This window comes from Acartia tonsa, chromosome 9 (genome assembly GCF_053477335.1).
Source record: "Acartia tonsa isolate MP-2025a chromosome 9, ASM5347733v1, whole genome shotgun sequence".
Taxonomy (NCBI): domain Eukaryota; kingdom Metazoa; phylum Arthropoda; class Copepoda; order Calanoida; family Acartiidae; genus Acartia; species Acartia tonsa.
In genome coordinates, this window is record NC_137268.1 from 47,499,003 (window position 1) to 47,571,091 (window position 72,089).

Sequence of the window (72,089 nt, forward strand, 5' to 3'; positions counted from 1 at the left end):
GCTGTATTAGATTAGCTGTTTATTGGGTTATCCTGAATCAAGCAGTTTTTCAACAAATTTACTTACAATTTTGCTTTGACTCTTATACATTTATATTATGATTATTCAGTTCTGACACTATACAAGTGTTAATGTCCGTTTGTCATACCGTTTGAGTGCTTCGCTTTTATGGATGTTGTCATCCTTATTCTGTGAATATTAGGTAAGCTATGGCCACTTTTGATAAAAGCCTTATATGAACAATGGAGAAATTGTCAAAAATTACATATAAGAATTAAAATGTCGGTATAATGTCAGACATGGCTAATTCTTATAAAGTCAACATAATACCTTTAAATTGCAACAGAGTTGACAGGATCATTAGATACTAAATTATGAATATGATTTCAGTTAGGCAATGGAGTTATTTGCAAATTATCTAGTTTTCAATGCAAAAATATACATATCTAGATTTTTTTTTCATATTGTTATTGGCTTATTTTGCGGCACTTCTATTGTCTTTTACCTCAGCAAAACTACTCTACAGATTATGTTTGTACACCTCTTCATTATAATGCAACATCCTTATAATAAATACCACCACCCTTCCCAGAGAATTCGCCCCTAGAAAAATTAACTCCCCCCCTAAAATTTTTTTCTTCTTTTTTTCAATATAAAATAAAAATTGGGTTATTTAATTCAACTCCCCCCTCTCCTCAAGTGTTCATAGATGCCTCTAGGGGCGTAACCGCTAATAAATAATTAATAAGACAAAATTAATTAAAATTTTATTCAATGGTTATATAAAGGCATCAGTCATACTAAATAGTAATTATAAAGATATTAATTTAGCGATTCTAATTAACTTTAATATGTTTGTGTATTTCTTTTATTTTTATAATAATGAATTCTTTCTACTTATATTCCCAACAGACATTGCATGGCTAAAATCAATTCAAATCGCTAAATTCAATATAATAATAAAATCCATAAATCTATTTTAGTAAATTCAGAATAGAAGGAGAAATATTTGAAAAATTAAAAAATGAGGTTTCGTGATTTATTTAACACATTTTAAAAAAGTATTTCATTACTATATTGTTAACCTTTTATTCTATGTTTATTTCATTGTTTTTCAAATATTTCTCCTAGCATCCACCAACTTAGGCAACTTCTATTAAAGCACTTTATTATGTTACTGTTAGGCAGATAAGGGTATTATCTTATCAGAAGAAAACCTATTTTGCCTTAAAGATTTAATTGAATGTTTTGTAACTAGCAATACATTTTGAGGCACAATAGTTTTTCTTCAGATAAACTATTGGTCATGAATTATAAACAATAATAGTATATTAGATTTATCAAGAAAAAAAATTATAAAAAAAAGTTAGTAAATATGAAAGCTAGGTAATTTTATCAAATAAAAAAGTTGAACAAATTTTCTCGTTTTTGCTTAGAATTTGTATTGATTTTTAATGAATATCAAAATCTTTGTTAAAGTCAACTATTGCATAATAACATGATATTTAAATGTGGCATGTAAATTACGTAATAATATAAGTATATTAAATGTATAGTTTCACTTTATAAATATCAACAGGTATTTGTTAACGATTATTAAAGATTGTTAACTTCTTTCTCAATTAAAGCAATTAAATTGTCAAAATATTCTGAATAGCTGTTTTTCCCGCCCTTTCTTGGACAATCACCGTTAATTTCAGAGTTATTATGCACTGTATCAAGTCTAATCTCACTGCGCATCAGTTCATTATTGCCTTCTTCCCCACCACCTAAATAGCCGCCATTTTGTTCTGAAGAATTGTGGCGGGAAATTGCAATGTCACGTGATTCTGAAGAGTTTTGGCGCGAAATTGCAATGTCACGTGAGTGGGTGCCACTGGGTTGACTTGTGGACGTTGTCGTTGTCATGCCTGAAGGCGAGGCTGTGGAAAAGGTTATGATTTGGGGCTTGTAAATTTGAATTGGTTGGTTAATGACGGCTGATTGAACTGTTACTTTGACTGGTGTCTTGCCTGCAGCTGCTGATGAAACGACTTTACCACCATTGGTAACATGTCTGACTTCTGGGCTTTTTGACTTGACAATTATGTGCTTGGATGATCTTTCATTGGCTTTGCATGACTCAATAATTTCATCCAGCTCTGTAAACAATGGATCATCTTTTGACAGCGTGGTCTTTAGACAACTGTTCAATTTTTGTGGACTGCCATACTTTCCATTCTGTATTGTTTGTTGTCCACCATTTTGAAAGCTAACATGGCCGTGTCCATTGAAATGTCCATCATTTTGTTGTCTGCTATTGCCAGAATGATTCATGTAACCATTGGGTACAATTTCTTCGTAATCCTCTCCGCCATTATGACGGCTGTTAGTGTTGGCGCCATTTTGTCCGCCATTTTGAATAGAAGAATAATGGTTTGGAGAAGTTTTCTTTCTTGGAGATGAATTTTGTGAGGATATCTGAAAAAACATAAAAGAGATATATTTTAATGTTGGAGAAATTTAAAGAAAACAAAGATGTAAAAAATTAGTGAAGCAACAATGATTTTCAAATTAGCTTTTTGAATTCAAGTTACCTGTTTTTCCTCTACAGATTCAACAATGACCAGTTTCTTGCTGACAAACACCTGTACACAAAATTCATACATGTTTTATAAGATACAATTATTAGGATCATGGAAAGAAAACGAAATAGCAGGTTTTTTCGTATTTTCACAGCATTTTTTGATAGATTATTTTAGGTTAGATTCGGTAAATGTTTATAATTACCCTGCAGAGTTAAAGCCCCCTGCAGCGGTTTGAAATAGGAGAAAATCTACTGTGAAAATATCACAAAACCTGCTACTTCGTTTTCTTTCCATGATCCAATACTTAAAGTATATCTGCTGTCTATCTTTAATTCATCTGCCTGTTTATCAAATCTATAAGTTTGTGATTGTCCATCTATACTTTTGACTTTGAAATCCCATCTATTAATTAATTACAGCAGTCGTCGGTCTATCTGTCCATATTTTTATATCTATTTATATGAGATTCCTTCTTTCTGTATTTCCATCTATCTTCCTGCATATATATCCAACCAACTACATCTATATTCTAGGAATCTAGATGATTAGAGAGTAGGGCATGTCCACAACATAGGTCAATCGTCTATAACCCTGTTGGCATGTGTTTACAGCCCCCTAAAACTGTCAAGGTGAAAAGCTACACCCCACCTTAAAATTAAAACAAAAACCCTGTACACGACACTAGTTTCTATCTATGTCCATCAAACCATCACTATGAATCTCTAACTATTTATCTGTACGAGCATGCCTTGGAGCTAGTAGTATCTGCGTCAGTATCGTCTTCAGTTTCTATCTATCTACGATCTATCTATCACTAGTTTCTATCTATCTATCTATCACTCGTTTCTATCTAACTATCTAGCATGCCTTGGAGCTAGTAGTATCTGCGTCAGTATCGTCTTCTGTTTCTGCATACGAGGTGCGAGACTCGGGCCGGGAGCAGCGTAGCTCTTCACTGAAAATATACAAAGATTTATAACACTTCATGGAAAACAAATGTTTCTTAGGTTGATAGTATGTGCTTCAATTATTGTTCATTTTGTTTATCCAGTAGGAGGGTAGGGAATGGGGTAAAGGGAGTAGATGGGGTTTATCGTTATTTTAGCCAGCTGTGAGTATCACTTATTTAGAGTACATGAAAATATAGGGCACCATCCAATTCAAGTAATAGTATATTGATAAATTCAACCCACTTTCCCCGACAGAAATTAACCACGAAAACCTTATTTTCTTCCTGCTTGATATCAAAAACACAAAATTATTTTTTCAAACACCCTTTAGATTATTTAGTTGTGAAAAAACAAGCTTTTTTTATTGCAGATGAAAAGGTTGGTGCATTAGAGAGAAAAAAATTATTCAATATAAATATTTAAAATGAAATAATTAGTACAATGTTTTACTTCAAATTACCTCCTGTATTTACTGATTGGAGAGCTCATTTTAATTAAATCAGGCCTAAAACAAAATACATTTTTTATAAGTATGGTTTTTTCAAAGCCTGCGATAGTTTGAATAATCTATTTTTGTACATTTGATTTTTAAAAGTATATATTTACTTACATTGATAATGAAGCAGTTAATAGTGCCTATAAAAAATGAGGTCATACAATACAAATGACAACTGATATGCCAGTATACATTGTAATTGTCCAATGGTTAAATGTATACTGGCCTATCATTAGTCATGTAATTGTATGACGTCATTGATACTGAATAAGTGTTAACATAATTTAATACCTGTATAATATGTTGAAAACATTTCTATCTCTTGGTTTCATTGATCTAAAATACAAAGTGATTTTTAAAAAAAATTAAGGCAAAATTCGTAAAAGGACAAAGGAAATGTTCAGCAAATTCTTAAAAAAAAAAAGAATGAGGGGGGGATTTTTGGTTTTTGGGGGGGTTTGGGGGTGTCCCACCCCCCAAGAAAATAGCTTAAAACCACCACAGGACCAATAGGTATATACCCTGAAGAGTAGAATCCGATCGGTTCAGTGGTTACCGAGATCTTAAGGGACAGACGGACAGACAGACAGGCGGACAGACATCAAGCTACTTTGTATTATAGATATATTAATAAATGTATTTAGTGATGTGCATAGAGATTCACTCACCAGGAGGTAAGGTTCAAGCATTGAGGGGGTGAAAAGTGGAAAGGCTTTATTTTATTACATATTTTAGGGAGTGTAGACACTAACCTACAACCCAACTTCCGAAAGCTTATGAATAGTCATAACTCAAAAAAAAATTCTTTCCCTTAATTCTAATTTTTAAAAGTTCTATAAGTGATAGATTATTTGGATATTAATTAATTTATCTGCCATTTTTTAAGTTTTGGTTCAAATTCTTCCTATTCTAGTGTTTTTTAATCTACTAGCGGCTACGCCCCTAGAGGCCTCTAGTGGCACTTTGAATGTTTTTTTTTTATTTAAAATATCTAATTACAGAAATAATTGGTTTATGTTTCGTTGGAGTCTCTTTTTCGGGAGGGGTAATTTTTTTTCCAGGGGCGATTTCTCCTGATAGGGTGGTGGTACCCTCCCCCAAAATAGTTATAAACCTTCCCTGGACTTATGAGAAGCTACCCTGTTAAGGAGAACCCGATCGGTTCAGCGGTAAGCGAGATCCTTCGCTACAAACAAACAGACAGACAAACAGACAGACAGACAGACAGACATCGTTCTACTTTGTATTATAGATTAAATAACAATCTGTATAACTGCACTACATCTAATTACCCAACAAGTGCGTTGCAAGTACTATTTAGAATTTTAGGGTAGAAAAAACATCATTAAGTAAATTATTTCTAGTACCTGACTGAACCTCCAATGGAATTATTTCTTGTTGGTGGTCCTCTGAAGTCAGTTGACCTCACCCAACCCCGAGAGTCTGGGGTTCGAACCCAGGTCTGGGATAGGCCGGAGGGAGAACTAGACCGTCTAGATAATTTAATCATAATTAAGTGATCTTATTATAACATTAGATTATTAAATTAGATGCATTTCTTCAATTAAAGTAGTTTGTTTTAAAACAAGGATGACAACATCCATAAAAGCGAAGCACTTAAACGGTAAGACAAACGGACATTAACACTTGTATAGTGTCTGAACTGAATAATCAGAATTTAAAAGTATAAGAGTCGAAGCAAAATTGTAAGTAAATTTGTTGAAAAACTGCTTGAAACAGGATAATGTTTATGGACATACTTACATTTTTGGGAATTGATTATAGAAATGCTTCGTTTATAATATTTTTCTTTGTTGTCCCAGGAATCAATATATCAAAAATCAGATCAAACGGATAATTAGATCACATAAAAATTTATTGTTAAAAAAGTAGAAAAATTAACATGTTTAAAATGGACGTACGGACATTCAGTTAATGATTATAGAGTTGCTACGCTTTCTTAATCGTACCTAACTACTACAGGAATCATCATGCAAAGTTTAAAATCGATAGGATAATTTTAACATGCCTAAATTAACGAATAAAAGCTACCTATCTCGGACGGACGGACGGACCTACCGTAATTATAGAAAAGCTTCGCTTTTAAAAATCTACGAAAATTTATGAAACCTGGTTCTATGTTGAATGGGAGTATTTGGACAGGACATGCCTCGCTTGTACACTCCGCCATTTGACAAATAATCACCTGAAATAATTTGTGTAAACAATTAATTCTTCAGCTTGTATTGAATAATCTAATTTTTAAAAGCGAAGCTTTTCTATAATTAGGGTCGGTCCGTCCGTCAGTACGTCTGAGATGGATAGCTTATTTCGTTAATTTAGGCATGTTAGAATTGTCTTATCGATTTCAAACTTTGCATGATGATTCCTGTAGTAGTTGGGTACGATTTAGAAAGCGTAGCAACTCTATAATCATTTCCAGAATGTCCGTACGTCCATTTTAAACATGTTGATTTTTCTACTTTTTTAACAACAAATTTTCAAGTGTTCTAATTATCCGTTTGATCTGATTTTTGGTATATTGATTCCTGGGACAACAAAAACAATATTATAAGCGAAGCAACTCTATAATCAAGTCCAAAAATATAAGTATGTCCATAAACATTATCCTGCTTCAAGCAGTTTTTCAACAAATTTACTTACAATTTTGCTTCGGCTCTTATACTTTTAAAATCTGATTATTCAGTTTAGATACTATACAAGTGTTAATGTCCGTTTGTCCTAACGTTTCAGTGCTTCGCTTTTATGGATGTTGTCATCCTTGTTATTAAATAAATTGGTTTTGTAATTTTATGACCAAAGGAAGGTTTAGTGATTTTTTAACCATTTAGGATGTAACCTTGTAGCTTGACTATCTAGGTAATAATAATAATATCAAAATAAGGGTTTTTAAATAGAAAATTAAAATGAGATTTGGTGTACATATAATTGACCTACCGAGATAATAATCACTCATTTGAGAATTTGGTCTGGAGGAATCTCTGTTCAAATAATTAATAGTTAGCTACAGAATTCTAAGATGTTTTTACAAATTAAATTATATCAACAAATATGCAAGTATCTGTAAGTTTGGGAAAATGTTTTTAATTTTTTAAAAAGAAATGTAGATTTTGACTTTCAATTGTTTATGTTGATTTTTTAGATGGGAGGTTGGTCCGCTTCCCAAAAATAGTTACTATCCTTCATCTGGGCTATAAGAGGCTTAACTACGGTTCGCGAGATCCTAAGTCACAAAAAAACGTACAGACACACATACTATTACTTTTATAATAACTAGCGGCTACGCCCCTAGAGGCCTCTAGTGGCACTTTAAATGTTTTTGTTTGTTAAAGTTAATTTTTTATGTACGATACCACCTTATTTGACGTTGAAGTCTCCCCTAAATTTTTAAAAATTTCGATTTTTTTGTCATTTCTCTTGGGAGGGTGGTGGTACCCTCCCCCAAAATAGTTATAAACCTTCCCGGGACTTATGAGAAGCTACCCTGTTAAGGAGAACCCGATCGGTTCAGCGGTTAGCGAGATCCTTCGGTACACACATACAGACACACAGACAGACAGACAAACATCCTGTTACTTTAGTATAAGGATGATGAAATCTACAAAAATCTGTATGGATTTTTAAAATTAAGTGTTTGCTAACTATTCCTGCTGCTTGAGATGTACATGCTTGAGTTGGAAAATGTTGGAGAGTCGCGCGATGGATGCGAGTTGTCCTTGTGTTGGTTAGGGGTTTCTAATCTCTGAAATATAAAAGTAATATTTAGAATAATTGATTTTCATGAAAGTCAATCTTAGACAAACTTTTGGAGACCTTTTTTCAGAGAGGTACAAAGGGACGTGAAAGCATTTGAAAAATTAAAGTATAGGATTTAGTAAAAACTTTATGCATTTTTAGAGAAAGTCATAGAATTATAAAAGGCTTTGTAATAGATTGCAAACTTTTAAAATAAACTAGTTGTGTCATCAAACATGAAAAAAAGTTAGGGAGATAAGAAAACCAATTTACCTTTAAATTGCAAATAATATACATATAGTAACATGCTTTATTTGAATGAGAAAGAACCGATTGTTGATATAAATTTTTAAGTAATAAAAAAACAAACAATTTTATTTGTAAACCTTTTGGAAAGATAAAGCCTTCATATTTGAACTTTTGAGTTTGATAATTGTCATTAAAATTATTTTGTTTAGTGAAAAAGAAAGATATAAACTTTACCTGAAAAAAGGCCGAGTATGGTGAGTTAGGTTGGGGACCAAGTGGACTCCTGGAGTTTGAGTACCCATTGCTGCTGCCTGTCTTTCCAGAATTCAGATACACTGCTCTCCGCTCTGGGGTCGTGTAAGCTGAATCTGGGGTGCTTCCTGAGATGATTAAAAATAGTTATTTAATGCATCGTTTTATAGACATCTTTCCGCGGATAGTAAATTAAATTTTTAAGATTAAGTCCAGTTTTCTTTTCTCCAAAGGGTCGAAGGCTATTTAGTAATATGAATATATGATTTTTAATTCATTATTTGTGGAAAAATAACTCTAATACGTTGTGAGTTATGTTTTTTCAGTATGACTCAGAACCTGTTCTAATCCAGTAGATTTTAAACGGTTTGGAATCCATACTGGAAAACAAAATTATTAGATTGATGATATTTACAAAGAAAAATAAATTGTAAGAATTTCTAAATAGAAAGAAAAATGGCGAATTACCTCAAAGTGCCATATTGAGCACAGAATCCCTGACCCTTTATATTTTAAAAATATTGGAAAATAACGTGGAGGGAGGTAGTTTCTTCTTTGTTTGTTTCTTTATTACTTCAGGTGAGGTGAGGTTAGGTTAGGTTATAATTGGGTATTGTGGATACCTTAAAGTAGGGCACTGCAAAGATTCAGGTTAGGATAAGTGGAGCTCTGTATTATTTAGACCCCTCTGGGTTATAATACCCAAACTAATTTTTGAACATTAACATGAAATAAGGAAAGTTTTGCGATCAATTTAAAGATTCCCCACCTGATGAATGAACTTCATAATGCTGTGGAGTCCTCTTCACATATCCGTGTTTGCTTCCATTAACTCCAGGTGTGTACCTTCCAGAATTATCTGGCATCCATTTGCCAGGCACAGGCGAGTACAGGTAACCACTGAACGAAGAAATATTCTAGAATTTATGCTTTGTCTATAATTATAACATCAAAAAAATGATTCAAAACTATTTTTTATCAAAAACGGCTTAATTACATTTATATATATGTTTAAGCAACTGGAATAACATATGAAGCAAAGTCCATAAACATATATAAAAAAAAACATTTAACTATAGTAAAACATGTATATGAATATAATGAGATGTTATAGATGCTTTTTTGAATTTGGCCTAAGGATAATTTACAAAAAAAAACACATTCATAATTTCATATTTGGTAGAGTAAAACTTTTTTTTATTAGCATTTTAAACACCAAACAAAAAGTTTTGTATAAAAGATTAGCTAATATAGTTTTTTTTATACATATAAAAACAAAATAATAAACTTTAGTATACTTTTGAAAAACTAGCAATAATATTAAAACCGTTAAATCAAACGTTTTACTGAAGTCAAATATACACAAACTTATCAAAATTATCATTTCTAACCTAGCAAGTTGGGCTATATTTGACATTTTGGACGAGGCAGATTCTTAGATTTCAGACAGACAATAGACAGACAGATGGACTAACATACATCTTTCTACATTTAACTATAGATTATTTATGACTTGGTTGGGGTGTGTGTTGACATTTTTGATGAGGTAGGAGGATCTAAGCTTCAGATAGGCAGACAGACAGACGGACAAAGGGACAGACATACATCGTTCTACTTTAAAGTATATATGATTTCTGACCTGGTTGGGTTATTTGTCGACATTTTGACGAGACAGGAGGATCTTAAGCTTCAGACAGATAGACAGACGAACGGATGGACAGAAGGACAGACAGACGAACTAACATCGTTATACTTAAGAATATTTCTGACCTGGTTGGGCTATGTGTTGACATTTTAGAAAAGGCAGGAGATGGAGGGATATTTCTGTAGATCATATCTGATACCTATACACAAAAATTTATTAATGTAACTTTAATTTTTTTAAATCAAATTATTTAAAGTATTTAAAAGCCATTCTTGTGAAGCTTACAGAGTTTAACCTACTATTAAGGGGGGGGGGGGATTTTATCTTTACATATATACATTATGAATATAGAACTACCATCGTAAATAGGACCCTAATATAAAAGTCCTTGAGCATGGTTGCACCTGATTATGGGCAAAGGCATTACAATTACCTATACTTTTAATGTCACGCTCTGTAGTAGCAGAATTGGGAACAACTTTTAACATATCTAATAGGCAGTGGTGCCTGTGACAATTTACTGTATTAATATTATTACTTTACCTGTTGTACAACTGGAGAACTTTGTGTCATCATGTTAACCCACATCCACATATCCTAAATATTGAAATATACTTAATACGTTTTAAGTTTTTACATAGCTATTAATTATATGAATAATCCAAATGTATTGTAAATCTTCCTGCAATCAGGCTGCATGCGATGTGTAGAAGTACGTGTCTTTTAAGATTAATTGCCCTGAAATCTTCCCTTCCCCTAAAAATTCTATATAGGCCTATGAAATTAGTTGTATTTAAGTAATTATGTGCTTTAACAAGATTCTGTAAACGAGTATTAAGTACATCATAAATAATTTTTTATGTTTGTCTATTTAGAGCAGTTTTTGTTATCCTAGTTTAAACTTTTTATATTTTATGTTTCAGACAGAAGTTATTAGGATAGTAACAAATGTTTCTTTTATAGGATGTGGAAAGCTTTTTTTAGAAATTGGATTATGAATTATTTTTAAATTCATTATAAAAACATTTTGAACCAAAGCTAATGAAAGTATAACAGGTGTCCTACATTAATACATCATAATAAGTTGAACCAATTTGTAAGGGCAAGGCATTTTGTGAAATTTTAATTTTTAAGGCACTTCCACAAAAAGCAACCTTTTTATTAACCCATCTTACCTAATTTTATTTTCTAAATAAATTGAAAATATGGGGGAAGGTTTTTCGTTTTTTCCAAGCAAAACAAAGGTATAATTAGTGAAAAAAATATTCCTCGATTTTTGTTTTTTTTTAGAACATTTATTTCTTTTCCCTGTTATTACTTTGTAGAGAGTTAATGTAGCATTTAATATATCAAGGTAACATTAACACAACATTAACTTTTGCCAGAGTTGAAATTTATTTTTATGATATTTTGATTCTGTCTATCCGTCTGTAGCTAAGCAAAGTTTTAGGCAGACTTGCCAAAAATGTTTTAAACTTAATGTCTGATATTCTAGAATTTAAATTATTCTAAATATATTTAGTAAAGTAATCATAGACGTCCAAGCTTTTTTTTGAGGGGGGAGGTAAAATTTTTTTAAGGGTGGGGTAATTACCCCCTATGAAATCTGTTGGCAGGGGTAAATTTTGTTTACCCCCCCAAAATTTATCCCCGGGGGGGTAATCGCCACTTTACCCCCCCCCCTTGGACGTCTATGAAAGTAATGGTTGTTTATTTAAAAGTTGACCAAAAAAGAACATTTATGCCAACAAGTAACTGGAATAACAATATTTGTAAAAGAAATAGAATAAGATAGGAGGAGAAAAGGGGAAAAGCGTATGGAAAAGTGGAAAATACAATAGAATGTATGAACATACATCTATAATACAAAGTAGAACGATGTCTGTCTGTCCGTCTGTCCGTCTGTCTGTCTGTCTGTCTGTCCCTTAAGATCTCGGTAACCACTGAACCGATCGGATTCTACTCTTCAGGGTATCTACCTATTGGTCCTGTGGTGGTTTTAAGCTATTTTCTTGGGGGGTGGGACACCCCCAACCCCCCAAAAAACCAAAATTCCCCCCCCATTTTTTTTTTTTTTTTTTTGAAGGAGATTTCCATGGTCCTTTACGATTTTCGCCATAATTTTTTTTATCACCTCTTGGGGCAAAGCCCCTAGAGGCTAGGGGCGAAGCCGCTAGTTTAGTATAAAGTAGCTGCGCTAATAAGAAGTCGTGGATCGGTAGCCGCAAATTGTCTTGGCTCAATATAAGAAATGGCAGCTGCAATTTTTGTTATTCAATTTTTGCGGCTAAGACTGCATTAGATTGATAAAAATTGCAGAACTGTTAACTAAATGACAGAAATGAGCGGCAGCTTATTGCTTTAACAATTAATTGAAACTTTTAGTCTTTTACATAACAAAAGACTCTCAGACATAAATTCTATTTGAAATAGAACTTAATATTAAACCAAAAGGATTAAATTCAAACTTACTTAACAAAAATATTTTTATTTACAAAATTTCAATGTAAGCAAAGTTTCACTAATGAATGCTAAAACCTGGAACAGAAATAAATATTCTAAAAATAATAGGGCTAATTTTTTATCATTATAAAATAACTTTCCTCTCGGTTAACCTGCGATGTTATTTTAATTTTTAAGCTAATTTGTTTAAATTTTATAATTTCTTCAGAACTATAGACTTAGACATTCTTCTTAACAGTAATAGTATACTTAGGGGAATTCCTATTACCATACATTGTGTAGATTTATAAAACAAAATTAAGTTAAGTAACACCAATATATTTTACAAGACAATTTTAATACATTTTTTAGAACATTTATCCTTTATTTGAAATTTTAACTTTTTGTCTGGAAAATTTCTGACTTTCAGGCCTTAACTGTAATTATGCTTAAATTTACTTTTAGCATTAGAATTTCAGTAAAGTTAACTTTTATTTAGATAATTTATAAAGGTTTTAATTAATTTATCTAAGTTTTTAAAATACTAAATTTACCGGAGTAGCATTGATTAAAGAGTTTGTTAAATTAGCATAGCACCTAACAATATACCAATTATGAGGTTTCATAAGAGATCTTAAGGATAAGACAATGCAATAACTGAAAACTGATATACATCCCTAGTGTAGATAAAAACATTACTCTTTTTGTAGACTAAAATTATTTTATCTAAAACTGCTTATTTTATTTACACTGCCAGTTTGAAACCAACAAATCCCCATGTTTTTAACCAACAAATAACTATGAAACTTTGTTTAACAAGTTTAATAAACAGTCCAATGTCTCTATCCTTTCTGGGTTAAATGTTTAGTTTTGGTCATGATTAAATCACAAGAATAACTCTCAAAATTAGAACTATAATCTTGAAAATATTAATATTAATTTTAATCACGCAACCTCGTTTTATTATGTACTAGTTATATTTTGCATTGTATGATGGTCTTTCCGCGGAAAGTAAAATGGAAAATCATTAGATTAATTTCAGTATTGTTGGCCAACAAATCTGGTATTGATTTTATGACTTTTATTTATTATCCACGGAAAGCAGTCCATATCACAATAAGATACAAGATTTTTCAGTGTGGCTAAAAGTATGATCTAATCCAACGGATAATAATCGGTTTCGAAGCGATACTGGAAATATGTATTAAGTTCACCTGTAATCCTTCTGCTGCAAGTATTGCCTGAAATAGAAAAAAAAAGAATTAAGACGAATAAAAACAAAACAACAAGGATGACAACATCCATAAAAGCGAAGCACAGAAACGGTAGGACAAACGGACATTAATACTTGTATAGTGTCAGAACTGAATAATCAGAATATAAATGTATAAGAGTCAAAGCAAAATTGTAAGTAAATTTGTTGAAAAACAGCTTGATTCAGGATAATGTTTATGGACATACTTACATTTTAGGACTTGATTATAGAGTTGCTTCGCTTATTACATTATACTTTGTTGTCCCAGGAATCAATATACCAAAAATCAGATCAATCGGATAATTAGATCAAATAAAAATTTGTTGTTAAAAAAGTAAAAAAATCAACATGTTTAAAATGGACGTACGGACATTTTGGTGATGATTATAGAGTTGCTACGCTTTCTAAATCGTACCTAACTATTAAAGGAATCACCATGCAAAATTTGAAATCGATAGGAAAATTCTAACATGCCTTTATTAACGAAAAAAGCTATCCGTTACGGACGTACGGACGGACCGACTCTAATTATAGAAAAGCTTCGCTTTAAAAAGGCTTTAAATCTAAACCCAATCTTTGTAGCTATTGCAAATGCATTTTGCTAAAGACAGACACACATCAAGTTACTTTTTAGTATCAATATTTACCAAAAGTGAAATTGCGTGTAATGATTTAAAATTTGAATTTTATGGTAGTCAATAAAATTATTTGGTTAGTCCCAAACCAGATCTTATTAGTATATAGGATGGTTTGTAGTCTAGTAAGATTTTTTAAAGAAGTGCAGCTACTCTATAATTAGAGTGTATCTGTCAATTACATGTCACTTTCACTACTATGATCATCTCAATAATTATGCGCTTTATGTAAAGTAAAAGGCTATGTGTCTGTATATTTGTCTGTTTGTGTGTCTTGAAGGATCTTGCTAACCGCTTAACCAAAGTGGTTCTTCTTTACAATGTAGCTTCTCATAGGTCCTGGGAAAGTTTTAAATTTTTTGGGGAGGGGGGTACCACCACCTATACATGAAAAATCACCTCTAAACAAAATCAACCCCCCCCCCCCCATCTTAACCTCATGTTCCTTTTTAGGCTTCTAGAGGAGTAGCCGCTAGTTCTAAATATTTTGCTTCATTCATTCTTATATCCTTATACTAAAGTAACAGGATGTGTGTCTGTCTTTGTGTACCGAAGGATCTCGCTAACCGCTGAACCGATCGGGTTCTCCTTAACAGGGTAGATTCTCATATGTCCTGGGAAGGTTTTTAACTATTTTGGGGGAGGGTACTACCACCCTCCCAAAAGAAATGACAAAAAAATTGAAAATTTTCTTAAAATCTGGGAGACTTCAACGTAAGAGGTATCGGTAATATAAAGAATTATCGTAGACTTTAACAAACAAAAACATTTAAAGTGCCACTAGAGGCCTCTAGGGGCGTAGCCGCTAGTTTTAGTAAAAGGAATAGTTAAAACAAATAAGACTTTTTTTACTTTTATCAATTCTTGATTTTAGATGATCAATTTAAAATATTAGTTTGATAAAAATTACTTTTGATTTGATCACGCAACCTTTCAATCTTTCAATAAATTATTTAAGCAATTACAAATTTATGTTCTATAATTTCTAGATTGTATCATAGCGAAGCTTTTCTTTATACAAGATCTGTCTATTTGAACGTCCATTACGTTAGAATGGTCCTATAAATATCAATCTTCCCTGCAAGATTCTGTAAAAAAGCATATAAAATCTACAAGAGTTTAAAGAAACTTAATTTAATCTACTTAATAACATAATTTTTCTATAATATTTCTTGAGCATCGCCTTATACGTATGTTGTCATCCTTGTTGTTTTTTCATGAAGAAAATTTAAAGTTATATTCAAATATTAGGAAAAAATGAAAACTTTAAATTATAAGCAATTAAGAATTGAACTAAAAACACAAAATTTCTCTTAAATACTTATTATTATTGTCATAGCATATATTTAGCAGAAGGACAATTGGTTATTCATACAAAATAACAACAAAATAAATGGAAGCCCTTTATTTTGACTGTAAAAATTGACGTTATGCAATAAAATGACCAATGATAGGCCAATACACAGACTAGATAAGCAATGGCAGGCCAATATACATTTAGTTAACCAATGATAGGTCAGTATGGCGTCATTTTAATAGGCACTAAAAAAAGCTTCAAATAATGTATTAACCCTTAACGGTCGGGGGGGGGGGGGGGCGTTGAACGCCCCCCCCATCCGGTTTTTTCTTTCTCATTTTCTGTGTGTGAAAGATAAAGAGCCCAAACTGCGTGACTATTTAAGTATGGGTATGACACATAACTGAAAGTTGGAATTTTTTGAATATCTCCATCCTGGCAGGCACAGGATGCCAGCAAACCTGGCAGGGTAATCCAGGTAAAGAGCAAAAATATTTTTTTGACTAAAACAAAGCATTTTAACATACCAAAATACTAAAATATCCTCTAGTAATACATTCTTATATGAAATACAGGAGTTCAAGTCACTTTCAGGTTCCAGGTATGATCCTGCAGGTCCTGATCCTGCAGGTCTCCAGAAATCTTTAAAAGGCTCCTGTGGCTGCAATTTTTGACTTAGAGACCTCAAATTTTAAACTTAAGCTTTTCTTACATGTCTACATAACGTATTAAAATTTCATAAAGATCCGCCGCCGTTTTCCCGCCGACCGCCGACTGCGGCGGCTGGCAGCTGCCAAGTACAGCTGCGGCAACTGAAATTTATATTTTGATATTTCTAATGTAAAATTTACATAAAGATAAACATTTTCTGGAAAAAAATTGTTCTTCTAGCTTCAAAAATAAGAAAATTACAGCCGTTTGAAATTTTTAAGTAAAAAAAGACCTAAAAACAAAGGTTGTTAAATAAAAGGGTGAAGGAAGCAAAAATTGACTTAGACTTATAAAAGGTCGGAAATTCATTATCAAACAGGGGACTTGCACAAAAAAAATGTAGCCCTTTAGCTCTATTAGGAACTGAGATAATTAGGGGGGGCGTTGAACACCCCCTCCCCCCCGACCGATTAAGGTGCGGCAAGGGGCCCGACTGTAAGGGGTTAAAACACTTTTTACTTAAAAGTACAAAAAACGAAAGAACGAACTTTTTAATATTTTTTATTCAAAGGGTAATACTTTAAAAAAGGTAAAATCTACAGATTTATAATAGTTTCTTTTGAAATACTTTATTCAATCACTTTCGGCTACGCCCCTAGAGGCCTCTAGTAGCACTTTAAATGTTTTTTTTTTTAAATAATACTTAACCTTTCTGTGTTGCATTTAAGTGATTTCTCTTGGGAGGTTTGTGGTACCCTGTTAAGGAGAAACCAATCGGTTCAGCGGTTACCGAGATCCTTCGGTACAAACACACATCCTGTTACTTTATTATAAGGATTTAAAAACTACTATCTAGTTTTAAAAGATTCAAGAATAGAACAATGGGATTGAATTTATCTTATCCTTTATCCTAATTACATTCTAGAGTATTGAACGGTATCGTTAATTTTATCTTTTTGCTAAAATGAATGAACACTAAAGGCCAAAGGCAGAGAAATTTGGTAAAGAAGTCAATCTGCCAAGAATTGCCATTTTTGCGGTTTATTTCAAACTATTTGTAACCACAAAACATAGACCAAAAATACAGATAGTTATTAAAGTGTTGGAAGATTTTTAATCTTAAATTGTGAAGGTCTATTTCACCTACTTATTTTATGCTTGCAGCTACGCCCTTGAGGAAAGGCAGAGGGAAATCGACCCTTGAATTTTTAAAGAAAATGAAAAATATCTTTTTTGGTGGGGGATTATTTTTATTGGGACGTATTAACTTGGGAGAGTAGAGACACAGAGACACCCTCCTGAAAATTAGTTCTAAACCTTTCCTGGACCTCTTAGAAGCTTTATGGTAAAGGAGAACCATATCGGTTCAGCAGTTTGAATGATAATTTGCTACAGACAGACATACACACACAGTTAAGTTTATGTTGATTGTTATATTCAAATAGCTTAAAGAAAAAAATTCTTTTAGATAATATAATAGTTTGGCGTTATCCTCTTAGAATTTTTTTTTCAATTTTGAAAATTTGAGTATCGCCCCCCCCCCCCCCCCCCCCCCCCCGACAACGACGAACAACTATTTTAGGTTAGGTTAGGTTTTAGGCTAGGGAGCCGAGCGCTGCGGCTAGGCAGTCAAGGGGTTTGAGCGCTGCGGCTAGGCAGGCAAGGGGGCCGAACGCTACGGCAAGGCAGGCTAGGGAGCCGAGCGCTGCGGCAAGGCAGGCTAGGGAGCCGAGCGCTGCGGCCAGAGTTCATAGTTCGCTGTCGGGGGGGGGGGGGGGGTTCTTAAATTTTCATAATTGAAAAAAATAGGATAATACCAATATTTTTTCTTACTAATTGAAGTAAAATCTAAATTCTTAGTAAACTATGGAGCCAATCTCTTTGATTTCAATATCTCAAGGGGTTTAGAAAAAAATAAATGTAATCTAGATGTAAACTCTCTAAATCAGCCAATAGGATAACTGTCTTAACCTCTTTTCGAGGAAGCTTTGTGTTTATCAAGATCGAAATTAATTCCTTATCATTATCCCAAATTAAGCGCAAATGTCGTCTTGTTTGACTTTCCTTCAGTAATAGACGCGGCATGGATTGTTTATATTTTGATGCGCCCACGTTCGTTACCTTTGAATGAGATATGAGTGTGTGAAGATTTCGGAGAACAAAATTGGGCCTATCATTGGTCTCATAGTGCGTGAACGACCCTAGTATACCAGGGATTTGAAACCATAAGAACTTCAGGTAGAATTTGTTAATTTTATTAAATGGAATGGTGTATAGGACGATTATATTTAGTTTAAAAGGCTTTAGCCAGCTAAGCATGAAACTTAATTATGATTAATATTATGTTTTAGTAATTTTTATGTGCTTTTATTTTTGCATTTAACAATGATTTATTAAACCAAATAATTTTCCTTTAAAGCCAAAGTTTCCAAAGATTCTTAACCGTAGAAAAAAATGATTTTAAAAAGCAATTAAGATTACGTGGTTATAAAAAACTGGAATTATGAATTAATTGATTTTGTAATTTCAGGACTTTGAAATAGTTGCCTCAATAAATCTATAATCAAACCTGCTGTTGAAACTTGATGGTTCCTGGTATTGGGGGTTTGTCTGTAAGTCAACAAGATCTCGAGAACTTCCCGCTAATTCGGAAGTCACACTCAACCAAAGTGTCATGGTTGAGACAATTTCAAAGTATCTGAAGAATAGGCGTTAGCATTCTTCAAGAGATCAATAGCATCCAGTGATTATTGATGCAATATACTGTGACAATTTTTTCTGTGAAATAAGTACCTAGTGAATCAATATGCCACTAACCAAAAAGCAGAAAATTGAGCGAGCTATCGCTATTGGCAGTGAAAGGCTAGAGGTGTTTGACGAACAGTTAAAAGTGTTTTATGACAATCTAAAAGCCTGCCAAAGTTTTAGTTCATGTGAAAATGTGAATTTAAAATCAATTCGTGACATTTTTAGTGAGGTCAAGGACCAATCTGACCTAATAAAAAGTCTAAAACCTGCCGTGGAGACTAGTGAGTTGCGCGAGTTCAAGCGTGATTTGGATGAAGCTAGTGAACAGAAAACTGTTGCAGATAAAGTTTATGCGTCGTTGGAGCAGTGTACAAAAATTCTGTACTGGCTTGACAATGATTCAGACGACGCGAGGTCAAGCACTGTCGCCAGGAACCTCGACGTCATTGAGAAGGTGAAGATGGACATGGGAGTGCTTAAAATTTCCATGGAGTTGCGCCAAGAAGTACGTGATATGTACGTTCATCTAACTTGGATGAGAGTGGAACACCTGCCATACTCTCCAGAAGTATGTCTGCCGTGGATCTTCGGAGTTCCAACCCGCAGTATGGGCTCTGGGACAACAGTTTGTTGCCGTCATTTGACGGTACTGACACGGATTACTCCAACTTTAAACAGGTCTTTAAAGATCTATGCGCTGGTTACGGATTTTCTGACCAGAGGTTAAGTCTGATGTTGTGTATGGAGAAGGTGATAACCAACCCGGAGCTACGCAAGCAAGTGTCAGCAATTAGAGATCATAATGAACAATGGTTGTTTCTCGATCAGATGTTTTTATCAAACACCCGCCGGTTCATGAAGATTTTAACTAAGCTGAACAAGATGAAACCTGTGGATAAACCTGTGGACGTGGTTAGTGCAATTGCTACCTTCAAGAGTAACATGCAGGAAGTAGAAGCCATCGTTGGTTCTGCAGCTAAGGATTACCACCACCTAACTCTTATTCATATTTTCAAAGACAAGTGCCCAGATGGCCTGAGAGAGAAAATTATGATGGAACTAGGTAGCATGAACCAACCAAACATCCAGAAGATTGTAGAACTGCTGGAGAGGACAAGGGGAGCAATGTTGGCCAGTGATATGTCCTATGACACTAGCGCCGGCAAGAGAAATCGGGACAGAGCTGCCGCCGCGCAAGTATCTGGCCGCAGCGACAATAAGAATGGAAAGGCTGGAAAGGACAAGGCTTCCAAGTGGAACAGTACATGTCCTGTTGAAAGCTGCAAGGAGAAACACCCGATTTTCCATTGCCTCACGTTTAAGAAGATGGATGTGGTTGACCGAAAGAAAGTTGTCCAGCAGAAAAAGTTGTGTGAACTCTGCCTGTGTGATGGCCATGCTGCTGACAAGTGTAATAAATCGGATAAGCTTGGTGTTTGTGGCACCAATAATTGCGACAGATATCATAGCCGGTTGATCCATGAGGCTAGTGCTGGTGTGAATACAGTCTACAAGTCAAGTTCTGCACCCAGCCCCTGTACCTTCTTACTTCAGTTAGTTCCTGTTGTAGCACCTGGCGGCGGCACCTGCCACGCCACTGTCATGTTTGACTCTGGTGCAAATTTGCCACTTGTGTCTGAGAAGTTATCCAACAAGTTGAAGCTGAAATCTACCGGCAGATATACAACTATTTCTGTAGCTGACGGCAGTGAGACTTCCTGCCGCAATGTTGTGTTTTATCTGAAGGATAGGGACGGTAATTTGAGGGAGTTTGAGGCAGCTGTCATGCCTACCCTCGGCGGGGCCAACGAGATGCGCTCGGTCCACCCCGAAACCGCCGCCACAATATTTAAGATGCCGCCAGAAAGATTTACATATATTAGTGGAGGCTTAGATATCATCATTGGAAATACACATCCTGACGTGTTTCCATCAACCTACCAGAAAGTGGGCCAGTCTATGTTGTGGCGAACCATTTTTGGTAGTGGTTTTATCTGTACAAGTGCTGACGGTGGAGCTGGAGACCAAAAGTCGGCATATAAGGCTGTCAGTGTCAGTGGAGGCACCTTGCCAGACTTTTTGACGTCTGAATCGTTTGGCGTACAGCCGCAGGCACTTTGTCCAGGATGTACTGCCTGTCAAGAGTGCAAGGCTATGGCCGACGGCACTACCTGGGACCAGCGTGAGAGGCAGAGAATAATTGAGGCAGGTTTAACACTAGACTTGCAATCCAACAAGTGGACAGGTCAATATGCTTACATTGAAGATCCTCACACTTTGCCCTACAATGAGAGTTTAGCCCGCAAAATTGCTGAAAAGGATCGTGCCAAGATGGTCAAGGAAGGTACCTATGATATGTATGTACAGGTATTCAATGACGCCATATCCAGAGGCATGTTTCAAAAAGCAACGCCTGAAGAATTGCAGTATGAAGGGCCTAAGTCTTGTTCATCAATAGTGGTTGCTTTCAAGGAGGATTCAAGTTCCACACCCATGAGATTGTGTGCAAATAGTTCTCTGACGTTCAAGGGTACCAGTTTTAATCACATAATGCTGGGAGGTCCGCCGCCAATGCAGAAGATTTTATATCATTTGTTGCTTTTCCGCGGTTATAAGGTTGGTTTAACCGCGGACATTTCCAAGTTTTATAACTCCATCCTGGCCACAGAGTTCGACAGCCAGATGAAGAGAGTTTTATTTTCCCCGACGCCAGACGGTCCACTTGAAATTTACCTGACCAAAGTGGTGAATTTTGGCGAGTTGGCTGCGGGAAATTTGGCAGTTACAGCCCTGAAGTTGACGTCCCGCCTGTTCGGCGGAAAGAGTGAAGCAGAGGTCAAGGAGATGTATGGAGAGGGGCAGATAAACGGTAGTGATATTGTTGCAAAACCTGAATTGCGGAAGGAGCCAGAAATACCTACCTACCCCGAGGAAGATTTCAAGTTACCTCAGATTCCAGTTGCAGTCAAGCTTGAGAAGCACAGCTTCATAGATGATGTTATTTCGGGAGCAGGATCTGGTCCAGAAGCCAAGGAGATGATGAATGAAGCCGACAGAATTATCAGCAAAGGTAGTTTTTCCTTCAAACAAGTCATTTATTCTGGTGATGATTGCCAGCCAACCAAGGTTCTTGGGCTGATATGGAAGCCAGCCACCGATGTGTTATCCATCGCCACGAGAGTCAACCAAGATGGTAAAGTCAAGGGAAAGAAGGTGAAAGAGGATGCTGATTTGTACAACCTCCAGGACGCCTTGGACGAGAATCTGACAAAGAAGATGGTCCACAGGTTCGCCGCCCAGACCTTCGACCCGCTCGGGCTTTGCAGCCCTATCCTGTTGAGAATTAAACTTGTCCTGCGGAAAACATGTTTGCTGAATTTGGGCTGGCAAGATTTCATTCCAAAAAGTCTACGGGATGAACTTGTTAAGTCGCTGGAGGACAGAGCTGAGGTCACCAAATTGGAGTTTGACCGTTGTGTGGTTCCGGCGGAACCAACTGGCCTTCCATCCTTGATGATGTTTTCGGATGGGTCATCAGAGGCCTATGCATGTATGGCATATTTGAGGTGGCCAACTAGGCAAGGGTTTGAAACGTTCCTGCTAGCCACCAAGTCAAGAGTTGCGCAGGTCAAGACTGAATCAATTCCACGCCTTGAATTGATGGGTTGCCAGATGTCCACCAGGTTGTCAAAGTCCATCAGAGATGCCCTGCCCTTTGATGTTATCAGAGTGATGTACTTTACTGATTCATCGTGTGTTTTATCACAAATTGTTTCCAACAGTGCCATGTTGAACACATTTAATTCTCATCGCATTGGAGAAATCCAATCTGCAACCAACAAGGATGACTGGAGGTGGGTCCCTGGGACACACAATGTTGCAGATTTGGGCACCAGAAGCACCTGCAAGGTATCAGATTTAGGACCAGGTTCCAGGTACAGATTGGGCCCAGAATGGTTGCGCCAGGATGAAAGTGCGTGGCCGGTAAAAACTGCCGAGCAAGTCAAGCAGGATTTACCACCGGAGGAGTTGAATACCAAAATGGTTAAGTTATGTTCAATGAAAGTTGCCGGAGAAGCCGCTGAAGATGTCTTTAGGTTTAAGCACAGGAGATCATTTGGACAGGCCAAACGTATTATGGCAGCTGTCCTGCAAGTATCGAACACCTGGTTGAAGAAGCTAAAGAGCAGACAAGAAGGCAAGACTACAGCCGCTGGTAGTCATGTAGCAGCCGCAGATTCTGTGTACAAGCCGTCGTTGTACAATTTTATGGCGGCGGCGGAACTTTTCATTGTGTCATGTAGCCAACAGGATGAGTGGATAAATGACGCTAAAGGCAATTATTCGTCATTGAATCCATTAGTGCATGAAGTATCATTGACCTGGCCTGTCGTTGGTCCCGGAGGTAATTATGTGACCAGGGAGATGAAAATTCTAAAAATGGTTGGTCGTGGAGAGCCCGTCATTGACGCCATTACTGGTGGCCGTAAAATGCTATTTGAAGACATGCCAGGTTTAGTAATTTTGGAGCCTGGTAATTGGTTAGCTTCTATTTTTATGAGAGAAGCGCATGTTGAGCTTCATTCTGGTGTCCGTGGAACTTTAGCTGAGAGCCGCCGTTGGTGCTGGATTGTGAAGGCAAGGAGGTTGTCCATCATGGAGGTGAAGAAGTGTTGGCCCTGCAGTGTTGAGAGGGCCAAGGAATGTCGTACTACCATGAAGGATGTGTTACCTGACAAGTTGGTTCCGAGCAGGCCATTTGAAGCTGTGCAAGTTGACCTTATGGGTCCGCTGGTTACGAGGAGAGCTACCGCCAAAACGAGGAGTCAGACAGCAACGAAGAAGGTGTGGGTGTTCGTGGTAGTCTGCAGGTTCTCAGGGGCGCTATGGCTGGATGCCTTGGAGAAGTATGATACCAGCAGTATCCTGTTGTCCCTGCGGCTGTTGGAGGCTGTTCATTGTCTGCCGAAGGTTATAGTAAGCGACATGGGCACACAATTATCCGCTGCTCGCAAGGTTTAAGAGCAGAAGTTGGGCAGCCAGGTAGAGTTTTCTTGGTCCCAGATCCCGGCCCGAGCCCACCATTTTATTTGGCAAGCTGAGAAAATGGTGGGATTAACCAAGAGATTGCTGTCCAAGAAGTTGGTGAACAGTTCTGTTAATTTTAATGAGCTCCTGGTGCTGTTGGCAGAGGTTAGCAAGTTAATGAATAGCAGACCGTTGACGATAGAAGCTGCGAACGACGTGGAGAATTGGCGGCTGATTACCCCTGGCCAGCTGCTGGGAAATGTAGACCGCCAGCCGTGTGCAATGTGGCGATGAAACCGGAGGACCAAATTTCCTCCAGGTTGAAGTTATTAGAAGATTTGTCTGCCCAGTTTTGGACTTCCTACCGCCAGGAGATTTTGCCGAAGATATTAAGGATGTCCAAGTGGAAAGATGAGATGGCGGAGCCGCTAGCTGACGGAGATATAGTGCTGGTTACGAGTACCAATCCGCTGATGAGATGTTTGCGGATGGGCCGTGTGACGAGGATTGAGGATGGGAGAAAGACTGCAAGAGTCTTGTTCAGGCTGACAGATAAATCTCCCCTGGAAGAACATGCTGTATCAGTCAGGCAGTTATTAAAAATTATGATTAATAATTGATTCTTATTTATAGAAATTGAGATTTTTTTAGTAAAAAAGCCACATTTTCATATGCCTATTTTTATGCCTAAAATAAGAATCAACCGAAATGCGATTAATTTTTATTCTATTTCATATGCTCAAATTTAATTTTATTGAGTTTAATTTCTTTTCAAAAGTACAATTCATTATAAAACTTACCTGAAAAGTTTACCAAAAAAGAATAAATGCGTCGAGGTTGCGTGATTCGATATTTATTCTAAGAAAAAAAATCAAGTATTTTTTAGCAGATTTTTTTAAAAATTATATATGAATTTCAATCAAGTAAAACATTTTTATTCAGATCAAGGAATGATTGAAAATTCATATTTAAAGTCTCATTTTTTTTTACAAAGAAAAATTGGTATTTTTTTTCATAATTTCGATGAAAATTCTAACGAAGATATTATTATTATTTTGCTATTATTTAAGTATTGAAAAGTTTTATTGTTGATTAAGATAGTTACAGTTCTTATTCATTTGAAAACTTTCTGCCCAAGGATTTTGAAATATTTTTCTTACTACTCTTTTTGATGCTTAACAAATTTAGTTTTAAGTACCTATAAATCTTAATTTTCTTGCCTAAGATTTATTTCGTTTTATATTTACTATTATTCGTTTACATTTCAACCTGATTTCGTAGGTACTTATTGATTTATTAATAATGATTTATTACCTATTGATTATGAAATGATTATTAATTAGTATAAGTTGTTATATTTACAACATCATGATTAATAGGATTATCCATTTTAGGATTTGTGTATGTGATCTTGTGAGTGTCATGTGCCTGGAATATTGTATGGTACAAACCAATCCCCATCCTTCTATCCTAAAATGTGAGGTATTATGAGTCCTAGTGAGGAGTATAATATTGTGTATGCATTTCACGGGGTTTCATTTAGTTAGGAGCAAAAATTGTCATGTTTTTCGGGATGTGGCCATTTTCATGTGATTATGGTGAGTTGAGTTTAGTGAGAAATGTTGCTAGTGCTCAGCGCAAAAAAACCTTGAATCTCGTTAAGGAAGTTAATTTGACTTTCAAACGGGGGGTGTGTCTTAACCTCTTTTCGAGGAAGCTTTGTGTTTATCAAGATCGAAATTAATTCCTTATCATTATCCCAAATTAAGCGCAAATGTCGTCTTGTTTGACTTTCCTTCAGTAATAGACGCGGCATGGATTGTTTATATTTTGATGCGCCCACGTTCGTTACCTTTGAATGAGATATGAGTGTGTGAAGATTTCGGAGAACAAAATTGGGCCTATCATTAGTCTCATAGTGCGTGAACGACCCTAGTATACCAGGGATTTGAAACCATAAGAACTTCAGGTAGAATTTGTTAATTTTATTAAGTGGAATGGTGTATAGGACGATTATATTTAGTTTAAAAGGCTTTAGCCAGCTAAGCATGAAACTTAATTATGATTAATATTATGTTTTAGTAATTTTTATGTGCTTTTATTTTTGCATTTAACAATGATTTATTAAACCAAATAATTTTCCTTTAAAGCCAAAGTTTCCAAAGATTCTTAACCGTAGAAAAAAATGATTTTAAAAAGCAATTAAGATTACGTGGTTATAAAAAACTGGAATTATGAATTAATTGATTTTGTAATTTCAGGACTTTGAAATAGTTGCCTCAATAAATCTATAATCAAACCTGCTGTTGAAACTTGATGGTTCCTGGTATTGGGGGTTTGTCTGTAAGTCAACAAGATCTCGAGAACTTCCCGCTAATTCGGAAGTCACACTCAACCAAAGTGTCATGGTTGAGACAATAACAGTGGAGAAACAATCTGGCAATATCATTAGTTAGATTTATGGAAGGTATCCCGTCGAAAAATTTGCTAGAATTTTCTATTAAAATTTGATGGATTATTTTAGCCATAAGATCTATTTGAAAAAATATGATTTGTGAACAATCTCATTTTTTTTCTCAGTTTCTGATGCAATCAATTTCTCATACAGCTATTTTTTTTATAAAAGATACTTTATAACTACGCCCAAGAGAGAGAGAGAGAGAGAGAGAGAGAGAGAGAGAGAGAGATAGAATATGATAGAGAAAGACATGATAGGTAGATAGAAAAAAGTAAGAAATCTATGAAAATAATTACCTTTAGAGTTTGAAGATTATATTTGTCTGGTATTAACTTCTCCCATACTTGAAACAAAGCCTAAAAAATTAAACATTCGAATTTTTTTTTTAAATTAAGAAATTATGTAAAGTAAATTTAAGATATGAAATGATGTGATTTATTACCAGTAAAATACAGATTTATTTAAAGTAGAAAAAACTTAGGTTTCAAAATGGTAAAACGAATATTAAAGTAAAAGAATAGAGGGAGAACGAGTTCTATGTAATCTACTCACAAGGTGGGGACCCTGTTCCGACTTTCAATTGGGTCTTTGAATATCAGCCAATAGCGTTGATATTATGAACAAAACCCAGTCGCTACAGTTAGGCAGAAATATTTTTGCTAGCAGACAAAAAAATGTCCCCACCACTTAAGCAAAGTTGTCTGTGTTATCCATCTATACTAATATATTTATTGTAAGAATAACTGTTTTAAAGAGCTGCTATGCATCTTAAACGTCAATAGTAGGAAGAGAGAGCGCTATTGTACATAATTTTCATGGATAAAATATCTTGTAAAATGTTTTAATTAGTACCTTAGAGAATTTCGTTTTTTTAGCATAACAGAAGTTACAGAAAGACAATAAACAAGTTTTAAAGGCGAAACTTTTCTATAATTAGGGTCGGTCCGGGTCAGTTAGCTTTTTCGATCAGGTTAGCATTGTCTTATCGATTTCAAGCCTTGCATGATGAATCCTATAACAATTAGATATGATTCAGACTCACGTATTAATATTTTGCTTATTCAGTCTTAAACTCTACAGGTGTTAATTTTCGTTTATCCAACTGTTTCAGAGCTTCGTTTTTTATGGATGTTGTAATTTTTTTGGGAAGGCTTTGTTATATCTTATTCCGTGTTGATTATTTGCTGCCCTACCGCTAATTCCCACCCATTATCTCCTTGTTAGCAACCAATTTAAACAATTATTGATAGCTGGGACTTGGTAGATAGATAGGTAGATTTTTTATGTTGAAATTAGCTAGGCAACTAGAGAGCGTTTAGATAGTTGGATAGTAAATAAAATGTATACATACATAGATAGATAGATAAAATAACATACAAAGTTTAATCAATTGAAGGACAGAGTAAGTTATAGAAGAAATGCTTTTTAGGAATCTTTAATCAGAAATTGCAGACAAATTATTTTCTGAAGAATTAAAGATTAGCTTCATTACTCTAAAGTTAAACAATAAATCTAAGATACAATTTTATAGAATTGCTTGTGTACTCTAATTTAAGAATTAATAAAGAATACATACGTGAATATTGTGACAGGGAAAATAATATCGTCAATTTAGGTTGCTTACATTGGACTCTCTTATTTGTTCATCAAGTAGGTTTGGAGGAGATAAGGTTAAAGGGTTGGATGGGGGTATCCTTATTTTAGCCAGCTACAAGTTTTGCTGTATTAAAGTGCATAATAATCTGGTGTAAGATCCAAGTAATAATAAATAGATTTATTTAAAATATTTCAAATGGCTCCATACAATAGATATACTATTTAAAGAAGCTTTATATTGGACTAGGCAGATTTGAGATAATTTTTTGTTGAAAAAAAAATATTTTTATCATTTTACATAAAGTAGAATTATTAATGTGTAAAAATGCAATTTTTGCAAAAAAAAATCAATGAATATGTGCAACAAATGCTATATAAATATATTAGCAGATTATTAATGATAATAAATTAGGTAAATCTATCATTATTTATTTCCAATATATCATAATTAACAAACATGCTTTACTTGATAAAAATGAAGCATCTCTACGATAAATGAATAACTATTCTTCCCTCTAATTATTAAGTGTGAAAATCTGCCTTTGTTAACTTGTATTTTTGCCTAAGGAAACGGTTGTAAATTGATTTAACTCTAATTGTTTTATCCCGCATGAAAGGTTTTCATATTTTTTCATTAACGTTTAATGATGTCTGTCCGACTGTCTGTCCGTATGAAACTTAAGAAAACTTATATAAAGTGTTGGGATTTAGACCCCCTTTCCATCCCCATAGGGGCGAAGCAACGATAGATTTATATACAACACCAATAATAATAAAGAAAAAGGGAAGGGGGAAGAAAATCTCTTCTAAAGAGATGGGGAAAACCCCCTTTTCTCCCATCTCTTTAGAAGAGATTTTCTTCCCCCTTCCCTTTTTCTTTATTATTATTTTCTCCCATCTCTTTTTTCTTCCTCCCTTCCCTTTTTTTCTTTCCCCCTTCCCTTTTTCGGGAAAGAAAAATATGACGTAACTGGAGTCGTGTTCCTCAAAATTAATACAAATTCGGGACAGTTTTTATTGTGTCAAGAAAAATACGCCCTCTGTAAATTTCAATTATTGGATAAAAAGATTTGAACACTATTAGTTTTGTAACCGACAAATTTAATAAAAGTACCCAAAGTATTTGAGCCAAGATAACGTGGTAAGGAAACTTTGGGTACCAGATTCATTTTTAGTCCAATATCACCTCATACCAGTAATAGTAATAGAATTTGGGTATATTTTGAGTTTTGAACTTATGGCTATTGACGTCCTTGTATAAAAATACATAAAAGCTAAGCTCTTTCTGTTTGTTTATATCATATATGTAATGCATTATAAAAGAAAGATAATCAATGATGTTAGGGAGGGGACATTGGGCTGTTTATTACACTAGTCCCCAAAGTCTTATAATAATAATATAATTTTCTTATTAGTTGGCTTAACAACCTTGGAGACTTTTATTGAATTTTGATTAGTTGGTTCCTTTAGTTTAGTGTTCAAACGTTTAAACCAATAATTGTAATATAAAGAAGGACTAATTTTGTGTATCATCGTTGGGGATGTACATCAATTTATCGGCAATTGTCTTATCCCTTTGTTATTGATGTATAAAAGTATGATATCATTATGTAAACAAAACTAAAAAAGAAAAAAGAAAAGCATTTTTTTTAGAAATATCTGTCCTCGCCTCGTAAGTAACTTTTAAAAACAAGGATGACTAAGAAATGGCGTGCAGAGGGTTTTCGCGCACTAGAAAATTCTGATACTCCCCCTCACCAAAATAGAGGGGTGTGAGCTTTAGGTGGTTGTATTACAGACACCAAGAGGGGTGTATTTTTGTTTTATGGGAGGCGGATACGTCCCCACAGGTGTACACCCACTTACTCAAAGGTCCCAAAATTGTCTCTAAATATTTTTTAACTCCCCCCTTGGCTGTATTAGGGGGGTGTATCGGGGTTTTGTAGAATCTTGTCAAGGGGGTGTAGGGCGGTGGATACCTAGTGAGGTGTATCCAACCCCTTTGAATTTTGTAGAGGGGTGGATACACCACCCTTCTGTTAACCACTGTGATTAAGTTTTAAGAATATCGCTATCGCTCGATCATTTAATACCTTGGGATTTAAATATCCATTTATGCTAAATTTTGTTTGCTTAAATAACTCATTTAAATTTAAATTAATCTAATGCATTTTTAAATTAAAATATAAAAATGTAGAGAAGCTTTGCTGTTAAATGAATACATATTATTTTTGCCTACACATAGAATAGGCGCAACTTTTTTACTGCACATATATGATACATTTTTTATGATTCTTTTATAAAAAGTATGAAATGCAGTATTCATATGAGGCTGCTGTAAAAAAGAAATAATTCTCCGGATTTTCCTGAAGCGAATCTTCTCCTTAATTTGCACAAAATTTAAAGATAAATCTTCAAACGGTTTCCTATTACATCAAAAGCATTGTACTTGTAATGGGATAAATCTATCGATATATTATTGCTTGGATGTTGCACCAGATTTTCATGTACTCTGATAAAGTGAAGCTCGCAGCTGGCTAAAACAACGTTTTTTTTAAAAATAATTACTACGCTAAACTAAACTTAATAATGAAAGTATGCTGGTTGTAAATATATTATAGTAAATAATTGTATATCCCCACACCGACTTTCAATTGGGCCTTTAAATCAGCCAACAATTTCGTAAATATTATAGCACAGCCAAGTCGTTACAAAAGTGAAGAAAGCAATTTGCTAGCAGACGAAAAAGGTCCCCAAGAAAGGGGCCATGTAGTTGTCTGGGTTATACATTACATTTACAAGAAAAAGGCCTTTGCACTTTTTTATCCTCGTTTATCCACAAAAGTTGTAAGATTTATGGTGATGATAAAAAAGGTCATCCAAATTGATTATTTTGCATCCTTTATAGATGCACTTTTTTACTATTATCTTTATACGACTCACAATACCCAAGTATTTTGTCTTAGTCTTTAAACCGCCTTTAAAACCTCTAAAATATTCTATTATCTATGATACAAAGTAGACTGATGTCTGTCCGTCCGTTAATCCATCTGAAGCTGGAGATTTTGATATCAGCTGAACCGATTAGATTGTTCTTTACAGGTTCTATGGTGTGGTTCTAGGCTATTTTATTTAGGTTGGACAAATAAAAAATAAATATGTGGAAATTAAATTCGGATACCTCCTTCACCTCTCAAGACGAAACTAATGTATGTTAGTATATCCTGCAGATTTGGTATAAGAAGCTTCATATTGATCATAGACAGGTTTCCGTTTAGGTTATTTGTGGCATCTCCATCCATCGAAAATAATTTACAGTGACAAGCAAAACAAAACAGAGCATTACTACTTTTATTAAGACATATACAAAGAAGGGTTGAAGTGAAATTGATGGGAAATTATTGCACTTTAAGTTTTGTGGTAACGTGATGAAAGGCAAACAAACACTATAGCTGCACAAACAAATACTGACTCCAGGAATAATGTACAAAATTTGTCCTTATGTAAAAGAGTCATGAATTATGTCTGTGTATTTTTTTATTTTAACTATTGGACGGTTGGGCTTTTTCATAGTAAAGCTCCTTATAGGTTATAGGAAGTTTTGTATTGTACTTTTAAAACAAAAATTTTAATTACAGGAACATTGACAGAACATAAAACTCTTGTTTCTTTCAAAAGCTCCAATTTTATTTTATGTCTAACCAGGCCAATTTTCTACCTGGATTCTATTCTTTACTTTATCTTTTTTTATTTTCAGTAATTCTGTTCTTTTTTAACTATATTTATAAAGTACATTTTCTTAAATGTATAAATTTTGTAAATGATATTTAGAAGCTTTAAAAATATTAAAATACACACATAAAACAAATTTGTCTTCATGTTTTAAGAATAATAATTTAATAATAATTAAAAATTAAAAAAATATGTGTAAAGAAGAAAGTTGGGTTTAAGAGACAAAAATTATAGAACATAGATGAAAAAGTATTAAGATAGTTGGTTAGTAAAATTGTAGAAAAAAGACCTCATACAATACAAATGACCAATGATAGTATACATTTTACCTTTGGGCAATAACAGTGTATAGTGGCCTATTATTTGTCATTTATACTTATAGGCAATATAAGCTGCTTCAATTGTTACCTGCAGTCTATGTTTATCAGCCCTGCGGGCACCCCTGTGCGTGCTGCCCCTCCTGCCAACGTCCAGTTCAGGTATAAACTTGGCCAGGCCCAGGCGGAAGGCGATACTGCGCCATCTTCCAGCTACCTGAAATATCAAAATAACTTCAACATTAGATTAATTCTTAGAGAGGGTAGGTGCATTAGACTTATCGCAATTGAGGGTATACACATCAATTTATCGTCCAATCTCTTATCTCTTAGAACTAATTTTGGTAACTCATCGACCCTCTAGGGTATAATGAATCCATGTCTTTCAGACAAACAAACATTGGGAAGGAGAATAGTTATTTATCAAATTGTATCATAGACAGCTTTCCGCGGATATCATTATAAGATAAAAACCAATTTTGTTAGCCCCGAGATGCCGAAGGCACAATCTAAAAAAAACTGGTTTTAATCTTATGATTGGTTGTACAGAAAACTGCTACTCATAACTTTTCAGTATGACTGAGAAACAATTCTAATCCAGCGGATATTAATCGGTTTCGAAGCCTTACTGTACAATATATTTTTGTCTTATCAATTAAGTTAGAGATCAATTAGTGCTAGATAATTGTTTTCCCAATTACGTCTCAATAACAGAGAAAAACTCACAATCTTATTTTTAATTATAGATTAGACAAATCAATTTTGTTTCGTAATGAACAAATCAAAAAGATAAAAAAGTTTTTTTTTATCTTCTAACTACAAGATAAGCCTTTAAAAAGACACTACAATACTTTAAATTAACGACAGATCTCTTTATAAATGAAAGTAAAAGAATAGAGGGGGCCTGAGGTGTATGTAACTCTAACTACGGGGTGGGGACCCTTTGACGACTTTCAATTGGGTCTTTGAATATCAAGTCGCTACATAAGAGCAGAAAAAAATTGCTAGCAAACGTAAAAGGTCCCCACCACTTTAACCAGGTAGATGTCATACATTATTATACATTTATTGTTTATATCGCATTTGGACCACAAACGAAATTTATCTAAAATATGTATTTTCTAATTCTATTGTAGGTTAGGTTAAGTAAAGGTAAGCAGAGCCCAGTAGGGGTAGAACTGTGGATATTTTAATTCTTACAAAAATAAATCTACGAGTTTACTTTTAATAAATACACTCAAGTACAAAAAAAGTGACTTAATCTTTTTATATGTATTCAATATGTATTCTATTTATTGAATTATTTTTTTATAAAAATGTAATCTCTTTTCAACAATAAAGTTATAAAACAAGAAAGTTTTTATCCATTTTCAAGACTTAGACAAACAAAAAAGAAAAATATAAATGTCCTTTTTTATAAAGCAAAATGTTTTACTTAATCCTTATACAAAAGTAACAGGAATTTTGTCTGTGTTCTCCTTTACAATGTAGGTCCTGGGAAGGTTTATAGGTATTTCGAGGGAGGGCACCACCACACTCTCAAATAAATCGTTCATTATTTTTAACTTTTTCTTTTCTCTTATACGACATTTTTCTGCGAATATGAAAATGTCTCCAAAGGAAAGAGAAGTTTGCTTAAAAAATATTATTTACGCTTCAGTTTTATTTATTGACAACAAAATTAAGATAAAAATGAATGAAAGATAAAAATATAAATTAGATACGCATAAAATAGTATAACTTTGATCACTCTTTTTACATTGCTAAATAGGGGATTAGCCCATTTTTTGCTTTAAAAGTGAGAATAGATGGGCCGGGAGGTTAATATCTAAAGGAACTTTTTAAAGATTCCCTGAAAAACAGACTTTTGACTTTTAATTAACATTAATAGCTATTTCTCGCATCGTATTATTACAGCTTTCCGCGGATATAGAATGTTTTTTCGTATGGATGAGAACCGGTTCCTATCCACAAGATTCGAATGAATACGAGATAACCTTTTTATTGTATGAGATATTGTAAATTTTACCGCGTAAAAAAATATTTGCATTATGTCAATATGCAATTTCAAGGGTTTATGGCAATTATACGTCTTTAATGGCCATGGATGACATCGACCCACTAATAACATTATAACCACATACTTATGTCGACCAAATATCGACTTTTTTATTTGACAGGGTAACTAATCCTCTCAGGATCTAAAGTGATAAGACAATGGGCGATTAATTAATGTAAAAACATTCCTCATGATGATACACAAAATTACCCCTTCTGTAGATTAGAACTTAATTAACCAATCAATCAAAATTCACAAAAGTCCCCAAAGTTGTTAAACCAACGAATAAGAAAACGTAATTATTAAACTTTGGGGACTAATGTAATAAACAGCCCATTCTCCTCCCTCTCTCTGAGCCTTACTATAGCTTTTTAATCTTGAAGTGGATGATTTTAAAATCTTTTAAGTCTGTAACAAAAAAGTCAATTTAAAGACAATGTTTCTTTTTAAACACTTGAGACTGCTGACCATAATTTCTTGGACTTATTTGAGTGGTGCTTTTCTACATTTGGGGTTTGTATTTATAACGGTATAATAATGACCCTAAAGGCGTCGACTGGCACTTTCAATTTCAGGTTTAGAAAAAAACCTAAAGCAATTTTTGTTTATGAAGGAGGGAATTCTTTAAGGGGCTGGACAAATACAAATCTTTACAGAAATAGAGAACGATATCAGTTCTTATGTTTACAAGGTTCTTTATCAATATGTCAAAGAAGAAATGAAAAATATTTTTTTTTTGTTTATTGATGAATTGAAAAAAAACCTAGCATAAACAGAGTCAAACACATTGACGAAAAAAGTTTAAAGGGATTTTTGGCTGTACTTTGTTCTTGTTTCAAATAATTCCATTTATTATATTTCTTTCTTTTTATGTCCCGCTTTATCTATGTTGTCTCAAAACTTTATGAAATAATGAAGATTTAGTCCTATAAAAAGTTTCACTAATTTGTTTCAATTCATTACAGCTAATTGCATAATTCCTGACTATAAAATATAAATATCAAGGACGAAAATTCGGTCATTTCGGAGCCAAGATTTAATCCGTATGTTTTGATTCGCTAGACGTGTTGTGTAAGTATGTTTATTGGACAAAATTTGATTAATTGCTTAGTAAACTTTCTTTTACTATTTTACTGATTGAGATCTCCTTTTTAAGGAAGCTCAACAAAGGTCCCGCGATAGTTTTACGATATTTTATTTTCAGATTTAAGTCTTGGGATGGTTTTAGGTTATTTTTCTGCCCTTCCTACCCATTAGAATATAGAGATCCTATTTCATTTCCAAATAAAATTGTAAATGTTTTTGTAAAGAATTAAAGGTTTAAAGCACATGACATGACAAACGTTTAAGGGCTTCAATCAAATTACATCTAGATACTTTATCTTTCTATTTATATATAAAAAGTACCGGCAATTTCCCATAAATTTGGTCAATTAATGCCTAGATATACCTAACTAACTTTACAAAGTAAAAAGAAATCAATGATTTCTTTATTAAAATTCAGGCTTCTATAATTTCACATAAATCAGGAGGCGGAAAATTTCATTAAATTTCATACTGGGACCTATGTCAAGCTTCCCTAAAAAGGAGAACTAAATCAGTTTAGTAGTTATTTATTATAAAGCTTCAGACAAAACAAAATAAGCTACTTTATATAATAGGATAACAAAATTTCCTAAAAGACATACGGTCTTTTTAATCTAACCGTAGCAGAATTTGTAAATTTTTTATATACCAAAAACTGGATGGTGATGAATTTACTTGGATATTGCCAGAATTTAATCTGAAAGCAAACACTCAGTAGAAAGAAATAGTTGTCTAATAGGTTTGCTTAGTAAATACTTGAATTGCTGCGACGTTGTTTGCTAAAACTTTTTTGGTTCTTTAGAAAATGGGATTGTCTAGAGTTATTTGTAAGGTTTATACAGTTTAAATTATATCTGTTAAAAGAGAATCCTAAAGTAGTAAATAAACAGGCATTTGACACTTAAAATATTATAGCTATCTTTATATTCAATTTAATTATTGATAAATTTTCCTATGCCTGTAAATTTTTTCTTCAATATGTACAATTCCCAAAAGTTTGCGTTAAAATTGTCAATATCCATACTAATTGTATTACAAATAACTACGGAAACATTGTTTTTAAAGAGCCTTAATGCTCAAATAATTAAATTATCAATGAAGGAATTTTCTTCAAAAACTCTTATGCTTAAAGCCATAAATTAAGTATAACTTAATTCCAACCATAATTATCCATATATGCTTTAAATTAAAACACTTGAAGATACAAATAACAAATAAACCATCAAACAAAAAAACTTTTTATTTTATTTAAAAGTAATATTAAGAAAGGCTATCTTAATCTTTTTAGTACTTTTACTTAATGCTCATAAAAAGTTAAGCTATAGATAGAACTTGGTATGTTTATTTAAAACCAATAAAATACAACAAAGCAAAAATATTTAAATTCTATATTTATTATTTGATAATTTTTCTTTTTTTAAAAGGAATTTTAGGCAAAGAATTTTATCAGTAATTTTTTTTATATAATGACAAAAGAGTTATAAAATAAGATCTTCTCTAAAGAATAAATTTGAAGCTATCAAAAGTATTTTCCATATTAAATCAACACCAAAAGTTTTTACATGTTTAACTTTGGACACTGTATTTGGAAAGTAATGAAACTTAGCTATTTGCTATCAAAGACAACATATATTTAAATTTTGTCAAAGTTTCAAACCATGTTGGCTGTAAAGTAACTAATCGTTCTGTGTTTTCAATCGTTATTGAAAGAAAACCTGGGCTCAGCAGCCTCAGCTGCAGGCAACAGCCAATTAAAGAAAGCTGGGCTGCCGTGACTAGGCCTCGAATTTAAACCCATTTGGATGCTTTGACAATCAAAAAAAAAAGATTTTCATATTTGGGTTACGTTTATACTTCCAGCTGATTTTACAAATTGTAAGAGGTTGATTTCCCTGAGGCTTACAGGTGGCTGACGCGTGGTAGCGATTCCTCGCAGCCACTTTCAGCAACACTACCCTTGGGCGTAGAAACTCTCAGCCTTAACCTCTCTCAGCCACAGCCAACCCTTCTCAAATGGTAAAGATTAGTTTGTGCTGTTGTATTAATAAGCGATTAGAGATAAACAATAGAGGGGGAATGGGTTAAATAACTGTATATCCCCATCCCAAGGACCTTGTGCTGGCTCTCAATTGGGTCTTTTAAAATCATCGAAAGACAAAAACACAAAACAATTTGCTAGCAGACGAAAAAGGTCCTTTACGGGGGATCCAGTTAGTTGTCTGGTTATATATCTGTACTATAGATTTATCAGTATGCTATCTGGATAATTTGCTTTGCCGAAGTGAGTGCACACTAAATGTATCTGGACACACACACTATATTTGGAAAGTAATGAGATTGATGTAATTCAATTTTAACACTTTACTATCAGTGGACCATGTTGGTATAGACCAATATAAATCATAACATTTCATTAAAATATAGTCAGTCTGGTATAATCATAAAGTATAATAAGGGTTGCTACATCCTTCAGTATCTTAAATCACAAAATACTTATAAAGATAAAGACCACAATTACAAATGTAAATCGCAAAAGATATTGACACTAATTTCAAAGATATTTATAAATAATTTCAAATTTCTATTCTAATTTATTAGATAGCGTTCTCGATGGACTGACATGCAATTAATCGTGGTAAGTTGTAGAGTAGATGCTCTTGAGTCAATTTAATTAATACATTTTATATTTATTTATCATGTAGCATCCTAGTAAATCTGATGAATACCCGCGACCGTGGCTCAACACGAAGCGCATTCGCTCGTCGTCGGGAAGGTGATAGGTTCGAATCTCGGGCCGACACCGCGTCATAACTAAAGACGTTAACAATGGTTCCTACTGCTGCTATGTTAGATGCGCGACATAAATAGATAGAGTAGGGGGAATGCCTTGGCCCAAAACAGGCGCAACTCGTTACCATGCACAGTTGGGACTTCTCAGACAAAGGTCGTGCATCACAGAGAGTTGGTTGTCTGTTGGATGTTACTTAACCTAATATCCTTGGGTGTTTGGACAGAGAAGGGTGCGCAAAAGTCATCCTTAGTTCTCCTGGATTGCTGGACCAGGACCTAGACAGTACACCAAGTCGAAAAGGTCCTGGACTGTAATCCCGCCCGTACGAGGTAATCTAGGTAAATCTGATGAATATAAAAGCTTTATGAATTATAGATATAAAGAACACAAACTTAATGAGTTATAGCTCAATTGCTAATTGTATGTTGCATGTAAATTTTTCTCGAAAATGTATATCTCTGAAGGAGTGATGAAGGGCTAATCTAAGTTAACTCTCCTTTTATCTCAAGTACTTGGGTCAACAAATTGAAAGCTAATTTATCTCAGTCCAGCAAAAATGTTAATCTTAATGCTTAATTAAACTTTTTAATGGAAAAAATTAAAAAAATTACATGCTCAAATTCTAACAAGTGATATCATTGATGTCTAATTTAAAGTAAATGCCAGAATGTTATATTTCTTAAATTTTAAGTTCAATGACATTAAAAATAATTACTTTGTGTTTAGAAAAATATGGATATATTACTAATTGTTCTCTAATAAAGTGAAACTTGAAGTGGGTTAAAATAACTATTTCCCTCTTCCAACCTCTTTACCCCAACCCCTACCCCTAGGGGATGAACGAACTGACCAATGAACGAGTTACATGTTAGCATGCTACAAATATCCACATACATCCTAATTTTTTATTTTCATTTCTTGAAAATAGCTGTATAATTTGGATTATATTCGTTCTTGATGATGATATAAAATGTATAATTTTCAACCTACCATCTTTTAGAGAATAGAATAGGAGAAATATATTCTTCAAAACAATTCACAAATTCTAAATTTTGAAATTAGATTTTTTTCAAAAATAATTAAAACTTTCTATCGCTAAAAAAGTTCAATAGCTAGGATACAAGGATAGATCTAATGATTATATTCTTGTTCATATTCATAACCAAGGAGTAATTTATATTTTTTACTTTTAAGAACTGCAGCTAAAGTTAATATCAATGCAAAGCAAAACAGTTTCCAGCTGCAACCGCAATCTGCGCTTCATTTTGTTATCAATTTAAAATATTTTTTAAAGAATGTTTGTCAATATCCAAAACCATCTTCTTTCGACCGCAAAATATCTTACACTGTCTGTGTCTGAGTATTGGAAATAATAATATATGAATAAAAGATGTGATTTTCTCTTAAGATAGATAAAAAAGTATCTACTATACGACTCCGTCTTACCGTCTGTTTTGCTTATTCTATCCTTCTATTTGCCTGGATGTTTTTTTTATATATTTATACTCATTAATGTTGTCATCCTTCTTTTTCTTAACAATTTTATCATTTCATTTGATGAAGTATTGTAAGATATGAATATAAAAAATTACACCTTCTGTGAAATGTTTTGACACCTCACTTAATGAACCAAGCAATCAAAACTTAATAATAGTCCACAACGTTGTTTAGCCAACGAAAAGAAAGTGCTATTTAAAACTTTGGGGGCTAATGTAACTTTTAGCCCAATGTCCCTTTTTCATCCTTGTATTATTACATCCAATATTTCATTGTAAAAGTGTTTGTATCCAAATAAGGCTCGGCTCTTGGGCTTTATGGTCGTTATTAGACATTTATTCTTCCACTATTCAGTAATAGAGATAAATATTATTAAAAATTTATATTTGATCACGATTAGTAGGAGAGGAATAGATATAGAATATACGTTAATATCATTACAGGGTAAAATTTGGCATAAATGTAGGTTGCTTACATAGACATCACTTGATAGTCAGTTTATTCAGCCAGTGAGAGGGAAGGGGATGGGGTAAAGGGGATTATTTTAAACAGCTACAAGTTTCACTTATAAATCCGATAGGAAGTGTTTATTAAGTCTGAGAAAATGCTTAATTACATAATAATAAAATTGAAAATAAAAAGCAAATCTTTTTTAACCCTAATTAAATCAATTTAATTAAAGAATGAAAAGTTTTCAGCCAACGAATGAGAAAAAAAAACTTTGGGTACCAGTATAATTTATAGTCCACTAAGTGCTTTTCATTATAGTGCAAATCAAGCACTAACACCCCCCCCCCCCTCCACCCTGTTTCTTTCAATCTCTGTTTATACTACGATGCTACCAGGAAGTCAGTACTACGTTCAGACATTTTTACTTATGAGAATAGCGATACCCTTCCATGAGCAATTCTAAGAATTCCAACACCTATAACACTTTTTTCGTGTCTATTCCCCCCCTGTAGGGAAAACCTATGGTTTGCCTACAACTTACCATATATTAAATTATTGTAATGTAAGGATTGGTGTTTAAGCATAAATTTTTTCTTAAATTTTGAAAAAGAAATAAAATATACTTAAATCTTAAAAGAAATCTTAATTCTTATCTTACAGGACATAAAACAATAGGAAAACTTCTTCTAAGAACGAGAAAAAATATGACTTTCACATATTGGTGTATTTTTTTTGCTATATTATCCTGTAAAATGAATATTTATGTTTCCCTCAATACTAGCTGATCATTGAATGAATTATTGTATTGGCGCACGTATGTTTGGGGGGTTTGACAGGGAGTAAGGGATATGACAATGAACACAAAATAAACCTTCCCATTAATTCTCAGTCTGCATTTTTGTAGCTAAAAAATATTAAAATGAAAACTTTCATGGAGTGTAAAAATCTTCCATTGTCCTCTCACTCCTGGGGGTTTATTTATGTGATCATATTTGTTACTACTCTACCGCATAAAAAGATTTCATTTACGATAAACCATATATAGAGTGGCTGGGGGATAACTTATTGGTGGCAATCAAATTTTAATCGAGCAAGAACAATTTTATGTACAGATATAAATTGAGGACATTTTTTCTTTGGGTATCCGATGTTGGCTTTCTCTTAAAGTGACTGTTGAGCTATAAAGACCCTCACTTGTTTTCAAATAAATTGAAAATAAGGGATGAGTGCTAGTTTTTCACTATGATTAAACCCTACGGAATGCCAGCCATACAGAGCCTAAATTTGCGGTACCTTAGCCTTGCGGCTACCCAGTACCATATATAAACTTACTTAACTTTACGTAATAAACAAACCAACGGATTGCTAACACCCCACCTTTCATATTAATTTATTTGAAAACATGGGGAGGTTCAGTGCTTAAAATGCACTTTAAGGGAATTGTATCTATATAATTTTACAGGGATCTGAAGGCATAAGATACATAAAAAATGTTGATAAACATTACTACCCCATTTGTAGATTAAAATTAATTATTGGTTCAAAATATTGGACACTGCATTGAAGTTTAAACAAACCAAGATTGAATGAAAGTAAGCCAAGTTTTTGAGCCAACTTATGTGATAAACGATATGATAAAGCTTTAGGCGCCAGTAAAATACCTGTTAAATATAACCAATATTGTTTTATAAGTCTGCAAAAAGAATTTAAATACATACCTGAAACAATAAAGTAAATCAATCTTTCAATAATAAAGGGTAAAGGGGTTAAATAACTGTATTTCCCCAACCCGAGGATCTGTTCCGACTTTCAATTGGGTCTTTGAAAATCACCCAATAGCGTCAGGTATTTTAACACAGCCAAGTCGCAACAAAAAAAGAAGAAAGCAATTTGCTAGCAGACGAAAAATGTACCCAAAAGAGTATCTAGGTAGTTTTCTGGTTATACATTTATATTTATAGACTCATTCTTTGAACTAATTGTATGTTATTAAAAACATTTACGTCGAACATTTTTAAAAGTAACTTTCAATCTAACAACAATATCCATTGCAATTTCAAACAATTTTTAGAAATCAACTGCTAAATAACAAAATCTAATACTGTTGTAAAATTGTTACTGTCTTTTTTGTTTCTCTTAATGTTTTATGGATGATGTCATCCTTTTTTGAATTTTGATTTAGAACAATAAGATCAAAATAACTGTTTTACTGCATCTATTGATATTTTTCATGATGGGAAAAGGATACCTAGTGAAAAATGAATGACACCATGGAAACTGTCCCAATTTTGTATAACTTTTGCGGAACATGTTCCAGTTACGTCATATTTTTCTTTTCCGAAAAGGGAAGAGGGAAAGAAAAAAAAGGGAAGGGGGGAAGAAAAAAGAGATGGGAGAAAAGGGGGTTTTCCCCATCTCTTTTGAAGAGATTTTCTTCCCCCCTTCCCTTTTTCGGGAAAGAAAAATATGACGTAACTGGAACATGATCCGCAAAAGTTATACAAAATTGGGACAGTTTCCATGGTGTCAAAATGAATACAACAAAATACATGTAACATATTCTTTTAAAGCATTTTGCTTCAAGTAAAATACCCATTCTGTATTGATGAAGTATTAAACTTTTCCAGTATGGCTTCGAAACCGATTTATATCCGCTTGATTAGAACCGATTGTCAGCCAAACTAAAAAATCGTATATAGCATAGTATTACTGATAATTCTCCACAAATAATAAAATAAAAATCATAAAATTAATTCCAGTTTTGTTATCCCGGGCCTTCTGTCCCGCGGGACTAATAAAATTGGTTTTAGTCTTATAATTTTTTAACTTTAATATCCACGGAAAACTGTCTATAATACAATACAATAAATTAATGTTATTGTCTGAAGAAATGGATAGGTAAAACAGATGTATTTTTAACTGCTTATAGTTTGTACGCCTTTTTTTAATTACAAAAAAAAATAGGTAGTTGGGGACATTGCGATGTTAATTACAATAGTCCCCTAAGTTTAATAAAAACGTTTCTTAATCGTTGGCGTAACAACTTTGAGGACTTTAAATAGGTTGAACATCAATATATCGAACATTTTCTTATCCTTAAAATCCCTGCAAAAAAATATATGATATGAATCTAATAACAATACCATTGATGATTACACTTGCAGAATAAGAACCAGCTTTTTGTGCAATACAATAACATAGTTGCAAAACTGTGATTTGAGCAATGATAACAATGTATCGGCAGTCGCAGGTCAACCGCTAAAGATTCAATGCCACCTTAATTTTTATTTGGCTTATTAATATTTATTACTGCGTGTATTTGTACAATATACATATGGAACAGAGTTAGGCATAAAAATGATTTTTAAAATTAAGGCATTAGGTAAAATTAAGAAGCGTAGCAACTCTAAAGGCAACCAGAAAAACAGTATGTCCATTCTACACATGATGATTTTAGGATGTTTTTTTTACATTTTAGAATAGAATAATTATACTAATCTATTGATTTTTAGAATATTGATTCTTGGGATGATCACTGATCAGGCCTAATATGTAGAGTATAAGTTTAGGTGAAATGGCAAAAACAAACATTCAAATATTTGTTTGAAGCGAAATTCTTTTGATTTCTCTTCTTTTTTAAAAATACAAAGGAGTTTTAGAATTTATAAGACATATTTTGAAGAGCTCTAGTGTTTAAGGTTTAGTTAATCGTATATAAATATATGTATATTGTATATAACATCTTTTATGACGAAAATTTCATGCCGTCCAAAAAATAGCATAAACCTCTCACTGTATCAATAACGTAAAAATTTCTCTAGAAATTTTGAAAGTTTGAAAAGTTGTTTACAAGATCTTATAGTACACACATACAGTCTTTAGTTTATATGATTTAACCATTTGGCATTTTGCAAAGTTTCAAAATGTTGACAAACTATGTCGTGCACAAAAATATGGAATAATAATATTTCAAACACAATACCATAGATCGGTCATGGGGTTAAATGGGCTAAAGAAAAAGTATATATACATACAACAATATGAATATTTATTAGGATAGTATTATACTTAAACTTATAATAAAAATTCATATAGAAAAAGTAAGCGATTGTAAGATAAGGTAACTTTTAGAAATAAGCCATACTTTGTGTGATTTTTTTTGATTGTATTAATTACTAAAATTTAAGGGATTATATTAAGTAGTAAGTTTTTATTGTCAGTTTATTGTCAGTAGCTTAAAATTGAACCAATTGAGTTTTCCATTTCATTAAAAAGAGTCTTAGAGATTTCAGGATAGATTTAGGTTATTTTTTTATTTAAGTCTTTGGTAGGTTTTAAGCTAAATTCTGCTTTACTATGAATTCTATAAACTTTAAAAACTAAATAAATGACAATATTTTATTGGCTTTATGTTTTTTTTTTAAAGACCGAGTTTCCCTTTATAGGCATGCAGATATAAGAATAGATACTTACACATACACACACACACACACACAAACACACACAATCACACACAAACACACACACACACACAATACTGAAGAGTCATACACAGAATCTTTTGTCAAATAAATTCACGTCTCTTCTCTCTCTCTATCGCGTGCAGGATAAATATTTAACAAGGATGACAACATCCATAAGCAGCAAAGCCCAGAATAAATAAACAGACAAAGTGAGTCTTTTGAAGCATGTGTCTTAGGAATCTTTTTAAAAAAATCTTCAACATCAGCTAAGAAAAACACACTTCTCCTGTGGCGTTACAGACTGACTTACTGACAGACTGAAGGACAGACACTTAGACAAACATCCTATTTCTTTTATGCAAAGTTGGTCCTAATACCGATCTAAAAAAAAACAGGAAAAAATTGTTAAAATGACATGTCGTTATCAAACAGTCTCAACCATCTTTATTAAATATAAGAGATGATTATTGACCATGTTAGTCGACTAAGTCTTTTAATAATCACATATAAAGTATTATTTATTCTTATCTAATAAGAACAAACTTTATTATGAAGCATAGCTATATCAGATTAAAGAACATTTTGATTTAGTTATCAAACGATGTCTTCCTATTTTTCGTTTTTATCCTTATATAAAAACCATTTACGATAAAATAGTTTTATTTTTAGAAGAGTTTTTAGTAAAATGTCTAATTTTCAATAGCGGCTGCAGTTTTTTTAGGAAGATTCCTATAAATCCTATTCCTTGACTCCTTCCATAACGACGCGATGAAATCATAGAGATTGGAGATTATTAATATCTAGTTAATGAATTTAATTTTTAAGTTTAATAATTAAAATAAGTAAATTCAATAATGAATTTGGAAAAAATTACCGACTTCAGTTTTTAGGACACCTAAAACAAAAATTTTAAACACCTTAAAAACATAGTAAGTGCTATATATGGGAGTCGCCAGCAAAAAGTTTGGTGTAATAACACTTTTGATAATATTATTCAAAGTCCCCAACCCCCGCAGGGGGTCTGGTTAGGATCAAGGTAATTGTAAGCCAAAGTTGGGAAATAAGCCCGCTATGTAGTACAAATATGTACTTTTTTCCAACACTCATAGTGAGTCCTATAACAGATCTATAGTATAGATGTATATACAGATAACAAACTCTCTCCCTTTTTCAATGACACTTTTCGTCTGCTACCAAATTTTCTGCTACTTGGCTGTGTTAATATTCCCGTTACCATTTGTTAGTTTTCAAGACCCAATTGAAAGTCGGCACAAGGACAGTGCAATTGGGAGATACAGTTATTTAACCCTTTCTCCCTCTAGTGTTTTACTCTAATGGTTCTGTAATGCTAAACCTATGTAATTCTCATTATCATATCATATAATGCATTAACGGTTTTTTGTTTTCAGCTTAAGATCTAAATAACTACCAAATCAATTGGGTTTTCTATTTTAAGTAAGCCCCACAGAGGTCCTCCGATGGTTTAAGGCTATTTTATTTGCAGATTTAATTCTTGGAATGGTTTCAAGCTACTTTGAAGCCCCTCTCTGTATCTTTGAATACAGAGCCCCTGGAAGCTAGAGACGTAACCGCTGGAGTATAATATAGTAAAATGAAATAAATATAAAAAGGACGTATTTCTATCTTATTCTTACTTTTGAGTAAAAACTTCTTGAAATTGAAGATTTTTATGAGGTTTTTCACCCTATACTACATGTTACAACAAACTATGGAAATTGAACCAATTAGTTCTAGACTGATTTCGAAGATTTTCAGCATTTCAATAGTTAAAATATTTACCTTTGCTTTAAAGCAATGTCACATTGCATTGTAATGTTATATTAATTTAGAAGCATTAAATTTTGTTTAATAAAGTAAAAGGAAAAGTAGAGGGTGGTCCTTCTTTATAAAACTCTAATACCAACCCCTAGCCTCACCAAAAACAAACTTTTTATGTTATTTTTTCTTTTTTATCTTTTAATGAAATTTTAGGAGTGGAATGTCACTTAATTCCAAAGAAAATGAGACAAAAAAAGATATTTCCATTTTGGGAAATATGTAAATTGAATTTTATGTCTTTGAAAGGCTTATATGAAGATGTTTGTAGTATGTATCCAATCTTGGGGAGTATATAGCATCTGAGAGGATTTTTTTGTATCCATCGTTTCCTTTGGTAAAACTGATTACATACAAGAAGGTAGGGGACAATGGGCTGTTTATTACACTAGTCCCAAATGTCTTATAATAACGTTTTCTTATTCTTTGGCTGAACAACCTTGGGGACTCCTATTGAATTTTGATTGGTTGCTTCATTTATTTGAGTATCCAAACGTATCAACAACTAATTGTAATCTACTGAAGGGGTAATTTTGTGTTTCATCATTGGAGATGTTCATCAATTTATCGGTCATTGCCTTATCCCTGTAGAACCTTGGATATTTGAGACAAACACTTATATAAAATCAAAAGGAAGAATGTCTGTAGCAAAGGATCTCGCCAAAAGTGAAGCCTTATAGTTTCCCTTTACATTGAAGCTTTTATATAGGTTAAGGGAGGAGGGTGCCTCCATCCTCCCAAGAGAAATTAATATAGATGATTTAAACAATTAAATAAAAGTATATCTTGTTATGTACTTGAAAATAAAATTTCTTGAATCCATTTATGTATTTACTGATCATTGCATTTAGTTCCGTGGATTGGTGTTCATGCATTGATGCTGGTAATTTTATAAATTCATTTATGTCTGTCTAGATGGATGGAAATTCAAATCTTGGTAACGAAAGGACTAAATAGGCTTTTAATTTTTCAGGGAATATATCTTCTGGTGATACCATTGTTGTAAAGTACTTTTTAGGGGGGGGGGGTATCATTAACCATTATTGCATAAAGCCCCTTATAATATTATCATTTTGATAAAAAATCTTCAGTTTCATTCACAATGGTTTAATTTTCAGTTTAAACTTTCTATTACCTTCAATCAATTGTTTTTCATCATACAATCGTTAACAATGTTTTTTTTAAATTCTCAAATTGAAACATAACCTATAAAATCAAAGAATTTTTTTATCTTTAAATATTAAACCCAAAAAAACAATCAACTAAAAGATTTTTGAGTTAAAAAAAAGTCTGATTTTGAATTTTCGATTTTTACTTCTCGATGTTTTACGAATGAAAAAAAGTTTGTTTTCATACTTAAACACTTGTTTTACGACCTATGTATATAGGAGAGACAGAGGATATTCTGGTAAGCCGAGCGTACTCGGCCCACGGGGTAACGAGTTCGGATTCAACGAGCCCTAGCCTTTAAGTATTCTACCAAACAAACAAGCAGGATTCAATCATACAGAAATTATATATTTAAACTGAATAATATTTACAAGTTATGTTTACTATATATATACAACAAAATATAACAATGGTTAGGTTTGAAGGGGGTGTGGGGCGCTAGGGCTTAGCGCCCGACGGTAGACAGGCTGTGGGGGCAACGGTGGTAAAAGGGGAGGCAGTGCCTCCCGATTATATAAGCGCATGAGGGACTCGTGATAGTTGCATGTTCAAGTCCCCTCCCCACATTTAGGCAGGCTAGTTTGACCGCTGGGTGCGGGGTTAACAGCGGTCATGAGATGGATAGTGATATAATAGGATTAGTGCGGGGGGTTTGCTTATCATAAGTCACAGCGAAGCAACTCTGTAAACGGCCTGTCCGTATGGGTGTCGTATTACCACAACCTCCCCTTCAAGGGTTGCGTGGCTCCTGAGCCACCAGGCCTTGAACCTGGGGATACGACAGCCGGCTCATGCGCCGGACAGGCAGTTCTTGGGGCACAGCTCGATGGAGGACAGCTCGGGCTACACAGGCTCCCTGGGACACTCGTTGCTCGGTCTGACTGTGGTTGGTGATCAACATTGTCAGCTCCTGGTTGGCTTCTAGGCGTGGGTTGGCAACGGCCAGGCCTCGCCGCTGGAAATTTTGCCTCGTCTGCAGGATCAGTTCTGTCGCGGCTGGTAGCTGGACACGGAGGCCTAGGCAGGCTCTGATGGTTCCTAAGGGTGGAATGGTGATGGCAAAGGGCGCATAGAATTCCATGGGGGCGCCTGCTTGATTCAGGTTGCTTGGCCTCCTAGCTCCTACCCGGATGGGGATGGCTGTCATCAGCAGGGGGCACATGGCTTCTTCTTCTTCTGGGGCGGCCTCTTCCATCGCAGTGGCTGGCTCTTCTCCTACAGGCTCGCTGCTGGCTGGCAGGTTCTCCATGTCTGCGTCAGGGTTCCAGATGGCATCTCTGAGTGGCTCTGGAGCGGGCGGCGGCGGCGGTGGTTCGTTGGGCTGCTCCTGCAGGTTTTCCTCCACTGGGTCACGATCTTGGCCGCTAGGCTGTGGGGCGGCTGCGGCTGGCTGGTGCACTGGGAACTCTCCTGGGTTGCTAGCTGCGGGCGCCGCCGCTCCAACTGGCAGCTCGGTGGCATCCTCGTCGCCGTCCACGTCAACTTGGATGTCTTCTGGGATCTGGTGGGCCGTCACATCTCCAGTGTATTTGCGCAGTCGGCCTACATGCGCGGTAACTTCTGAGACCCTGGCTACTGGAGAGGCAGGTTTAATGACATAATGGACTTCTGTAGCTTTCCTCACTACTTTCCAGGGGCCAGTCCATCTCTTGGTAATCTTGGCTGCCTTCCCTGGCACCAGGCGGGGGGCCAGGTACCAGACCAAGTCTCCAACCTCATACTTGGCCGTGCCTTCGTAAGCTGCCGCGCTCCTCCTGATGGCTCCCTCCTCCTTCTGCTGGATGGCATCATAAACTGCATAGTAGCGCTGCAACAGAGCTTGGACGTTGGCTGGAACTGAAGCATATTCGGTCTCTGGCAGCCGTAGCACCATGTCCACCGGAAGTTTGGCCTCTCTCCCAAAGAAGGCCAGGAACGGGGTCACACCAGTGGATCTGCAGGCCTTGGTGTTGTAGGCAAAGGCGATGGCAGGCAGGTGTGGCTCCCAGTTGTTATCGTCTCTGTCTAGGAACAGGCGCATGCCTGTGTTGAGCGTCCTATGAAACCTCTCCACTCGGTTGGACTGCGGGTTGTAGGGTGGTGGATGTGTCAGGCCAATCTCGAGCCGAGAGGCCAGTTCCTGGAATACCTGGCCGGTAAATTCCATTCCATTGTCGGAATGGATCTTCAGGGGGCATCCGAACGTGGCCAGGTGGCGGTGCAACAGGGCTTCAGCCACCGTGAGGGTGCGCTTGTTGGGGATGGCGTAGAGGCTGACAAATCGGCTGAATCCATCTTGGCAGGTGAGGATGTAGCGGTTCCCAGCTGGGGTCTCTGGCAGTGGCCCCACCAGGTCGATGAATAGGACTTGCTGTGGATACCCCTGGCGGGAGGGCACGTGGATCCCCTGCTTCAGCCTCTCCTTGGTAACTTTCTGGACACACTCAGGGCAGGTTTGTACCATCAGGCGGACGTCACGGGCCAGGTTGGGCCACCAGAAGTGCATGGCAACGCGGGCGATAGTTGCGTCCATCCCAAAGTGCCCAGCCATGGGGGTCCCATGGGCTAGAAAGAACGCGTCCTGCTGGAGGGCCGAAGGCAGCAGGTATCTTGTCCTCTCTCCTGTCAGAGTCTGGTCAGTGGTGGTGAGGCAGCCGTGCTCGTCAAGCCCCAGGGCTGGGAAGCGGCTGGCGTACTGCTGCTCGTCTCGTTCCTTGCCACGCAGCTCAGCCTTGGTTGGGGCCTTGCCATCAGCCACCCATTGGCGGACACGGAGCAGGAGGGGGTCCTGTGTCTGGGCTTCCAATACTCTAGCTGAATCCAGTCGGGCGGCAGGAGGTTGGCTAGCTGCGGCCTCCCCTGGCTGGCCAAGGTTGTGGATATACTCAGCCTGCTCTGCTAATTCTTCGGCGCTAGCCGTTGGCATGTTGGCATCTTCCCGGCGGCTGAGGGCGTCGGCGTTGGTATTCTGGGTGCCAGGCCTGTGGCAGACGGTAAAGTCTAGGGCCGCTAGCTCCTCCTGCCAGCGGGCCACCATCCCTGTGGATGTGTTCAGTGATTTCATCTGTAGCAGGGCAGAGGAATCAGTGTTGATCTGGAAGCTGCGGTAGGACAAGATGCCGTGGAATTTTCGGATCCCATAGATAATGGCGGCCATCTCTCCCTTCCAGGACGGGTAGCGCGTCTCAGGGTCGGTTGTCTTGCGCCCCACGGCGGCAATCAGCCTCTCCTTGCCCTCCTGGCATTGACTCAGTATGGCAGAGATGGCGCGGCTGCTGAAATCTGTGGTGAGCTGGAACACTGCTGGTAAATCAAACCTGGGCGGCGCTCGGATGGGGGCCTGGCGGAACTTGTCCTTGAGTTGCAGCAGCTGGGCTTCCATCTCAGGCGTCCAGGTTAGGGCCTTGGCCGTCTTCTGCCGATTCATCTCGTAGGTGAGGTCTGCATACTCTGGGATGAACAGGCGGTAGTACCCAAAGAAGCCCAGCAACGCCAGCAAATCCTTGGGGGTGCTAGGGGCTGGCCAGTCCAAGATGCGGTCAATATAGTCCTCGTGCATGGCTATCCCCTCACGGCTGAGGGTGTGACCCAGATAATCCACCTTGGACCGGAACAACTTGGTCTTGGCTGGCTTGAGGCGGATCCCTCCCCTGCGGTGGGCTTCCAAGACCTCTCGGAGCCTGGCCAGGTGGGCCCAGGTATCCTGATGGAAGGTCAGGACGTCGTCAAGGTATGACTGGAGGTTGGCTGTGCCTAGTGGGTTTAGGACCCCTGCAATAAACCTGGAATAGACAGACGGTGCCGTAGCCAGGCCAAAGGGCATCCTTTTCCATTGATACAAGCCCCTGGGGGTGGTGAAGGCGGTGCAGGGCCGGCTATCCTCAGACACACGGATGGTGTAGTGTGCGGCCACCGCGTCTAAAGCACTGTAGACACGGTGCCCGCCAGGTCGTTCCACCAATTGCTGGATCCTAGGCAGGGGGTAGCTGTCCAGCTCCAGACACTTGTTGAGGGCCCTGTAGTCGACGGCCCAGCGGGTGCTCCCGTCCTTCTTCTTGATGGGCACCAGGGGGCTGCTCCAGGCGGAGTCCGACGGCTCTATGACTCCTTCCTGTAGCCAGGTGTCCAGTTGTTTCTCCAGTTCAGCCTCTTGCCGCGGGTTCAGATCCCTAAATTTCTGGCGGATCGGCTGGGTCCCTGGCTTGAGGCGCAGCTGCAACTCAACCACATCTGTGCAGCCGGGGGTAGAATTGGAGAAGACGTCCCTGTACTCTGACAACGTAGTCCAGACCTCCTTCTTGAGCAAGGGGTCCTTGCGTAGGAACTCATTGTCTTCCATCTCCAGGGCCTCCCACAACTCTTGCATATCTATAGGCTCAGCAGGTTCTTGGAACGAGTGGAGACGCGGGGGAGGCGTATCAGAGACCTCTAAAATGTCAGGTTTGACCAGCTCCCCTGCCACTGGGAGGCCAGCATCCAGCAAGAGGGGCACCTCCCCCTCATTGACCACCAGTACTCTGAACACAGTGGCAGAGCCAGGCCTGTGGGCATACAGGCCCTCTGGAATAACAAGGTCCTCCCCAAACCTCTGTTCTGGGGCAGCTAGTTGAATGGCATCCTTGGTGCGATGGCCTACTAACTCTACAGGGACCGCCATAACCCCGCGGCCAGGCAGGACCACCCGCTTGGCTGTGCGGAGCTGGGGTGGTTGACCGTCAGTTGGAGTGACAGCGCTTAGCCTATACGTGGCTGGTGAGGGGTCAGCCTTGGCTCCGGGACCCACCGGCCGCGACTTGACGGGCTCGGCTTCTGGAGGGGCTGACGTGTCGGAGCCAGGCGTGGCTCCGGGGGCGTCCGGCCACGATTTGACGGGCTCGGCGCTGGGAGAGGCCAAAGTGCTGGGTCCAGCTTTGGCTCCGTGGGCGTCCGGCCGCGACTTGACGGGCACGGCGCCGGGAGAGGCTGGGGCCTGAGAGTTGAGTGTGGCTCCGGGTACATCAGACCGCGACTTGACGGGTCTGGACTCGGGCTTAGCTGGTGGACTGGCTGGAGGTCCCAGGTAGAGGGGGCCAGGTGGACACGGCTGGCCGTTGATAAAAATGTCGGCGGAGAAGATTGGTTCTGGAGGGCTGGCAATCTCAGGAAACGTTGTTGGCAGGCTCTCCCTTGGCACCTTGGGCACTGGGGGCAACCCCATGGCTAGCAGGTTAGCTCCCTTGTGTGCGTTGAGCTCAGCGTCCACCCAGTGTGTGCCTTTCTCAACCACACGCGGCTGCTCAGGCAGGGGGCCTGGCAGAGGCCCCTCATAGCTTAGCTCTCTCTCGGCTGTCTCCCGGTCAATGGGGACGCCACGGAGTGGGATAAACTCCCCACGCACCCACAAGCAAGGTGGTTGCATGTCGAAACAGAGCCTAGTTCCGAACTCCTTGAGAAAATACCCTCCTAGGTTCAGAGGGTGTGAGAGATTTCGGACCACAGTCACGTGGTATAGATGGAGTATAAGAGTGTGTGAAACTGCCATATATAACTCTTTTAATTTTCCAATTACCGGGAGGGGCTGGCCTTCCTCATTAGCAGTCAGGATCTGGGTGTTGTCCGGAATCAACATGCGTTGCACGCCCATCGCGTGCATGAGGTGCTCAGAAATTACAGCAGACCCTGGTACACGGTTGCCAGAATCAATCATGGCATCAACCTGTACATGCTGGGCAGGGTCAGGAGTAGGAAACCTCACCCTGACATGGCAGGGGAAGTGGAGGTCCTGCCCTTGAGACAAGGGGGCCTCTCGTTCGGCTGGGGTTGGCAGAAACTTTGGTGGTGGCCGCACCGCAGCTATGGTGGTATCGCTTACCATGGTGGCTTAGACTGTAGCTTCGAATCACTAGAGCTTATTAATTATCACTTGGTCAACAATTTTATATTTATTTTTATCACTTGGTTGACATTTATACACAATGATGTGTTGTTATCACTAGGAGCTCTAGGTGTGATTCTGGAAGCACTGGCAGCAGGGAATGTCCGTCCTGCAAGGTTCAGAGAGGTGACGGCGGTAGGGAATGACCCGTCCTACAGCGCCGCTGGTTCGAATCCCGAAAAATGGCGGCAGGGAATGGCCCGTCCTGCAGCGCCTCGGGTTCGAATCCTGGGAGGCAGCGGCAGGGAATGTCCCGTCCTGCCGTGCCTGTGGCTCAAAATCTGCTATCCGTCGCAGTGGTAGGGCTTACTTGTGTGCTGAAGCTTCGCAGCCACACATTGCCTTCTTAGGGAGACCAGCACACAGCTGTCTGTCTCGTAGGCTTGGCCTGGGTGTCCTGGGGCTTGTCCCAGCTACACTTGCCAATTTAGACTCAGTTTTGTAGCCGTCTGAGCTAAATTATCCGATTGTCGTGGCTGCGCACCTAGCGCTACTCCTACACGACACGGAAAAAGCGTCTTAACTGGCGCTTTTAGCAGGCTAAATCTGCTTGCCGTAGGCCAGAGGCCCACATATTGCGTTCAAAATGATGGAAATTTGACCTAAAAAGGCCGTCTCACGGGTCAGTTGGCGGCTGATTGTCCCCTTACTTGCCAAAGGGTCCAATCAGAGGTAGAATAGGCTAGTTTCTGTAAGGCTCGATCTCACAGCTGACACCAAGTTCTGGTAAGCCGAGCGTACTCGGCCCACGGGGTAACGAGTTCGGATTCAACGAGCCCTAGCCTTTAAGTATTCTACCAAACAAACAAGCAGGATTCAATCATACAGAAATTATATATTTAAACTGAATAATATTTACAAGTTATGTTTACTATATATATACAACAAAATATAACAATGGTTAGGTTTGAAGGGGGTGTGGGGCGCTAGGGCTTAGCGCCCGACGGTAGACAGGCTGTGGGGGCAACGGTGGTAAAAGGGGAGGCAGTGCCTCCCGATTATATAAGCGCATGAGGGACTCGTGATAGTTGCATGTTCAAGTCCCCTCCCCACATTTAGGCAGGCTAGTTTGACCGCTGGGTGCGGGGTTAACAGCGGTCATGAGATGGATAGTGATATAATAGGATTAGTGCGGGGGGTTTGCTTATCATAAGTCACAGCGAAGCAACTCTGTAAACGGCCTGTCCGTATGGGTGTCGTATTACCACAATATAACACAATGCATTTTCATTAGATAACCACATTTATCAAAGGATGCAGGGAAATGACAGTAAAAGAATTTTAGAAAAATAATTTTCTTTCTCGTATTCATTCGAATCCGGTGGATAGGAACCGGTTCTCATCCATACGAAAAAACTATGTCTAGCATCGTATTATATCCAGCTTTCTACGAATATAGAAATGTACAATCATAAGATTAAAACCAGTTTTTTTAGCCCCGAGATGCCGAAGTTGTACATTCTATAACCGCGGAAAGCCGTTTATAATACGATGCGAGAAATAACTATTCCAATATAGCTTTAAAACAGATTATTATCCGCCGGATTAGAACCGGTTCTATACTGGAAATCATGTATAGCAAAGTATTATAAACAATTTTCAACGAATATCAAAATAAGAGTCATAAAATTAAAACCAATTTTGTTAACCTGAGCCTTGGACCCCTCGGGGCTAACAAAACTATTCTAATCTTATTTTTTAATATCCACGGAAAGCTGTTAATAATACAATGCGATAAATAACTATTCTAGATTTTTGTATGTCTTTAGATAAAGGACAATGATTTATATGTATTTATATAATTAGCTATGACAAAAATTTACCTTAGTGTAATAACTTCTGAGTGTAAATGTATCTACTTGAAGTTATGCTATTTATTTGTAATTTGCAGTTTTTGATGAACACTTTTACCTATGCATTGTATCATTATTCAAACTTTCTTTGCATGGTGATCAATATAGGTACTTCTACAAGACAAAAACTAACTTAACAAGCCTAAAACCTGGCCAAATTAAAAAACATTTTTACCTAATGATCTAGACAACACGAACAACCACCTGATCATACTTTAGTATACAAATATAAAACTTTCAATGCATGGGGATAAAATATGTATTAATGTACATATACTAAATATATTATATATATATAAATGTAAGAAATTATGTAAATTATGTTATGCCTAAATATAAAGTATTGAGACACACACATCAATATACATTATTTATTTGGGGTTACTATAGGCATTTTAAGTTTAAAAAAAATAGTGTTTACAGAGTATTGCTAAGGAGGAGCGCGAAGCGCACTTGATTTTTTTTCATACGCCCCTTAAATTTAAGGAGGGTGATTTTTTACTTGACATCCCCTTTTGCTGTGTTAGAGGGGTATATAAAGGGTGTGAAGACTCTTGTCGAGAGGAGGTAGGGAAATGTATTCGCCCCCTTTAATATTGCTAGGGGGTCCTGCACACTGATTAAAATATAATCAATAAAGATTGTTTCTAGAAAGGAGTGTTTAAACACTCTCGTAAAAAATGTTAATCTTCACTTTTGATAAATATTTGCCATTAAATTATCTGGACTAGGTCAAACTGTATTTGTAAAAGTTTTAAATCCAAATATCTGTTGAGACCCTAAAGTACTTAAAGTTTTCTCTATATTTGATGAATATGGAATAGATTCAGGGTTAAAGTAAAAGTAGATTAAAACAAATCTCTGAGTAATATAAAATAGAAGATCTTTAATAGTGATAGTCAAACAATTGACCAATGATAGGCCAATACACAGACTAAATTACCAATGGCAGGCCAGTGTATATCTTTATTGGTCAATGTTAGGCCAGTATGACGTCATTTGTTATAGGCACAATAAGAAGTTTCATAAAATAAATTTCTTGATGTAAAATTCCTACAATATGTCTAATAAAAAGGATTACTACCAGAAACCAATATCTACATAAAGATTAAAACTTTCAAACTTTAATTTACTTATTTATCCATTTATCCATCAAGAATAGTATATGTATACATATAGATGTAATCAAGAAATATTATTTGAATAAATTATTTGAATCACCATTTAAACAAATTATTGTTGCGTTGAGATTACAGCAATGCAAGGGATCTAAGGAGATAAGACAGTGGCCGATAAATTGATGTACATACCAAATGATGATACACAAAATTACCCCCTTCTGTAGATTAAAATTAGTGGTTGAAACATTTGAACACTCAACTTAAGAAAGCAACCATTCAAAATTCACTAAAGTCTCAAAAATTGTTAAGCTAACGAATAATTTAACGTTATTATAAAAACTTTAAGGCTAATGTAAAAACAGCACATTGTCCCCTTTCTCTCTGACTGCAATGTCAGATTTTCCATTTTTTTTTCTATTTTAACAAGAATTACAACATCAATAGAAGCAAAGCTTTGAGTTTAACAAACAAACATGAACACTTGTAATAAGTTAATACTTAATAAGCAGAATATTAGTTTAACATTATAAACAAAATATTGGAATTTGTTCGAGGACATAATTACATTTTCATTTGACTTCTTTACATAGATGCTTCGCTCAAACTTGTACCTTATTGTACTGTGATGTACGTACGTATAGACCTAAAATTATAGTAAAGCTTCACTTTTAATTAAATAAAGTGGCTTCGCCCCAAGAGGGGATGGGTTAAGATATATTAGAAAGAAGGACAAACAAATATTTCACAATATCTGGCATTAAAATCCTACCTTTTCATCTGTTATAATCCATTGGACAAGATCTGGAGTGATCCTATTGGCTGCCACAATCTCTACCTGCCTACTGCCAGTTTCACCATTCATCATCACTTCCGGTTTTCCCGCCATTTTATAACTGTGACGTAACTATGCTCAAATGCCACGTTTAATTACCCGCCATTTTTATTTATGGTAGATGACGTCATGTCACTACACTTCAATTTAGTGCCATTTTGTTATTACTGAATGTTTTTAAAGCTCTTTTTTATCACCTTTGGTGGCAGTTATATGTTTCAAAATTACGTTTATTGGTTCTATTTTATAAAGATAGAAAAAAACTCACATTTCTTAGTCTGAAATTAAAATAAATTATTAATTATCGTATATATTGTTATCAAGAAGTTCTATAAATCAAAGTAATAAATTTATTTTAAACAGTCACAGAAATTATAAAGAAGAAATAATATGAATATTTAAAACAGTGACGTTTCATTAGGAAGTGGATGAAAAAAGGGAGGGCAGGCCCTCCCAATTTCAATTTAAGGGGGTTGTTGACACCCCCTATAACCCTCTACCGCACACCACTGAATTAAAATAGTTTGCTTATTCTTTCTTTTAATACTAGTGGCTACTTTTAAAGGCCTCTAGTGGCACTTTAAATGTTTTTTTTGTGACTTCTCTTGGGAGGATAGTGGTACCCTCCCCCAAAATAGTTTTAAACCTTCCGCGGACCTATGAGAAGCTACCCTGTTAAGAAGAACCTGCTCGGTTCAGCGGTTAGCTAGATCCTTCGGTACAGACAGACAAACATCGTACTACTTTGTATTATAGAACATACAAATTAAGTTATTCTATACAACTTTTTATAACCTTTAATTAGTAGCTATAAAAGTATAGCATAAAATCATAATACAAACTGTTTGTAGCGAAGCTACAAGATAATTCACCGTTTATGGAACTAAAATCAAAATAGTATGTAATCCTACAAACTACATATTTTACTACTTGTTGGTAAGTTAATTTCTATTGGGGATAAAGATACAAACATTGTCCAAGGCTATTTGAAAGCTTATTTCACATTTAATTTTACACCTCTAGGACTAGTAGTTTCAGAGATCTTGTGTATCAAAGGGTTAAAAATTCAACTACTATATAGGATAAATGTGTATATACAATTTAAATCATAATGATAATAATATTCATAAATGCTCTGGGCCAAATGCTTATTTAAATTAGTGGGGGAGGGGGGGGGGGGGAGGGTGGTCGCCAAATTCGCGCATAGGGTGGTAATCTCATTACAAACTAATTAGGCTGAATATCTGGTGGCATTTAAACATACTTCTTAGGTTAAGCTTATTAAAACTTTGGTTAGAATAAATTTTGAATATTTACCCATTAAAAAAAGTTGTAGTCAAATTAGTTAGATATTTTCTACTATTTTATTTTTGTAAACTCTATAACAGATCAAACTAAAGAACCGACAAAAAATGTTTGGATAAGCTTAATACAATACAGAATAATATTAATTATGCATGGATCTAAAGGTATAAGACAATGGGCAATGAACATATATTCCCAATGATAATGAACACAATTAACCCTTTTATTAATTAGAATTAGTGATGCAAAATTTTTGACACTCCACTTGATGAACCAACTAATTAAAATTCAATAAAAGTCCCCAAAGTTAATAAGCTAACAAAAACGTCATTATAAAAATTGGGGACTAGTGTAATAAACAGCCCAATGTCCCAATGTAGTTATCAAATTTACGTACAGATAAATCTAAGTTATAAAGAAGCTACGCTACTAAAATTAAAAATGAGCCCAAGGTATCCTGTTCAATGTTCATATTATATGCCTAAGTGCGCTATATATTGAACTCATTTAAAGTCGAGTAGGGTTGTTTTAAACTTACTGAATTTCTAGTAAACTAGCAGCTGTGCCACTAGCATCTAAAGTAGCCTGATCCGATATGGGGAGGGACAGAAAATAGCCTAAAACTATCCTAGAAATCATGGCAAGTCTGCTTAAAATGAAAAAACTAATCCAGTTTAGTGAGTAGTGAAAAGTTCTATGTATTTATTATCTTTTATTATTCAATTTTCAGCGACAAATATTGTAATTCATAGGGGGTTGAGAAAGGGGCAAAAAACACCCCGGTACCTAAGTAAAGCTTCATGATAAAAGGAGAACACAATCAGCTGAGTAGTAATTGAAATCTTAAGCTTCAGACCAAAAAAAACCTTACTACTTTATATAAAAGGGTTAATAATTTTGAGAATGGTTAATTTCATAACAAACCTAGTTATGAACCTGGGTTGGTTAATAGTAGTTAATTTGTACACATCAACATTAGAATTAACTCAGTGCTAGTCACCTGGAAGCTTCTAGAGGCACTTTAGGTGGGGAGGGGGGAGGGATGTTCGAACCCAACCCACAATTTATTTTTTAGTTTAAAGAAAATGAGAAAATAGGAAGGGGAGTATTTTTTAGAGCGATTTCTCATTGAATTGTATCCTTCTAAAAACTAATTATAAACCTTCCCAGGACCTATACGAAACTACATTAGAAAGGAGAACGATATCGAGCGGTAAATAAGATCTTTCGGTACAGAAAGACGAACATATATTCTTTTACTTTAATATATGGATTAGCCAGAGCCTCTTGAGTTTTACATTTTAAGCTTTTTAAATAGCTTATTTTTAAGCAGTTTTATGTCCTAAGATTTTTAAAAACCACTAGAAAAAGTGTATCTAGCATACATAAAAACGAACGTACGAACATATTAAAAAATAATTATTGTAGAGAAACTGCTTCTTAGTTTAGTCTATACTAACTTGGTCTGATAATGTGTTAGGCCAAAACCAAAATGGTTTCTAGTTACTTAATCTAAAATTGATTATAATTTATTGTAACAAACCTATCATCAAATAATAAATTTGATCAAGTTATATGAAGATTTTAAATAATGAAGGAATAGTTATTTCTCTCATCTTTTTATAAACGGCTTTCCGCGGATATAGAATGTACAATTATAAGATTAAAACCAGTTTTTTTATCCCCGAGGTGCCGTAGTCACGGGCTATAAAAGCTGGTTTTAATCTTATGTTTGTACATTTTTATATTCGTAGAAAGCTGGATATAATACGATGCTAGGCATAGTTTTTTCGTGTGGATGAGAACCGGTTCCTATCCACCGGATTCGAATGAATACGAGAAAGTTTGTTTGTCTCTAAATATTTTTCCACTATGATAAATAGAATGGATTTCAGAACAAACGCAGGAGTTACAAACGTTGGAGTGAACAAACGCAGTGTCAAAACATTAAGTTTATCACTTTTTTTCTAAACAGGCTAGGCTAGATTAAGATATGAATATATACAAATAAGCCCCCGCAGGTGTTTAGCATTTAAAATAGGTTAGGTTAATTGTCCACTCCGACGTTTGTTCACTACGAAGTTTTTCACTCCTGTGTTTGTTCTTTGAACATAGAAGAGGCATGATAATTTAAGATATTTATTTGTTATTTAAAACGAAATATTTTTAAAAGTAGTGAAAACTGCAAATTATTTTTAAATGGATATACAACACAAACCTTTCCTATAGAGTAACTTCGTTACTAAAAATAATTCTTATTTATTTACTAAAATATCTTATAAGGGAAAGATTTATTAGAACAATGCATCTTTTTAAGAAGCAAAATTGGCTTTAGCAAAAACAACAATAGAATGTTACATGTGTAAAGAAAATGAAACAACATCCATATAAGAACTAAATTCATTTACTAAATTAAATGGACAAAAATGTGCTGAATCTAAATTAAACAAACTTTTTTAAAAGTTTGGAAATATAGCGTTTAATTATGTCGAAATGAAGGAGTGATATCTCATCGGCAAAAAATCATTCTGTTAACTATCAGTCTTTATTTAGACAATCATTGTATAAAGTAATAAGTGTGTTGGTGTAGGAGTTTGTTTGTTGCGAAGGATCTCGCTTACATCTGAACTGATATGGTACGTCTTTACAGTGAAGCTTTTACTAGGTTCAGAAAAGTTCACACCTATTTTGGGGGAAGGTATATCTATGAGAAATCGCCCCTAGAATGAAAACGATGAACAGTATGCTTTCATAGAAGCTTAATCCCCTCCCCTCCTACTGGATGAACGAACAGACCAAAAAATGATGTTCGTGTTAGCAGCCTAAATTGACGACTATTTTCCCCTGTCATAATATCTACGTATATTCTATATCCATTTCAATACTACATACATTTTTAATTATTTTCTATCAATAAACAAAATATATCTAAATTACCCTTTGACCGTGAAAAAATAAAATTTCTTTGGCCTTCAAATATAGATTTTTTTCTCTAAATTCTTTTAAATTTCAAAATCATGAATTTAAACAATTGTAATCAATTTTTACCAATGCAATGTAATCATTAATATGTTTTGAAATCAAATATGCAATTTATGCCACAACAAACAAGGACAATTACGCCCATGCTACAAAAAAAAAAGATTTTTAAGAAGGTTTTTAAAAAAATAAATAAAACGTATAATAGAAGGGTTTTAAGGTTTTAAAGATTATTTTAGAATAGTTTAGGTCAAGTTAGGATTAATATAACCCTGTTCCCGCAGGGTTAGAGCCAAAAGCAGGGGCTAGAAATAAAAAAAGTAAAAAGTAAATGAGTTAAAATTTCCAATAACTAGGTAGTTTTCACAATAGATAAGAGGACCGTTTTAGTAGTTGCTGCGCTGTTAGCCTCCTTATAAAAATACATTCGAATGTGAACAAAAATATGTCAATTGAAAGTTGAGTATGATCAAAAAAGGATCTAAAGTGAGAGAGGGCGGAATAAAAATATTAAAATTTGAACACCCACACCTTTTTAATACTATCCTTTCATACATAACCTTTTTTATACATCACTTTCAAATGCGCTGCGACTCTATAATGTAATGCTTTATGTCCAACAGTCAAATACCTGACAATTTTAATTTTCTCGTCAATTTAGGTTGCAAATATAGTCCTAAGATATTTATCAATAAGTGGGGCAGGGAAGTATTGTTATATTAGCCACCTGGGAGAAAATTTTATTATGGTAAGCGAGAATCTGTCAAAATATCTACTTATCCTATATCTATTCTTGTAACTTAAAACTTTCTAATTTTCATATTCGGATAATTTTAATTTATTAAAGCAACTGGTTCACATGCAAATGATTATTCTTGTTAAAAGTTTCTAAATATGGTGATAGAAATTACCCATAGTGAACTTTTATTCACTAAAAGGACATTCTCGAAGATTTTTTCATGTCAATTTTGAAGATTTTTTTATTTAAATATTTTTAATTGAAAAAAGATGACAACATCAAATGAAGCGAAGCGAAGCTAGTACAATCCTATATATAGATAAATCAGACAATAAACTACTGACTTTAAAGATAATTTAAAGGAAAATAATTTTAATAAAGTAATAAAGAAGAGTATACCTTTATGGAAAAAGGAGAAAAAACAGGCTAGCCTGTGACATATTAAGGTTATGTATTAAACAGGAAAAAATTACATCCAAAGTATTGATTCGATTTTCTTATTTATAAAAGTTACAGGTTGTCTCGCTGTGTGTCTGTAGCTTAAGACTAAATAACCGCTGAACCAATATGGTTCCTTCTTACAGTGAAGCTTCTTATAGGTCCAGTGAAGTTTTATAACTATTTTGGGGGATAACATTTTCCCTCCAGAGAAAAATCGCATCTAGAAAAAATTCCCCCCCCCCCTTATATTTTTTAAATATTTAAATTGGACAGTTGAGGGTCGAATTACTCCACCCCCCCTACTTCACTCGAGTGCCACTATAGGCCTCTAGGTGGCTGACCAATGCTAAAAATTAAAACTTGTTTATTTTAATAATCGAGTTGCTACGCTCCTTAAATCTTTAAAATAAACAAACACACAAGCCAAACAAAAACTCTTATAGACTTTGAATTTCAATAAAAACTTATTTTTCTAGACATCAAAATAAACAATAAGTAAAAAGCATAAGATTCAATAGAATCATATTATTATTATTTTTAAAAGCGAAACTTTTCTATAATTAGGGTCGGTCAGTCCGTCCGGGATAGATAGCTTATATTCGTTAATTTAGGCATGTTAGAATTGTTCTATCGATTTCAAACTTTGCATGCTGATTCCCGTAGTAGCTAGGTACGATTTAGAAAGCGTAGCAACTCTATAATCATTACCAAAATGTTCGTACGTCCATTTTAAACATGATGATTTTTCTACTTTTTTAACAACAAATTTTTATGTGATCTAATTATCCGTTTGATCTGATTTTTTGTATATTGATTCCTGGGACAACAAAGAACAATAGTATAAGCAAAGCAACTCTATGATAAAGTCCTAAAAATGTCAATATGTCCATAAACATTATCCTGTATCAAGCAGTTTTTCAACAAATTTACTTACAATTTTGCTTTGACTCTTTTGATACTTTATTATACTGATTATTCAGTTCAGACACTATACAAGTGTTAATGTCCGTTTGTCTTACCGTTTCAGTGCTTCGCTTTTATGGATGTTGTCATCCTTTTTATAATAAATAAATGCAGTACATATTGAAAGAATAACAGTTTTTTGTGCTTACGATTTTAGGTTACGTTATACTCTAGCAATGCAGGGAGAGGACAGGGCACTAGTCCCCAAAGTTTTATAATAAATTTTTATTTTTCGTTAGCTGAACAACTTCAAGGACTTTTATGAATTTTGATTGATTGTTTAATAAAGTTAAGTGTCAAAACGTTTCAACCACTAATTTTAATCTACAAAAAGGATAATTTTGTGCAGCATCATTGAGGATATATATCAATTTATCGGCCATTGTCTTTGACCGTATGTGTGTCTGTATGATATATAACGTTAACGCTGTACAAAATGACGGTCTGATCTTCAACAATTGAAGGTTTTTATAATTCAAATCATAAAATTTCCAAAATTAAATATATATTAAGTCAAATAACATGCAAAATGTAGGATCCATTATATACGGATCTGGTGGCAGGTTGCGTCAATAAATCAGTGAATATGCCATTAAGTAGTAAACCAACTAATTCTATTAAATTAATGGTCTTTTTTAGGTAGCTATACAACAAAAAAAACATAAATAAACAATCAATTGAAAAATATCAATTAATATCTTACTAAAAATGATAAATAGACCTAATCCAAATTTGTTAGGTTGATAATTACATAGGGTAGTTTAGTTACTTAGTAGTATATGTAATTTGAAATTCTTTGTGTATTTTAACAAGGATGACAATATCCATTTAAATGAAGCAAAAGAGTATTATGAGAAAAACAATAAATCTACAAATAATTCATTATCCAATTATTTAAAAGCTACCATTGGCAATTGTGAAAAAAGCTATAAAAAGGGAAAGTTTTTTGGCCGTCCTACGACCAGGGACAATCTCTTGAGAGGGTGGTGGTACCCTCCCACAAAATAATTATAAACCTTCCAAAGACCTAGGATAAGCTACATTGTAAAGAAGAACCATATCAGTCAAGTGATTAGCGAGATCCTTCTGTACAAACAGACAAAAAGACATACCGTTACTTCCATATAAGTTGTAATCTTATTAATTTACTAACGTACACGCCCTTATTTTAGAAGAGCTTTAATTTTGTGAAGTTGACTTAAAAATGATAGATTGATCCATCCATCACACAGTAGGCGCATTAATACACTATATAAGGACCCTTAAGATTAATAAACTTTCAGGCCACAATACTTTATAATATGAAGAGCTACACCCCCAGCATTTCGGGGCAGCCAGGGGCTAGAAAAATAGCTTAAAATCACCCCAAGACCTAAATCTGCGAATAAAATAGCTCAAAACCAGCACAGTACCTTAAACTAAACTTAAATTAACTAAAATTGGGTTCAGTAGTTTTTGAGGTCTTAAGCTTCAGACAAAAAAAAACTACTTTATATGAAATGATAAATTGTAATTTCTATCTTTCTCGTCCCAGAAATAGAGAAAGAATTTTCTAGTTATGTCATGTGATCAAACATTCCCAGAATAAATGGAATAATCATTCCAGTATGATCAATATTGCAAATACGATAAATAATCATTCTCATCCGATTTATATTTCTCTTTAGTTTTTTCCCACTATTGTATATTGTTTATTTCTCCATATATCCTTTCTCAATCCAATGTTTTTTTTTAAACGCTGCACTGAACCTCTTTGGGATTAGAAGAAAAGGTGTTTCCCAAAAAAGGACTTCGCAAAAAAATGTTCGCTTAAACCTTGCCCTTGTAAAAATAATTTAAAGCGCTGAAAAGTTTCATGTGTGACGTCATACAAATACGTCTAAACAGGAGGGATGAGAGGAGAAGTGGGAAAAGAAACCCAAAAAAAGTGATGGATTTAGATCTATTTTTATGACATCAAACATAACATATTCCAGCGCTTTAATAATTTGGCTGCAATGTATAAATATTTTTAAAAATAATAATAAGGATAAAAAAGATTGGGTAGGGAATGTGGATAAATTTGGACCCACCCAAATTTTCTTTTTAGGAGTCGGTGCTCAATAATCACGAGTATTAACCCACACATACACTCATACACACACACACACTCACACACACACACACGTATACACACACACACACACACACACACACACACAAACATACACATACAGACATATAAACGCTTATACTTCAGGAGTATTTATTAAAAATCTAAGATTGCTTAAATAATTGATATTAACTTAACAGTTATTAATTAGGCGTGTCTATTAAGTCAAAATTTTTTTTAAGTTATGTATTTATTTATTATGGTAGTGCATTTAAATTTAGAGGTATAAAATAAAAACTCTAACAAAAATTATTACCTAACCTTTAAGTGAAGTATCCTTTTATATATAAAGAGAACGTAGTAAAACTATTTGATTGAAATTAAATTAATAAAACTGTAATAGTAATCTGCCCACATTTTAATTGGTAGTTGGAATTATATATGATACATAATTTCAGGGAAGTCCATGCTTTTTATGTTGAGGGGGGGGGGTAAAATGTGGGGTTTCAAAGGTTCGAGGGGGGGCAATCAAAAGTATTTTTTTAATTCAAGGAGGGTAAACACCTCTTTACCTCCACGATTGGACGTCTTTGCATAATTTATCGACAATAAAAGATATTGAAAATAATTAATTCTCAGTAAATTTTTTTTTAAAGCACTTATAAGCCCCCTTATTGAAGAAAGGTTAAATGTAAGGATGGGCCCGATGGGGGTTCTTTTTTTTTCCATTGGCTAACCCTTGCATGGTTATACATGCAGTGCCCTAACCATGCTGGACTATCCAGTAGACAATATAATATAGCCTAACCTGATCTAAAGAAATAAACAAACATAAAACTACCCCCTCCCCATGGACGTCCAAGGGGGGGGGGTAAAGGGGTGAAAAAAAATGCCTCTATAAAATAAAGATTACCCCCCCCCCCAAAAAAAAAAAATTTTATTTTCAAAATTTTACCCCCCCTCCAAATAAAAAAGCTTGGACGCCCCTGCCCCTCCCCCCTAATTTTTAATTTACTTTACAAATCTATTTTTATGTTTTCTTGTATTGTCAAAATAAAAGAAAATCTTTGTAAAAATTAGTAAATACAGTTGCAGATTGCATATTATATTGATATACAACTACTTTACTTCTGTGTATTATTAAAAAACCGTCTTGCTGTACGTTATTAAGACAAATTAGAAAATTTGTCAAATAACTTAATGACAAAATGAAATTCGGTTATCAAATGTAAACAAGCCGAATCTTAACAAAATAATTGAAAATGAATTGCTAGCAAACGAAAATGGTCTCCACCAATAAGGGCAGTTAATTGTCTGGATTACACATCTATGGTTATACATGTATTGGACTAATAAGTAAAATCTTAGTATATTAATAATAGTATATCTCGTCCTTCTCGTGCCAAATTAAATTTAATATTTTTTTTAACAGAATTCAATTTTTGCGCTACAATTCCATACAAGTCTTTATACAGTGGAGTATAATTCTTACACTGATATAAATTGTATGTTTAGATGTAAATTTTGGGTATGCCAGCGGACTTCGATTTCAAGTGATCATCTAGTGAAACAAGAGTATTGGGATGAGATACTATAACGTCCACTCTTGGATATTAGATTAAGTAACATCCAACAGACAACCAACCTTTTGATTGTACGACATTTATCTGGAAGTCCTAATTGTCTATAAAATACGTTGCAACTGTTTATGGCTCAAGACATTCTCCCAATAGATACCATTTTTTTGGTCTTTGTCATTACATGGTTTGGACAAGACTCGAACCCGACAACTTCCTTGCAGCTGGGGGGGAGGGGGGACCTACTATTTATACCTTTATTTTCAAGCTAAATATAGCAATATTATCTAAATATAAAAATCTTTGTTTTATTGAATGACCACTTATCATTGAAAGAAATTTTTCTGGCCTAATAATTTGCATACAGTCAATGCGTAAATTATAATTGCAAACAACATTTTTTAAAAAGTTTCAACTTAATTTTATCTTTTAAGTAAATATAAGAAATTTTATGAAATTTTTTAGAAATCTGCGAACAAAAAGGTAAAATTTTCACAAATAGCCCTTTTAGCAAGCCGGCAAAAAATATAATTGTTCCAAAAAATGCAATAAGGTGTTGATTAAAATAATTAAATTAATTTTAATTTTAGGATTTTATTTGTTAAAAAATTTCAGTAATACGATGCTATACATGATTTTTCAGTATGACTGAAAACCGGTTCAAATCCAACGGATATTAATCGGTTTGTTATTATATTTTTCAAGTTTATATCCGAGGAAAGTTTTCTATAATAATTAACTAATTTTAAAAATCCACAATAATTAAAAACCTGCATTACTTTTCAGACAACAAAACTTAAATTTTGCAAATAAATGTGATAAAAATAATCTTTTTTTCTCTTTTTTCTTCTTGACACTGAAATAAAGTCTATTTTTCTCTACGTCAACACCTTTTTAACCATTTAATTGAATTCCATCTTGCGTTTTAGTCAAAATCAGGGAAAAAATGATTTACAAATAGTTATTTATCGCATCGCGTATAATAGACAGCTTTCCGCTCTTATTGAAATAAACAATTATAAAATTAAAACCTGTTTTGTTAGCCCCGAGGGGTCAAAAGCCCATGCAAACAAAATTGGTATCCATTTTATTTATTTATTTATTTTTAGAGAAAAATTGTATGTAAACACGATGTTTACATGATTTTTCATTACATCTGAGAACCGGTTCTAATCCAGCGGATATTGTTCGGTTTCAAAGCAATACTTGAAAATTATTATCGACACATAATTATGTTGACTATTTGAAATGAAATCTGTTTCATATTATCGATATATGAAACAATGCCCTAATCAACTCGAGTCTTTTAATCTTTCTTAACCTAACCCAACAAAAAAGGAAAATACATTTATTTCGCAACATTTTAATTCAAAGTAAAGGTGTCCTAATGAAATCATTTTTAATCAACTTAAATTTTTATTATTTACTTTTCCCGTAAACTTGGTTTACTTCGCGCCAGTTCTGAATATATTAATGTCTTCTTGACATCTTAATTGTTGTCTGAGGGCGCTAGAAAGGCGAGGCAATTTTCATGGCGTGGCAGAAAAATTGCATAAACATTTATATGTTAGAAAAAATATTAAAAAGGTAGTATGACTACTTGTCTTAGTGTTTGTTTGTGCGAAAAGATCTTGTAAAATAACCAGACCGATTGGGTTCTTCATAAAATTGTAAAGTTAGGTTATGTCCCTAAATGTATTTTATATTTATTTTGGGTGAGGAAAGTTGCACCATACCAAGAACTCCCGCCAACTCCCCCTCCTCCTTTATTGAAGTAGTCATTAGCCTTTAGGGTGACAGCTGCGTTTTGTGGTAAAACTGTCAAAGATAGAATTTTACAATAAAAATAAGATGCTACTCTAGCTCTGGATGTTTAATTCGATCTCGTTTCTTTTAGAAAACATGCAAACTAAATTTTAAAAAAGGAAAGAAGGAACCAATAAAGTCCTAAATACCCTGCTAAAAAATTGCTTTTTAAGGGCCACATCTTTTTAACAATAATTCCTTGGTATATTGATAGCATAGCTATTTCAGCTAAAGGTTACAACAGGGGGCAAAAAGTAATGCGAAAAGATTAATAGACTTCAATTGTTCTAAAATTTGTACAACTAAAAAGGGTCCAAAAAAGCGTCATTATGGTCTTTGAAATACGCTACTAATTGCAAAAAGGTCTAGTAATAAATTAAGGTTACTAAATATATTACGGTAAGAAAATAAAGATCAAAAATAAAATAGTCCTTTGTTGGATGAAGCTTTTTAAAAGTGGTGAGACGTCATTTCCAGAATAAAAAAAAATCGACTGAAAAGTTATTGGTTTATGTGCTGTATAGAATATTAATAAACAGTTAACTTTCTAGAGGTATACATATATTTGATTTATAAGCATAACTGTGCAAAGCAAAGCTTTTCTAAATTCAAGATATGTTAGTGTGATAGGATACTAGCAGTTCTTATTTAGGTATGTTATATTGCTCGTCTTCACTTAAAACTTTGCATAAAAATTAGGCATTACTATAGTCTGCAATAAAATTCATATTAGTGCATTGTAATTTATAATATTTTAGTATCATTCTTACAATTTGTTTTAAAGTGTGATTTCTATTACGATAAGGTACCATAATTTCTACAAGAAAATATGTTATACTTCAACAATAAAAAGCGAATTTTCGGAATTTTTTAAACAGCTATATATGTACGTCTGTATATTTTCGTACAATTAAACATTTCTTTGCTGTAATGGATGTAGCCGTTCTTGGTGTTTTAAAAATAGGAGAAATCACATTAATAATATTCTATTGTAAATGATAAATTTATATGAATGAAAATTTGAACATGAATGATTAATTGTTAGCTCACATATGGCGGAGACTATCTATCTATCACAGAATAGAAAAAAGAGAAAATCAACGTCATATTTTTTGAAAAATACTGTCAGATTACTGTACAATAGTTTAATGATTCTTTTCTAACTACATTATATTAATCTTATTGAGATAATTATAAGTAGTCTCCAGCTTAAAATAAAATTATATGTAAAGGCAGGAAGGAAGGGGACAATGGGCTGTTTATTAAACTAGTCCCCAAAGTTTTAAAATAACATGTCTTATTATTTGGCGCAACAACTTTGAGAACTTTATTGAATTTTGATTGATTGGTTCATTAAGTTGAGTGTTTTAAACTTTCGACCACTAATTGTGTTATATCTTGTTTGTCCTAATTGGAGATGAATATCAATTTAACTTCTATTGTCTTATCCCTAAATATCTCTGATATAAATGTTCTATATACCATATTCTATATTGAATAAGACATATAAGACTCATATTTATTTTGGAAAAGAATAACTCGCGGCAAAACTGATCAGCTGTGCGCATTTTAGAACTTTTACTTTTGGTTTGATTTCAACCAGGGGTAATTATTGTTTTCAATAAATATTTGATTCATAAGGGGTATATATAATATATTTTTGGTCGTCGAACAATTGGATTAGTATGAAAATAGTTTTACAATATAGCTACGAAACCGTTTAATATCCGTTGGATTAGAACAGGTTTTACCATACTGACAAATTATGTAAAGCATTGTATTTGAATCAATTTTCCACGAATTTTAAAATGAAATTCATAAAATTGATATTAAAACATTCTAAGACATTAATTGAAACAGCGTATAGTGTCCAATAAAAAAGACGTCATACAATACAAATGACCAATGATAGAACATTATACAATTTACCATTGGTCAATTACAATGTATACTGGCCTACCATTGGTAATTTGTTATTTTTTTTTGGAAGCTGTTTGCTTAAATTAACTTTAATGTGTTCTGTCGTTCTTTTTGGCTATTAATAAGTGATTTTTTGTGCTTGTTTTTGCAGACTATAATACAAATATGAATCTTGTATTGTAGAACTTTTGATTGATATGTTATAATGCTCAGAATTTTTATTAGTTTACATTTGTATAAACAAAATAACAGCTAAGGTTCATTTAGCTAAATAATGTAAGAAGTATAGATGTATAACACAGACAACTACATGACCCCTGTCTTGGGAACCTTGTTCGTCTGCTTGCAAATGCTTTCAGCCTTTTTTGTAGCGACTTAGCTATGTTAATATTAACGACACTATTGGCTGATATTCAAAGAAACAATTAAAAGTTGGTACAGGGTCCACTTGAGGGGGATAAACCCCTTCACCCTCTATTGTTTAACTGAAAAAAAACATATCTATAATGAAAGATGCCAAATCATATAACATGTTTTATTTATAATGGTATGTCGAATCGGCATTGTATTCATCTTATCCAGTATTAAATGTACAGAATATTCATATTAAAATGTCCAACAAGATTCTAAGTTGTATTGTATAAACATAAGTTAACAATTGTTAATGTATGAAATGTGTACAATATTAAGCTTAAAGTTTTATAAACTCTATACCATTATAAAAATAATTATTATTCATTAAATTAAAATCAACAAACTCTTTAGTAAAATAGTTGCCTAGGACTTTCTACTTAAAATCAAAATCACTTAGAAACATATCACAAATTTATTTTTTGCCTCAAAAAATTTCAATACAAACTGTACAAAAAGTTAACAAATAAATGAAAACATATTTCACATATTAATATTCCCTAAACATACCATTCGCAAAAAAGTTGAAAATTACTATTGTAATGGCTCAAATGTTTGGCTGACTTGCAGAAAACATCTTGTAATGAATTTTGATAGCCTGATATCTAGTTGCCGAAAGTGTACGCAGTTTCCTGGGTGTTTCCTCATCCTAGCTCAATATTTACTACTAGCTAAAAAAGCTTCAAACTTAAAAAAAAAATAAAAATTTAAAAAATTCAAATGTATAATGT

The 72,089-nt window shown here is 34.8% G+C and overlaps 1 protein-coding gene across 1 annotated transcript; it reads right to left on the reverse strand.

The window, feature by feature from the left end:
• Positions 1-754: 754 nt before the first annotated feature.
• LOC145329100 (uncharacterized) lies at positions 755-57,386 on the reverse strand. The gene is made up of 17 exons (XM_080173135.1): positions 57,063-57,386; positions 32,166-32,291; positions 26,726-26,785; positions 13,572-13,598; positions 10,459-10,512; positions 10,041-10,114; positions 9,040-9,170; positions 8,253-8,398; positions 7,682-7,776; positions 6,972-7,015; positions 6,144-6,219; positions 5,381-5,506; positions 4,305-4,349; positions 3,978-4,022; positions 3,435-3,522; positions 2,577-2,627; positions 755-2,460 (listed from the first exon to the last, which is right to left on the reverse strand). The coding sequence occupies exons 1-17, from the start codon at positions 57,177-57,179 to the stop codon at positions 1,597-1,599; spliced, it is 2,169 nt and encodes a 722-aa protein (XP_080029261.1). The 5' UTR covers positions 57,180-57,386; the 3' UTR covers positions 755-1,596.
• Between the last annotated feature and the right edge of the window lie 14,703 nt (positions 57,387-72,089).

Coding starts and splice junctions, on each gene's coding strand:
- LOC145329100 (XM_080173135.1), bottom strand. CDS start 57,179: ATGGCGGGAAAACCGGAAGTGATGATGAATGGTGAAACTGGCAGTAGG. Junction 26,786..32,165: donor CTGATAAACATAGACTGCAG/GTAACAATTGAA, acceptor TTAATTTTTTAG/GCTTTGTTTCAAGTATGGGA. Junction 10,513..13,571: donor TTGCAGCAGAAGGATTACAG/GTGAACTTAATA, acceptor TTCAATATTTAG/GATATGTGGATGTGGGTTAA.